Below are 72,089 nucleotides of genomic sequence, written 5' to 3' on the forward strand. Positions count from 1 at the left end.
GTCTGGTGTGAATGGGCCTTAACAATAAGGACAAAGAGAAACAATATAATTGGAAACAGGATATTTTTTTCTAGCTGATGAACAATGAAAAACATTTACAGCCAATCAGAATCCACTTTAAAGAGACCGAGCATTTAAGGCAGCAGATGATAAAACTGTAGCGTGGGCTTATAATTAACAGAACGGTATCATCCGTTGATGTGGATGCTAATTTAATCATAACTATCTTTATTGACCTAGTTATGGTTTTTGGTATTGACAAGTATTGTTATCGACAATAGTGAATATTAGAAAATATTCTAGGTGCGGTGATTTATCAATCAGATTAAGTATTTCAGAACGTGGATATAAAGTACAATGATATACCTCATAAAATGAATTCATTATATATGTATAAGAATGTGTGTCTCTTTCTATCTATTTATGGAAAATCTATCCGTAATGGGAATGTTCTACAATTTAACTGTATGGGTTCCACAAAAGGGAGCAGGTCATGAGTGTATAATAGAAGGGACAGGAAGCAGCGCTCTCCCAGAATTCCAGGACACTCTCAAGATATAAACGTTTTTGCTCGGGGGAAGGGCATGTGAAACCAAGCGCTGTGTCTGATCTCATGTATTAAACCTGATCTTGAGAACCTGGTGTTACGCTGCTGAAAAAGCAACCCATTCTGCATCTCCGTTTTAGTGTTTAGCGTCGGTTGACACTGTGAAGCATCGGCTGATTGAATGTCTTTGCTGCTGCTATCAGCGGGAGCACATGGGGTCAGAGTTAGCATCAGCCTCTGGCATCCATCAGACGAGCACGCCAAGGCTGCGCTGACAAATATCCACGATCAATAACATCTGACAGGACAACATGAGGTTATGGCCATCCCTGTCTGCGCTATCTATTCTCTTTCAAGTCTGACAGATGTGGGGTAATTAATGGACAGCATTAATCAATCAGAGCCATTGCTAAACTACAGATAAAATGTATCGTTATTTACTTTGTGAGAAAGAAATAACGCTTTTAAAGGGATAGTTCACCCCAAAAATGAAACATTTGTCATTTACTGTACTCAACCTAACCAGTATGACTTGTATATAAAAATTTGTACAAGCTGCTCTTTTCCTTACAATGAAAGTCAATTGTTAGCGCACACAGTCAAGCAATATTTCAGTATTTTGGCTTTAAGAATACTTTTATTATGCCTGTTATTTGATATTTGACAGTTTCTGGTCACCGTTCACTTTAATTGTGTAGGGAAAAAAACAACTTAATACATTCCTCTAAACGTTTTTTGTGTCACAGAAGAAACCAGGTCAGGTTTGGAGAGACATATGGGTGTATAAATGTTGATAATATTTCTTTTGTCTGATTTGCATGACAAAAAGATAAATGACAGACATCAGATAAAAATCTTGAATTTTTATTTGCATATATAAACCTGGTTAAATGTCACAATGGATAAAAAGTCACAAAACATATAAATAAAGCATTTACAATAGCAGAAACTACAAAAAACTTTTTTGTGCTTACAAGATCCACAGTGAAATATACAATGCACATTATTACAACGACTAAAAATGGAGATGAGGAGAAATGAAATGGCTTAGTGTTGTGATGTCATTTCCAGTTTCGCAACCAATAGAATACGAAGAGATTGCAAATCTAGGATAAACGATTGTGCTTGAATCTTTAAAGAGAAATGCCAGAATTATCTCTGTATATCTCCTGAGGTAGACCCAATTATATTGAAAGTTCTCGTCCACTTTTGATATGTGCCAAATGCAAAATCAGATCAGGTACAGTATCTTTGTGATCTGGAGAATTTGCACATTTCTTCTTCTAAACTGTAATTGTAGGACAAAAGCAGCTCAGCAATAATAAGTATAATCTGAAAAACTGTGTCACTTTATTTTATTTTGAAAGGAAGAATGCTTGTGTTATGGTGTTTAATGGCCTGGTAGATAAAAATGTCTTCTTGATGAAAAAAAGAGCAAAGTCTGATTGGAGTAATAAATATCAGACCCATTGGACCCTTTGACGGGGTGAAGTACGCACTTATTTAAATCCAAAATTGAATACACCACACAGAGTTCATAACTATAAATAAGTTTATATTAAATTTACAAAACACAATTAATATTAAATCAGACATGGTCAAGTATTGCTGAAACTTTTGGGAGTACCTTTATAATGCACTTTTTAAGATCCTGACCACTAAAAAATAAAACGGAAGGCAACTGATGCAAACAAATTACAAATATGAATTCACAAATTATTATTTACCTACAATAGTCAATTCTCAAGTCATTCAAATGGTGTCGGCTTCAATCCGACTTAAAAAAAATATTACATTTCCATGCATTTTTAAATACAAGCAGTACAAAAAGACTAATACTCTTAAGTAAGGAAGAGTTATGCAGAAAAAATGGGTGGGGTTTAATGAGTCTCAGGAGTTTCCTGGGTTGGGGAGATCAAATACGATTGGTGGATTGGTAGGCTGGAAGCTGACTGTACATGTGGAGGAGTTGATAAATGTTGTATAGCCATCTGTCATTATACCATACCCTGAGAATGAGAAAGAAACCCGTTTTATACATGTATCTGTTATACAATATAATGCTTTAATATATATATATAAAATGTTATATAAGAGTGCCATGCTCTTACCTTCATGTATTCCCCCATATGCGTGGAGTTTGGGTCGGACCCTCTTTTGTACTGTGTTGAGTAGTTCCACGCAGCCAACTCTCTGAAGTTCTTTTGGGACCCAATCTCTGAACCCTGGACAAAGTCCAACATCACATCCTTTGTGGCGTATGACCACATTTATGATGATTTTAAAATACAACAGTCCATCCGCAGACACAAACTGATGTATACATACTCAACATCTAGAGTTGCATCCACATTTCAGTGCTTACCCAGAGGAGGCCCATGTGTCATAAGAATATCTACATCTTCAGGGATCTGGTTCCACTTATCGAGGAGAGACTGGCCACGAGGTAAGTTAAACCCCCATCCATTAAACCACGGGGTCCTGTGGGAGCAGACAGACGCATTTTACACACTTCATAAATGTCGAAATCATCATACACATACCTGCATGCTGTTCTCACACATACGCAAAAGTTGACAGTATTATCAAAAACTATTTTCAAAGTAGACTAGTTGGTAAGGTGCATTAAAAAAAAAATCTAAAAATGCTTTCGAGTATTGCAGTATCAGATTTGAGGCCATGGCGGAACACAAGCTATTCGTTTCAGTCTCCATCAGGGCGTCCGACGGTTCGCAGAGGTCATCTGCAGAGGAAGCAGATTGATCAAGCTGTCAGCACCAATGAGCAGAAGCATGTTAATAAGAGTTTTATTTCCCCTCTGGGATGGGCCTGCTGACAGCCTGCAGTAACCCGGGCCAGACCTTTATTTACCACTTTCAGACCCCGTCTGATAAGGGCCAAGTGTCTGGCCCCAGCTAGACAAGGCTGTGCAAGGCCAGGGCTAAATGTAGGCCTTGGTAGAGAGGGCAGGAACTGACCCCATGCTGATAAGCAGAGCTGGGTGATGGATGGAGGCAGTGCAGACAAATGAGAGTTGGAAGCACTGTGGAGAGCAATGTCTGCAACTGCTCAACAGCACTTCAGAAGCTGCACTACGGTGCAGGATTTCAACCCAGCTTGAAACAAACGCTAAAATGGAGGTGACTTTATGTTAATGTGCTTAATTAATGAGAATTTTTTTACATACAGGAGAACATCTCATTCACAACTCGCATGTATGCACATCAGTTTCTTCCTAAGTTTATTAATTTGGAGTACTCTAAATGAGCAACCATGTGCCAAAGATCGGGAAATGGATATTTCATCTAAACACTTTAAAAAACAAAGTGACTGCTTATTATTTTCATTTTCTTTGCGCAAAAATAGTATTCTCATAGCTTCAGAACATTACGGTTGAACCACTGATGTCACATGGATTATTTTAACAATATCATTACTACCTTTCTGGGCCTGTAACGTGTCAGTTGCATTGCTGTCTATGCAGGGTCAGAAAGCTCTTGGATTTCATCCCAAAATATCTTTTTGTTCCGAAGATGAACAATGGATTTGTGGGTTTAGTAAATAGTGAAAGAATCTTAATTTTTGGGTGAACTGACCCTTTAAGACTTTAAGACCACAAAGGTAAAATCTACCAATTTTATAATTATGAAAATTTTAAGCAACATTCAGCACATATGCAAACATTCTTACCAGTACATAGGGCATGTTTAAATCCTATCAAGCCAGTTACATTTTTGTGAATCCTCTTGTGATATGACCTGATTGATTAATCTGATTAATATAAAAAAGCTCGAAATAAAAGAAGCATTAGAAAGGATGAGATTGCAAATATTAAATAGCTTAGTTGAAGCAGCTAATCGCATTAATAAGTCTTAAAGAGCTTGATTCTATGGTGCTCAAAGACATACATATATGTATGAGCTCACATGCCCAGCTGTCCGGAGGTTTTTTTATGAGCACTTGACAAAGTCAGAGCCTCTGAGAAGCAAAAGGTTAAGACTAAAGGGGGAAAGGGTTTTCATAACATGTTCTCTGAGACCTGAGGCCTGGATATTCTTTTTCATTCACTGAATTATGTTGAAATAGACGAGGGACTAGGGCCCAGTCATTTCCACCTAAGAATAACAACAGAAAGACAGCCCTGGAGCGGTGTATTGAAAACCAATTACAGAACGAAAGAAAAGGTTTTAGAGGAAAAAAAGGAAAAAGCATGGAGACTGTCGCTTTAAAATAACTGCCAATTATACTTAGAGACCCAGTTAAACCTTGCAAAAGAACAAGGTCTGTCAAATAAGAGAGCTGTTCTCCAAATACGTTTCCTAACCATACATGATGAGGCTCAAGATTTACTAAAAAAATAAAAAAACACACAAATGAGAGATAAAATGGTTTTAATAATTACACTTATCAATAATCAAAATCTAAAAAAGTGTTGGGTGGTCCTGTGAATCAGTGGTAGAGCATTGAGTTAGCAGTGCAAAAGGTTGTGGGTTCGATTCCCAAGAAACACAAAATAGCTTGTAGAACCCTTACATTTGTAAGGGTTTAATTTAGTGGGTTTTTTTCCTCAAATGGTGTGGGAGGACTATACATAATCTCAGAATAATGGCTGCATGAATCTTAATTTTCATGGTATCTTTCGTGTGACTTTCAACCCATTACTTTTCTGGATTGCTCAAGGACTGATTTCATATTTGTTTTTGAAATAATAATAAAAAAACATTCAGTGTGGTAAAAAATTTTTGGCATTGTAGTGTCTATAACTTTTTATCTTTTTGAGCATTATCAACTCTGGATGAAGGAAAGTAAAGCCTAAAGTGTCATCTTTTCAAATATTAATTTTGTGTGTAGCAGACCATTTCAAGTTAGGTAGGTCATTTTCAGCTGTGAGTCCCACATTGGGGGGAGCAGGTTAACAGGTTAATGTCCATCATCAAAGGCTGGTCTACTGTTTGTCTATCCATTAGCACTTCTTCATAGATTTGAGAGAATAGAGTTGATAGTGGATGAAATATAGCCTGAACACAGGAAATGGCTGCTGAGGTCTCAGCGTATGTGTGTGTATGCTGGGTAGCCGGGCTTGTCCGTGGATGATTGATGGGAAGGCAAATAAAGGCGAGTGGTTGCTTTCGAACACTGTGCACCAGGCTGGTACTCTTGGGTACAATCTCTCAAACCCTGATAGGTTTCCAGCAAACATACTCCGGCTGGTATGCTTTAACTCACACACAAACATCAGTCATTACTTCCCAACATGTACATGAAAATGGGGATCTCTTTATGATAAATGTAAAGATTGGCAATAGTTAAAAGATTTATTATTAGACCAAATTTTTATGTAGAATTAACCGAAAACATTTTCCAGTGACTTTTAAATATAATTAACATACTTAAACATTATTATAATTAATAAAGTTAATATAATCATTATATTATAAGTCCATTACTTTAACCATGTAAGAGTGTAAGGTTAAAAGTTTAACCATGTAAGTTTAAAAAGAGAGAGAGAGAGAAAAGAGACTTTCACTGTCAAAAACTCTGTTCAGTACAGAGACACTAGTGTATATTTGTGTCTGCGTGTGTGTTTGTTTTGGCTGTGTCAGCACTTTGTTTTGATGAACTCTCGGTGACCTAGACACGTACACACACAGTGGCACACAAGAGCAGCCGGCTGAGCCAGTAACACACACTCCCAGTGCTTGCTTAGGAATCAGTGTGTTACTCTAATGCACAGACCTGCAAGTCCTTCAAACACCTCACATGCAAAAAGGATTACTGAAATATTTATCTGCCCCTGACAGCGGGACGGCAAAAGAGAGGGGGATCAGGGAAAGATGTGTGCTTGTGAAAGTGATGTTGGGGAAGGTTATCAACGGTCAGGAGGGAAAAAGCAGAGCTGGACATGGGACAGAAAGAAAAATGAGAGTAGAGAGGAAATGAGACGCTGTTGGGATTTCCTGTCTAGTGTGATTTTGTAAACGCAGAGAACATCCCAGAGCAAGTCTGACAGCAAACCTTTTAAATATTCCTTACAATATGGTGCAAATACCAAATATTTTTTGATGGAAATGAATACAAAAACAACTTTTTCTGCCCCTATATCATCAAAGTCTGAAAATACATTAGGTCTAAGTTTGGAGTTTTTGAAATAAGTATTTTACGCTCACCAAGATGGATTTACTTATAGTATAAACAGCAATATTGTGAAATATTATTACATTTTAAAATAACTTTTCTCAACTTTACTGTATTTTAAAATGTAATTTATTTTTATGATGGAAAAGCAGATTTTTCAGCAGCTAATTCTCCAGTCTTCAGTATCACACAATCCTTTAAAAAACTGACTAATATGCTGATTTGCTGCTCAGTCTTATTAATATCAATGTTTAAAACAGATGTTGATTAATATTTCTTTCATAATTCTTTGATGAATAGAAAGTTCAAAAGAACAGCATTTATTTAAAATAGAAAGCTTTATAAATTCACACTCACATTATGGATGTGAAATAGCTTAGGAAGACTGCTTCATGTTAACTTAAAGCTGTTTATTCATTTGCCAAGAAAAAAAAAAGATTGAACGAATGAATTCAAACAAATCAAAGGAAAAACAAGACCTAGCCTCTCAATAAAAAAAACTGGATTAAAAGAAAGATTAAAACAATTTATAATAATCTATAATAATATAATAATTACATTTGTCATGTTGCACTAAAGCGAACCAGACTGCACTAAAAACTAAAACTTGTCAACAAACTTTTAAAATAACGCTGACTACAAAGGTAGACTACAACTAAATGAAACATGTTGTGTCTGCACGTTGCACCCCGCCCCCCTAAAAAAATAACTTAAAAAATAAACTTGTGGCCCACTCAACTCCTTAGTATGCTTGTGAATAGATCAGTTTTGAAAGAAACTTCTACATGGCTGACATATTTTTGTATAGTCTGCTTGCTAACGGGCATCTGACCACTTTTTTTAGTCGGTCCATGGCTCTCTCTTTCCCTGTGCCCTCACTATGCCCTCCACCCCCCTTGATTTCTCAATCCTCCCTGCCCGGTACCGCGGACACCACCAGCCATCAGGCCCAGCAGAGGAGATGTCAGCTGTTAATTACCACTGACAAATGACGCCACCTTCGGGCCAGGGGTCAGCTTACAATCAGTGACGTGAGCAGGTAGCTTGTCGGCAGGAGCTGAAGAAAATCATTGCTTCTATGGAGGCTTCTGTTGATAACTGAGAGGACCGGATGGACGGGGTAATTACATTTAAGCACAGTATGCGAGTTCTGCGATTTTTCCATGAAGGTCAATGACGAATTAAAAAAAGAAATTTTACATGGGAAAGCTAAAAGTGCAAGAAACATATTACTCAACTGCAAGAATATAGGACTTGCAACAACTAGGCCATAGGATCGATGCTCGGGGGAACATGTGAAAGCCATCACATTGTGGATAGATGAATGTGAAAATCAGAGGAGAGATGAGAAACTAAGACTGTTACAGATCCTTGTCAACACCTTAATTCAGTCAATTCAGATGAGTTCATTAATATTCATTAGCAGGCCTCCAAGAGTCAATGCTACCGAGGTACAATACTTTAAAGCACATTAAGCTATCAAGATGTTATAACAAGCCTGTGTGTGTCTTCATGTGTACTAAAATCAGTGCATTGTGTGATTTACCGCTTCACAAAATGTTAATATTTATCTCATCCTTGCCAGCCAGAATGAAATCATCTAGAAAGGTGGTCAATTTACACAGGAAACCAAATATGTTACACTGACCGTTTAGAGCAAAGCCATTTCTGTACAAAGGCACGGTTTGTTCAAAGGTTTCTCTTCTGTTAAAAAGACTACAACAATGCACAATTTGTTTTTCACATTTAAACTGTGCAAAAGTTCAGTTTTAGTAATAAAGGGACAATAGTTTTCTAACAATTTACATCAAACACAACAAATCTTTTTTTTTTTGGCCTTCTGAGAAACATTTGCATATCTGATCTTTTTGGTCACAGTAAAATCAGAAATAATGTGAAATATTACTACAATTGAAAAATAACTCTTCTGTTTTAATATATTTAATTCCTGAAATGGCAAAGCTGAAAAGCCATTACTCCAGTCTTCAGTGTAACATGATCTTACAGAAATCAGACTAATATACTCAACTTGCTGCTCAAGAGACCTTTCTTATTATCAATGATGAAAGCAGTCGTGCTGCTTAATATTTTAGTGGAAGCTAATTTTTATTTGAAAAGTTAAAAAGAACACCCTTTATCTGAAATAGAAATATTTTGTAACAGTATTTACAAATGTCAAATAACAAATTTGCTTACAAATATCTTTCCAATTTAACGCATATTTACTGAATCATACGGGTGGGTGATATGACCAAAATCTTCTATTACAATATGAGTAATTTTATTTAATGGTAACACTATATAATCACAATATAGTTATTTTTGCTTTAAACAATGACTTTATGATATCAAACTTTTGATAACATAGACATTTCATTACATTTACATTTATTCATGTAGCTGACACTTTTATCCAAAGCAACTTACAATTGCTATATATGTCAGAGGTCGCACGCCTCCGGAGCAACTAGGAGTTAAAGCTGCGGTAGGTAACTTTTGATGCTCTAGAGGTTAATAAACAGAACTGCTTGCGTCTTGTGGAAGAACATCGTAGCCGGAACTACTTCTCTCTGTTTATGTCTATGAAGAAACACAAAGGTACTGGGTTACTCCGCCACGGTACCCCCGAAGAAATCTAAAATAGTCCGAATATAAACACTTATTATAGGTGTACCCTAATGATTCAGGACAAGCTAAAAACACGGTTTGGAAAATATGTACTCGCTTATTATGTTCATTTTTCTACATTTTGAACACAAACAAAGTTACGGATCGCAGCTCTGATTGGTTATTTTTTACCGGGAGCGATGGAGTTTCTGCAAATGGCAATTAGACCACTGGGAGGAGCCAGAGGAGCTTGATTTTTTTCACAGATTATCTGTCTCATATTCTACTGTCAGGACATAATGACAGGTTTAATAAATATTTAAACATTTTTACAAAAGTTCCCTACAGCACCTTTAAGTGTCTTGCTCAGGGACACATTGGTGTCTCACAGTGGATTCGAATCCCGGGTCTCTCACACCAAAGGCATGTGTCTTATCCATTTCATAATTCTTGTCACTAGTGTCAGTATCATAAGAAAAACTAATACTAAATTAAAGAAAAAAGAAAAAAAACTCAAGCTCACCGAAGACAAGAAAACAGTCACTTATTACAATGAACAGGAAAAAAAAAAAAAAAACTACTACAGTAGAACAAATAAATAAGAAAACATATTTATATAAATAAGAATTAAACATATAGTTGTATATTCTGCAAGAATGACAGACCGCAGGAATATTAGACTGCTGTTACTTTAAGAGATGCTCAGATCCAACATGCTGTCGCTTTTTTATCTTCTCAGCTGTTTGCTTTCACTTTCCTTAAAATCTAAATTACTGTATTAATGAAGATACTTGCAAAAGCAGCAAAAATAAAGGCACCTGTGCACACCTCTCTGACACTACGCAGAGAGAAATGAGTTCTCTTTTGCTGCTGATTGCATTTAAACACAAATCACTTGTTTTAGAGAAATGATAGAGAAAATATTCCAAAATCTCTGCCGGTTGACAAATATTCAGTCAGTTAATTGTGTCTACCAGGATATCACCCACTCCTACTGAAGAAAAAAAATCCAAACTTTAAACAGTAGAGCCATTTCATAAAATTGTGGGGACAATCAACATAAACAAAGCAATGGGGATAAACTGTCCTCACCTTAAATGACATTAATGCTACCAATACTCATATAATTAGCTTCACACAGTTCTGACCACTCACAGAGAGAAAACCTACTACTACTAAAAAATACTAATGCAGATACAGCTTTGCTGTGTGTCCTGAAAAAACACAAATGACTGTTATATCATCCCTGATCATTCATTCACAAGCACATCATAATCATAAGAATGAATCGGTGATACGGTTTCCATGGCAACAAGACAGACACACCCCCACTATATATTAGAGCCTGGACTTAAGAGATGTAACGATTCACTCAACTCATGATTCGATTCACGATTCAATTCACAATTTTCTTTTTTCAATATGAGATTTAAGACAAACTCATCATCTCAGAATGGTTTGACTTCAGTTTTGTGAAACTATGTATAAAAAATATCTGCATGAAACTAAAGCGGACGAGCTGAATGAGACAGTTCACTCTCTGCCCGCAGGTGGCGCATAAAGAGTTTACTTGGTTTCATCTGTAAACAAAGCAGCGCTGCACTTATGAAATGTAATATGAATTATACAGAGGCAAATTAAAAGAAAAAATCCTATCTTAACTTTTCTAGAGACAAAAATTTCCCCTCAGGCATTCATTCACAACTCCTACCTCTAATTGAATCGCGATTTGTGTAGCATCTTAACCAATTTGAATCGTCACACATTTTAATCTATTTTCAACCGGCTCGCGGTTAACCGTTACATCCCTACTGCCCTTGCAAACACTCACCCATGATGAACTTGGGTCACATGACTTACGCCTGCCTTTCCTAAGAGGATTAAAGAGCCTTTGATTTCAAAAGCCAAATCAATGTCTAGCACAACCAGCTTAAACGTTAATCAAACCAATCACAGCTGCAAGCTGGAAAATATACAGAACATATCAGTGTGGATAACTAGCATATCGTAAGCAGGATTAACACATTTGCCATTATCAGGATAGTGCTTGCCAAGCTATGCAAGATAGCATCGCTTCTATTAGATGTTACGGTTAGGCCTACAAAGGTATGCTGGATATTTGTAGAGAGAAATCATTTCAATGTCAATGTACTGATGCGAGTACCACCATGAAAGGGAATAGCAATAAATAAATGGACATAAAACATTCTCGTCTTCTACCGTCGGCTAGACAGGAGTCAAGCCTGACTGAAAACTTTGTAGGGAAGAAGAATGAAGCTGCGTAAATGACCTCCTTGATAGCTGAGGCCTGGGGTCAAGAGGGTCAGAGCGGCCAACTGCGAGCATGCACTTGGAAGGGCACACCGGGGTCGGCCTTACTTTTTGATCCTGGCTCTCAACGAAGCACCAGGATGTGTTACAAAAAGCACTTCCTGCATCAGAGGCTGGGAAAACTATGACCACAGCGCACCCCCACCAAGACCACCCATCGCATATATCTGGTTTTCCCACTTCTTACCAAAGCTATCATTCTAATTTTGGTTGGCTTGAATATTTTAGTTGGACAAGATGGTACTGTATTTGGACTGTCAATCTAAATACATCACACTGTGGTGTTTCAAATAGTGAGTACCGTATTTCTGTTTGTTGTTGTTAATGTTTGTTACACAGAAATCAAAATTATCAGTATGATAGCACTAAATTATGCCCCCAATTTTTTTTTGTGTGACAAAAACGAGTACTTTAAGCAAACAAAATAAATTAAATAAATGAAAACAATATACATAATCTAAAATGGTAATGAATACATTTATGTATATAATTTATTATTCTTACACACACAATACTTAAACTACAAAAGTACTGACTATATTATATGTAACAAAATATATATTACATATAGTGATGTCAAATCGATTAATCGCGATTAATCACATTAAAAAAAAGTTTGAGTTTAAATGATATATATATACACACACACACACACACATATATATATATATATATATATATATAGAGAGAGAGAGAGAGAGAGAGAGAGAGAGAGAGAAAGAGAGAGAGAGAGAGTAAAAAGTAACAGAAACAGAGATGGAATGAAAGAGAGAGTGAATGTGTGCAACACTATCTGTAGCGAGTGAGAACACGTCTTGCGAGTATAACAGCGTCTAACATAACCCAGGTCTACAAAGGTCTTTCTGCCCAAGACTGAAGATATAATCAGTTTATCTTAAGGTATAAAACAGCCATGAGAAATCATACTATAGAAATAAAACCTTATTCAGTTTCAATAAATCAAATACAAACTTAATGTAGGTCAATCAGCCTTAACTTACAAACCTGACATATGTTGCATATGGTTTGTATATACACAGCACTGATGGTGATTTATGGAGCTTTATCAAAACGTTCTGCAGCTACTGATTCTATATTAACCTAAAAAGATGAAAGCAAATACAAAAACAGCACCAAATAATGTTTTCTTTGAAATACAATTTACCAAAAAAAGATCATCGTGGATTTTCCAAATATTTTAGAGGAGTGGTTCCCAATCTTTTAAGACCAGGTACAATGTCTAATCAAATCAGATTATTCAGGGTCCATCTAGTAACAGATGAATCCTATTTGTGCCCCAAACCACCAATGTAAAAAGTTAAATAAATGTAAGGAGTTTCAGTTTAAAGTGATTTTTATATTTCTTAAATAATTTATAATAAATAAAACATCATTTAATAATTACTTTAAGATGGATATACACATGTAAGGAGTTTAAAAAAGTGATTTTTGTGCTTCTTAATTTAAATCCAACTACTTAATTTTTTACAGTTTTTTTTTTTCATTTATTTTTTTTTACAGCAGACATAGTCAGTTGAATGTGTAAATAAAATACAGTCGGTTGAACGTGCAATATCAGTGTACTGGATCCATGCATTGTCTTAAAGTGACAGCACTTTTTAATATTAATCGAACATCAAAAGACAAGAAATCAGTCACTGCTCTTGACTGAATAACTTTTGAAACTTTAATGAGTATTAATCTTTAATATGCCGCCCATGTCCTGACAACTTATTAGAATTACCGGCCCAAGCCCAACCCAAGCTCGTCTTTCTTTCCCCCTTCTCCCAAAACAGCTTATACAACTGTTCCAGATATTAAAATAGTTCCGTTTTCTATGTAAATGGCCAAGTTATTGAGGTTTTTTTTCTTTTTTTTAAATTAAGTTAATTTACAAAAACATTTGGAGCTTTTTTGTTTGTTAAGTTTGTTTGTTTGACAGTGAGACTATGTTTGACCAATTAAGCCTTCATGGCTTGCCTAAAATTAAATCTATAGATACAAAACAGTTCAAGCATATAACAATATTTAAATGTTAAACCTAGAAAAAAGTTTCACTATATCCAATAGTTTGTGTGAAGAGTGGAAGCTAAAGCGTGCTTTGCAGGACATAGAGGCACCAGGGAGATCACTTGCATTTTTTTTTCAGTGGCTACACAGTCATTTTTGTTCATAAAGGTAAGAGTAATACATCATTCATAACTCTAAAGGGTCTACTTTTATTCGTGTGCACTCACAATATCAACAAAATGTTGTGCTTTTATAAAATAAAGAAAACACCCATCAGATCTTGAACAGGAGCACTTCACAAAAATGAACCGAAACTCAGCGAAAACATGCCTCATGGTCCTGGTCTGGTGGAACAATAAACACCGTCGAGCTGCTCTTGACAGTAACGGTAGCATGGTCTCATGTTGTTTCCACTAGCATGGCGGCCTGTGTCTGAACTATGATTTGAAAATTGTCCCAAAGTCCGGCCCGAGGGGTGTAAAAAAGGCTGAAACGCAGGGCTCTACTGTTCACTGCCCTGACCTCATGAAATGCCCCCCCCAGCCAGACAACAACATGTCCGTTGTTCTGACCTTCCTGGCCTGTACAATGCCCATAGGTACCCCTTGCACCAGAAAGCATGAGTGTTGCCAATGATGTAGTTCAAAGACTGCCGCTGACATCACTCTCATTCTCTTTCGGGAGTGCCATAACGGGTCAACCCAGAGAGGCTACCCAGCATTGAAACTCTTTCATAAATAGTCTGCCTAAGGGAAATACTATTAGAGCTGAGGGCATCAGATCTAATAGTCTGAGGGATGTGCAAAAATAAACACTGTTCCCTTTCCGAAATTCTGCAAGGCATTGTGTCAATTTTATTACCCTCTCCTCTGACCGTCGCGCTCTGAATGTTACTGAGTCCAGTAACAACCCCAGATGTGTTACTGACTGTGTGGGAACTAAAACACTTTTTTAGTGAGTTTAATTTTAATCACAGTTTCTGTAGATGTTCTAGGAGCGTGACTGTGAGATCTCTCGCTTTGTGCTCCTATTGAGCTGTGACCAGCCAGTTGTCTATCAGGGCTCCAGACTAACATTAAAGAGAAGTGGCACCAGCGCCACTAAAGCCCCTTTCACACTGCCATTCCGGCAAATACAGGGGTAAAGTGTTCCTGTAATTGTTCCCTGGTCGCTAGATTTGGCACTTTCACACTGCCAGTGATGACCCGGTATATGTGCGTGCTTTCACACACAACCCTTGAAGATCCCGTAACGATACGTGACATCAGCGCGTGACATGTAATGTATGAGTCGACAACGCTTGGCACGTTATACTTTAACTGAAGCAAGCAAACGATCTCGGCGTCAGCGCGGAAAGTGAGGAACTAACTGATCTCTGCTTCATTACAGTTTGCACATATGTTTTCGTCGCGAATGTTGATCTTCCTTCAAAACAGCCGGTAAAAGAGTCGCGCGATAACGCGCGTCATCACTTCGATACGGAATTAGATCTGGCTTTTGTTCACACAGCGCTCGTTCTGGATCGATTACCGCAATGTTACTAGGTCCCCGACCCGGGTTCAATTCGGTAATCAATTCCGGGACGTGGTTGCTTTCACACAGAAGGCGACCAGGCAATGTTACGGGAATATTGCGGGTCCGACGTGCAGTGTGAAAGGGGCTTAAGTTCTACAGATAGCAAGAACAGATTTGGTAGTGCTGGGGATGGTGTGTGGGGGTATTCATAATAAATATAATTTAATCATTAATGACTATTGTTTTGCATTAATAAGTGCAGTTACTAATAAAATTTCATTTTAAATTTTCATTTAAATTTTTCTTTTCTTTATACAGATTTGACAGTAAAGCACTAAGCTTGACTTAAAATCTATACAAAATTTACTTGTATTAACAGTAACAGGTGCCAAATCTACTTTTTATATACAGAAAATGTATATATTCCACTCTTATTAAATGTACCATTATTTTTTGGGCATATGAAACTGACCAACTTCAGTGATGATGTGATTTAGAAGCAAACTGAAGAAAAGTTTGTGACTTACGTCACATACACAAAAAAATACACAAGAAAATCTGATTTCTTGATGATTTTATAATTTATAATAGTGAATTTATCATTTCAGAATATAAAGAAAAAGTAGAAATAAGCCTCTGCTGCGGTCTACTGATTATAATTGTGATTTGATGCATTTTAAGTGCTTGTTTACCACAAAGTATATTTTGTTCATCCTGGATCATCTTAGAGCTTTAAAGTGCTGGAAATAATTGTGTGAAATGCATGAAAATAATTGAAAGGTGCTTTGATTTCTCTCTCAAAAGGTTGTACAAACCCAGAAATTAATGATATAATGCATTCAACTATTTCTACCACAACACCATGGTTACAGTTAGCATTTCCACTTCTGGTTTCCTGACATATGTCAGCGCTGTTATAACAGAGATTTCTGTGCAGAATTTGAATGCTTTTCACTAGATCTTGCAGTAACCTTATCATTGTGTGGTGAATTCAAACGCTGCTCACTGGATCTCACAGCACTGTTGCATCTGTGCTGAACCTAGGGTTGGGAATCATTAGAAATTTTCCGGTTCCGCCTAACGGTTCTGGTTCCATTAAAATCATTAAATAACTATAAATAAAATAGTGGTAAGGAAAAAACTGCACAATACTCAACTTCTCACAGCTCAATACTGTTTATTACTTACTATCATCATAATTTAAAGGTTGCCAATGTCAAAATTCAACATATATTACAATATACGGATCTTCATATCTAGGGTTGGGTATGGTTAGAAATGTTCAGATTCTGGTTCCATTTAACAAATATGTTTTTTACTATTTTACCTTCATTGAATGTAGTGTTGCTGGAAGGTAGTAAGTAATGTTGAGGTATGCTACTCCATCAGTCAGCATGTGCTCTAAAGTTGATGTTTTTTACACTATCAATAACATTTTGCATTTTAACCAGGAATAAGCTGGTTGGTCAAATAGTCCCTTGAGGGACTTGTTAATTTCCCTAAATTAATGAAATATAAACTGTTATACTTATAACTAAAGGTTATAGATCGCTCTTTCCGTTTGCTCTGTTTTTTTTTTTTCGAACTTATCCATGCCTCATTGTTCATACTTGAAGTAAACTTCAAGTATGAACAATGAACAAAGTAAATGAACAAAGTAAACTTCAAGTATCCATTTGGTGAACAAATAAACTGTTTTAGACCGCTGCTAGAGTTGAACGCGACATGTCCGGAGTGTGTGATACAGGAGTTTTCCTAGAATTAGCACTGCTCTTTTATTTTGATTAGATAAATCATTAAGTGTTCAAGAATAGAAGCAGTTAAAGTGTGAGAGTATACATTGTGCTGGTATAATTGTAGTGCCTTGTGATTTCCGTGATGTGAAAAACACAGACGGAATCGTGGAATCCAGCCATAAAAACAGAATTCACAGTTTAATGCGGAATGTCATGGAGTAGGTCATTACACTTAAATCGAATCGTGATATGGACTAAGTATCTGTAACTATTAAGCCACAAAAGTCTATTTAAATATGAATCCTGCATGTTCTGCATGACTCTGTTAATGAAAAGCACAGACGCAAGGTTTCATTTATTCATTTACACATATACTGAAGCTATATAATTTCAGCTTCTGTCGTCTCACTTAATGAGGATGTAAACACAGGAACAACTTCTCCAGAACTGCTCTGAGAGAGCCTTCATGAGCATTTGACCGTATGATTTGAGTAAAACTGGCAGCCATATCACCCTTGAGCCCAAGACCGGTTTCAATATGTCTGCCGTCGCATCATCCAGGTGGATGCTGCACACTGGTGGGGGATGAGGAGATACCCCGACTATGTAAAGCACTTTGAGTGCCAAGAAAAGCGCTATATAAATGTAATGAATTAAATAAATATACACAGAACTGAAAAGGTATTCACGGCAACCAGTCAAAATAAAAGTCTGGAACTATTTTTCAGTACAATGTACATAGCCTCCTCCTCCTACTACTAAAATGAAACAAACATTATAGAGTTGTTTTTATGCATTCAACACAGAATTTGGTAACAATAAAAAAATATTGTGAGAAAAAAAAAAAAATTCATAGGGCCTTAAACGTATGGGCTTGGAGGGGCTTTTTTAAAAAGTTGTATATATATTAGTTTTTATATATTATATATTCCCCTGTGAACCGTTTGGTTACCAATACTCGTACCGGCACACTCTTACTTGAAAGAGAACCATTTTACTTATGTTTTTATAAGTGAAACAAAATTTTCAACTAGAAAAAGCATGTAGGACAAGATTTCCAGATTTTATCCATCCTGAATTGATTGGATTGTGAAAAGTGGGTAATCCAGAGCATGGTTTTCATAATTCACTTCATATAAACTAATCCTGATTATGCCTTTGCTGAGGATATCCAATTAAAATGTTTAATAACTCACTTAATATTCTGCACGACAGATGTAGCAAACAGGAAGTAAAAAAAAATTTGATGACAGCAATTATTTAGAAATGCTTACCATGGAGTCCCGTATATCCTGAATCCTTTAATGGTGACCTCAGAGTCCTGTAAGTACACACAGTTTGTAAGGAGGGACTGAACATCGTCAAAGTCCTCAGTTCTCAGCTTGGACACAGAGGGGAAACGGTAGTAATCCTGCTTTACGAGTTCCGCCATAAAATCTTTATCAAAGGTAAGTTCATGATTTCCAGCGATGACAACTTTGTATTCATAGGGAAGACTGCCTGTAAGAGGAGACCGATAATGAGAATGACAGATCTGGAAGCAAACGGAAAACATTATTTCACAGTATCATGCACTCTACAGCTGTATGACTATTCAGATGTTTGAGAAGTGACATTTAGACCACATTCTTTAGTGACCTAGCATCTGAAATAAAACGAAATATACAAATTTCTAATAGCTTTGACAGACCAGAGAGAATGTACAGCTAAATGTGGCTGCCAATTGTAGATGGAAGCGTGACTTTGATTTTAGCAGATAAACAATATTTTTGACCTCTCTAACCTTAAAGTGAATTGCTGCCGAGCCCAATGAGACCAGACTGAAGAGTACCTATTAAATCCAACGACTGGGCATTTAAAAAAAAAAAAAAGGTAACGATAATGTCGTTTTTTTGCATTGAAAGTACAAAATATACAACACTGATATGCATCCATCTTAAAATAGGCCACCAGATCTGGAACTGGAGAACATGTTTGCGTTTGATGCAAAACGTAAAAGTCTCTTTAAAAAAAAAAAAAAAAAAAAAGTCATGTTGTGAGAGCGGGGGAAGTGCTTGTCGGCAAAGGTAACAGGACTGGTTTTTGCACACTTACCCAACCAGTCATTAAACTTCTTCACTTCAGTTGGTAGGCCAAGTTCAGTGAAGTCACCTGTGTGTAGCAACACATCGCCGAAAGGCATCTGGATTCCATCTGTCCTGGAGTGTGTGTCTGAGACGCAGACGAAACGTGTATGACCCACAGGATTGGGCGCATCGTAGGGAAGTGGCTCTACCCTGTAGGGAGTAAAAGGAGTGTTTGTTTCTGAGGGAACATTTATTTCTTTATATGTAAAAATTATTAGTGAATTCGGGAAAGGTTAAAGGAATGGTTTACCCCAAAATAGTAAATGTGCTTAAAATATATTCACCATCAAGCCATCCAAGATGCAGATAAGTTTGTTCTTCATTGGAACAGAGAAAACCATCATAACATAATTTGCTCACCAATGGATCCTCTGCAGTAAATGGGTGCTGTCAGAATGCGTCCAAACAGCTGATAAAAACATCACAATAATCCACAACATGAACAGCATAACAGTTAATGTTTTTTGATGTGATGTGTCCAAAATCCATATCACTTCCTCCAGTAAAAAAAAAGTCCATCCGCTATTATCCTCTTATATCAAAATCCACCAACATATTTGTTTATAATTGTTTTGGACTCTTTTTTGCTTATAAATGGTTCTTGATCTGTGCATATTGCTCTCCTGATTCAGCTAAGACTACTTATTCACTGGAGAAACCTATATTATAGGTAGAGGACTTGTTTGAAATTAAAAACATCTTCACCATGGGTTTATTTACAAGCACAGCTTTTCACTTCACAAGATGTTATTTGTTGGACTGGAGACATGTTGATTACTGTGACGTTTTTATCTGTTCTTATTAATCTTAGTTATATGTTCTTAGCTGTTTAGACTCTCATTCTGATGGCACCCATTCACTGCAGAGGATCCATTGCTGAGCAGTTGATATAAAGTAGAGCCTGACCGATATGGGTTTTTTGGATGATATTCTTTGTGTAAATAAAAGTACAGTGCCAGTAAAAAGGTTGGACACTTTCCCATTCGTGTGTCCAAACATTTGACTAGTACAATAAATAAAATACAGTATATACATAAACAGAATATATACACAAAAACACACTGTTTGCAATGATCACTAAAATGTGGTGATCAAACACTTGACCTGACAGAAATATGTAATGGAGGCAGGGCATTTAACAATAAACTTAAGCGTTTCTATTATTATTCAAAATGAGTGTGACATCAGTGCACTGAACAGTAAAGTTTAAGTTTATCCAACTTTAATTCAATTAAATTCCATCAACTTTAATCCACTGAAGTTTATTTCACTTCGGAACATTCATTCACAGATTTGTGCTATTGTCTTCACATACAGACGAAACTTACTAGAGAAGTGTGAATAAAATATACTGCTGTAAATAAATAATTTTAAATTATGTCTCGCGCACTATAATGTCCTTATACAACCTATATGTCCTTTAATGTCCTAATGTAACATATACATTCCCTTGGAACTGGAATCATGGCAAAATTTAATGTGAAGTCCACTTCACAGGGCACTTATGGTTGAATAAGACAAGGCTTGAATGCTGCTGCCTGAACAAGAGACCTCCTTACTGAAGTGAAAGTGTTGACTGGTGTCACTATCCGGCAGACCTCCACCAAATTCGGGGATCTCTTCATCTTGAGGTGCCCTCTCGAATGCCACCCTCTACGCGACAGTAACCCCTCGGGATCGCTAGAACCCTTTTAGGCAGTGTTTTTCCATAGACTTGAGCTTTAAAGCGTTTCATCCAGGTCACCAGAAGCAAACAATGGAGCCACTCTGCTGGACAAACTTAAACTATACCATCTCAAGCATTTTATCTGCATTATATGCTCTGTAAAAAAAAAAAAAAAAAAAAAAATCATATCAGCGGCATATTTTCTGAGATCGATATATCTGTACTGATAAAGAAACTAATTCATCTACATCTTGGATGTCCTGAGGGTTCATTTCAGCTATTTTAATTTTTTAATAACCTATTCCTTTTAAAGATGCCCAGGAAAATTCTACAAGCTTACAATAAAATATATTTTGGATAGGGGTGGCTCAATACCACTTTTTCAGAACCAATCACAATCCGATACCAAAAATTCAGAGTATCGTCCAATACCGATCCAATACCAGCAGTTTTTTTAATCAGTGTATACTTTCTGTACCTAAATGTGTGCTGAACTGATCATCACTCTTTTGTGTGTTACACACAATCAACTAAATATAGACAAAGACAACTTTCTTATAAAGAAAAAAACATAATATATATATATATATATATATATATATATATATATATATATATATATATATATAAAAATCATAATCTATGACAAAAAAATTCTATTATATAAAAAAAAAACATTTAGTGGGAAACTAATAAAAGTGTTGAACTAAATCTGGTAAAATGTTACACATTGCTATTTGTATGGTTGTAAAATACATTATTATTAAGAATTAGTAAGTAATTTATAAAATTATAAAAATATAAAATTAAGACATTTCTTTTAAATGTACACCACAGTAATGAGGCAGCAACATATGATAGATAAGAAAAACAAGAAAAGCTATCAATACTCTGTCATTGTGCAAAAGTATAATGATACGAAAGGCTACAATACAGAGCGGCACAGCCGCAGCAGAGAAGAGTTTACATCAACTTGACTTAAATATTCATCTGTATTTCATATTAAACTGCTGGAATGGCTTTGGGACACTTGGAATATAGTGCACAAAACATTATGGTGCTTTATGATGTTTTGTGGCTTTCATGAGGTTTAACAATTACACACAATAGTATACGCACAATATCAGATTTTGAGGCTTGTCTCACTAATAACCTGATTCGGCAGAAAATGCCAGTATCTGAGCAATACTGAATATCGGATTGGCGCATCCCTAATTTTGAATAACTGCTTTTTTCCATACAATGAAAGTCAAGGGGGTACAAAACAACTTCATTTCAATTTCAACAAAATGTGTGAATTAAAAGTGAAGGAGAAACAACCCCTTTCTGCGCTTCCTATTTGAATCATGTCATAGTCTACCTGTTTTTCCAGGAGTATTGCCATATTGCACTGATAAATCTGATAAATCACTCTGCACTGTAAGTTTGTTGCCGTAAGTACATTGCATTGAGTTACATAACACAATTTAATGACAAATAGCTGTTTCTTCCACACTTAAGCTAAAAGCTATTCAATGGCACATGCATCCTGGTCGATCCCTTTTGCTTGTGCTGATGTGCCTTAATTGCATGATACCATTAAAGCAGCAAAGGCTCAGCTAATCAAGTTGGCCCATTCTTTAGTATCTGCACCAAGCCTCATTATGCCATCATCAGCATCAGTCAATAGTCAGGTTTCTTTAGAGGTGAGCTCTGACCCCGGGGTCAAAGAGCTATTGTTAAAGAGCTAATCAACTCAACTAACCTTTGACCTCTTTCTGGTTAATAAGTACACGAACATGAGGCACATCTTACACAGCTCAATGTCAATAACAAAGAAATGTGGGTATAAATTCTTTATTGCTGAAAAAGATTACTTGCCAAAAGTTTGAAATAATTACAATTATTAGAATGATTTATGAAGGGTCATATGACACCAAGACTGGAGTAATGGCTAGTGAAAAATCAAAAAAATATATAAAGATATATTTAAAATCTGAATTATTCCAAACTACAGTATTTTGTGTATATCAACAATATTCCGGCTAAAAGACTGAATGTTAAAAAACAACAAAGAAATAATAAATAGCTAGTTTAAAACTGGACTAGATTTACATAGTGCCATTATCTCAGACATGAGAGCATTATTAAACCCTGTTATGGCTTCAAAAAATCTAATTAAAATGCTTAATATGCAAACATCGCAACAATATCAAGTTTAAAAGGTCAATATAATTCATTACAACAGAAGTGAAGCCGCAGGAGCCTTCCGGATCACCTGTCGGGCGAGATGAGACAAAAGCCACCAGATGTCCTCTCTGTCAGCATTCTGTTCTGTCCTCAATCAATCAATTAAATCAATGTTTCAGTTACAGGAACACTGTACACAAACACTCACATGTGGACATGAGGGGGCTGGAAGCGGCTTTGGTTGATGTTGTAGTGGGTGAAGGCCTGGGTTGGGTTGGAGCTGTACTCATCCACGGAGATGGTGACTTTCCCCTGGGAGGATATTCTGCGAGCCATGGCACCTCTGGATGGGGCATGAGCAGGTCACAGCAGTGCAGTGCAGATCCGGTGAGCAAGCATCCTTTAGTCCCAAGGCTTGGATCTGGTTCACCATACAGAGACGCCAAGATGCAAAACGTTAATGATGCAGATTTCAAATACAGTTAAACGAGATAGTACTGAGACAGTATCGACAATATATTCAGCAATCTGATCTTAAGTCATAAAACTACATTTGTTCAAAAATGTAAGCAATCTTTTGCATAATTTTTGTGTTGCCTTGAGAAATGTTGTTGATTTAAATAATATCCGCTGGGAGGAAAATATATTTCTATTGTAACTGAATGTAGAATTTCTCAGGGTATGCAATTTTAATTTTTTTTTTTTTTTTTTTTGAGAAAACACATGAATTATATGCATGATATGAATTAAACACATACACAAATTGTTTTAAGAACAATCCTCCCTCTGCATTTATTTATTTTGTTCAGCCGTGCCGCCTCACACCGTCTCTGGCGGGCTAACCTTTTGCCAAAAACTTGAACTTTTCGCACCCTCCCTGGACGACTTCAGACCGGACACATTAATAACACTTATGACCAACAGCCTGCGGTGTGCTGGCAGCCTCTTACTCCATAATTATCTGTCAACAAAAGCCAAGCTACTAAACTGGCGTCAGACAGCACGAGGAAAGTCGATTTCAGTAACGCTATATATATTTAATTGTATGGGTAATGCGAAATATATTCTGCTTACTATTACTTAACATTCATTCGTAAAGCACAAATAGCCAGTTAATAACGCATAATACGTGCACAAAGCAAGGCAGGAGCACATAAAACCCAATAAATATTGACCGCTTTCTAAATAATTCCTTTATTCAGACGCCGAGATATAAACGTGAAAGAAACTTGACGACGCGGAAATGTTATAACATATTGCCGCGAAAATGTTCAAATGTATTCGTTTCACTGATTTAAAAATGTTACAATGTATATGAGGCAACGTTCTAAACGGTTTCCCTCGAACATCACAACCAGCCACCTCTATCCCATTACCGCTTTGTGCCTCGCTATTTTCCCCCTAGCTATCTTCTTCAAAAGCGACTTGAGTGTACCTTCTCTTTTGGCCCAAAACCACTCAGGGTTGTCCGCTGAATGTGTCAGAGACGACGGTCATCGGATATTTCGGAAGCCGTGAGGGGTTGAGGTCGCGGCGGCCAGGGCAGAACCTTCGACCCCCGGGGGCTCTCTATCCTCTAGCGCTCTCTCACCGAAATGCGACAGACGAGGAAGGAAGGAGTCAGGACAGAGAACAGCATCGACGTGGGAAGAGGGGGAGCCCGAGAGAGACGAGTGCAATGAACGCGTGCTGCCACTGGGGTCAGAGAGCACAGCAGCAGTCAGGGGGAAAAAGACGGACGTCCATTGGGTGGCACCTTTCACCGGAAACGCACGCGATAGGTCAAACAGCCAAAGAGTTTGGCAGCCTTTTTTGCATACATTATAATGCAAATAGACTGTCATTGAGGTAGGTTTGTCATTTTGGTTGTTTATGGCCTATTTTTATAAGCAACAGCTGGATCATGTGTCTGGTTGGTCTTTATGGTCTACAACAGGGGTTTTAAACTTTTTAATACTGAATACAGAAACGTCCTCCCAACCTTAATAGATATATAGATAGATAGATAGTCGTGTGTGTGTAATTGGGACATTTTCCCTATCATCTCAATGAAAAAAGTGCCCCAATTTAACATATAGAGAGTTTTAAGTTTTATATATGCATACAGACCCATTTATACTATGTGATAAATATAGCCATATCAACATAATGATTAATATATATATATATATATATATATATATATATATATATATATATATATATATATATATATATATATATATATATATATATTCTAAATTAAATTATTGCCAATTATATTACAATCCATCTATCTATCTATCTGTCTGTCTGTCTGTCACATCTACTCTCGTTTTTTATTTTATTTTTTACTTTTGCAACTTGCTTGAAACTTTCTATTAGTAATAAATGTGCATTAGTTTAAAGAGTTCATGAAAGCAGCCATTGCATCTGGTTGAGGATAAGGGCAGCGGCTGTGACAACATTACAAAACATTCAACTATTTTTAAATAGCAGCATGATGGACTGCTGTAACTGATTCCTTACCGGCCTTCCCTCAAAAAACCATCAGACAACTCTAGCTCATAATTCATACAGAACAAAATAAACTGAGCTAATCACCTCAGCATTTGACTTCCAGTCACATTAAAAATTGATTTTAAAGTTTGCTTATTTATAAATCATTGTGGATATGTTTGTAGAATATATACATAATCCACCTCATGATATTGAAATGTATTAATTAGTCCATTTATCTTTTTTTTGTCTTTTTGTTTATTCTTTAAACAATTTTTAATTATTCCTACTCACGTTGTTAAAAAATGTTAAACTTGACTTTAATCTCATTTTCTTTGTAGCACAGATGCAGAGTACTTTGAAATACCATTGCGTATAAAATGTGCTATATATAAATTAAATATTGTTGAATTATTTAATTAATGCAGTGACAGTGAAATAGACCAAACCTACACATTTGCAAGTGCACACTGAACCCCTGATTTTGTTCTTGCATGGCCACTTTGCCATTACTGACTGAGGTTGTGTGTATGCATGTGTGTGAGAGAGAGAAGAGGCATTCTTTGAAGAACAGAGGGTGAGGGAGGCAGGAAAAGCAAGCTGAAAGGGAATTTCACTTCCATGGCAACCAGGCTGTTCAGGCTTCTGTGCCTTCTGTCATGCAGCTCTATATTGACAGAGCCTGGCATCACCAGCACAGTTCTCTTGTCTGTTCTGCACAGGAGAGTGAGCGTCAGATCATTACTGCTGTCTATGTTGCTAGTGTCCATTCAGATTCCAGTTGTATTGGTGTATGTGGGATTGTGGGTGTGCTGGTGGGTGGGTGTTTTGCATGGTTCTTTAGCAATATTAGGTGCCTTTGTTGTCCATATTCATCCCTGAGCTTGTATGTACCTAACCATGTACCATAACACAGCATACTGTATGATTGGATGTTGTGCTGCTCAGATTCTATGTTCAAAACAGCTTTAAAAATGCATGTAAAATAATATAAAAGAATAATTTTAAAATAAATATTAGGGCTGTCAGTCAATGAAAATTTTGAAACTGGAAAAAATTAAAACCGAAACAGCTTTGTAACCTACGGTCTACCTTCTTTTATGTTCCACAAAAGGTTTTAAATGACATCAAGGTGAGTAAACCCTTTACTTTTATTATTATTTATGAAATGATACTCCATATAAGAAACTTAATCTGTAAATCTGTAAATGGGTAAGTGTCTTTATTCGCTTCATTCAAACAGCTGATTCATTCAGGAATTAAGTAAAAGACTATTTATTAATGGGGTTTGAATAATTGATTCAAATGTTTCGTTTAAAATGCGGATTCATTCAGAAACTAAACACAGCCGTGTCGATACACAACAGTTCTGATGTTGCTTTAAAGGTAATATGTTAATTGCGAAATTGTGAAAAAACACTTAATATTGCGTTTAAAATATAACACAATATCAACTTCTTTTGTGATATTTGGGACAAAATCTGCACTTGCATAATATTACTCTCACTGCTTGTATAATATTGCTTATCATATGATATAAATATGAGACTAAAATTCATACAGGGGCATTTTTTGCACCAATATATTGAGTTTTAGGTCATAACTGCATTAATGGAGTTGTTGCCCTTCATCATATTTGTTAACAGTAAGCTGTATGAAATGAAGATGATATACAGATCTTGTGGCGGGTCCAGTGCGTTAACTGCGTTAAAATATTTTAAACAGGTTATTTTTCATACCTAATTAAATAATGAATTAAACTGACAGCCCTAATATAATTACAGTATATAAGTGCTGTCAAACAAATAATCATGATTAATCCCATCCACACAAAAAAGTTTTTAGTTAGATAATATATGCGTGTATACTGTGTATTTATTATGTATAAATAAATGCAAACAAACACATGCATGTATATATTTAAGAAAAATATGTTTATTTTTATATATTAAACATATATATATATATATATATATATATATATATATGAATATATATATATATATATATATATATATATATATATATATATATATATATATGAATATATATATATATATATATATGAATATATATATATATATATATATGAATATATATGAATATAAATGTATTAACGTAGATATTTTAAATATATTTTAAATGTATTTATATATACATAATAGATATACACAGTAAATATACATATATAATGTAAACAAAAACTTATTTTGGATCACTGCATAGTGACTTTAATGAAGTATTAATATTCAGTAATTCAATATTTATAGAACATTACATTTCTAGCATTAAAAACCACACTCAAAGTACATTACTGCAAATCTGAACCCTTTTAAAACATGGCCGCTAGCTGACCTCCAAAGTAATGAATAAGGGACCAAATCCATAATCTAGAAAGGATGAATCAATACACACTAATTCCAGATAATGCAGTGGGCTTTGGGTCCTCACTAGTTGTCACCAGGCATTCACTGTCCCCTGCAGAGTCCTCACAAATGCAGCAGCTTGCCAAGAGAAATGAATTGACTTGGAGGCTGGAGTAATTAGTAAAGGGCAGTGCAGGTCCACACTTCCTTGGACCCTCTTTTCTAAAATTGACACATTCATTTCACAATAAGACAGCTGCTGATTCAAAAAAGTTTTTTTTGTGCTATGAATTGTGAGTATTTGGAATTTAAGGGGTTAAAAAAATGCTCTATTGATTTTGTAATATGAGAGAGTAATACATTTATGGATAAATCACACTGAAAGTTGCATGAATATGAAAAGAAATATATATATATATATATATATATATATATATATATATATATATATCATTGACAGCTAACCCAATTTATGTGTTTTTTATGGACATGAATATTTGTCAATATGTCAAAGGTCACATGACGCTGTCACTTCCTGGGCCTTAGGAACTTAAGTACATAGTTTAACCCCCTTGGAGGAGGAATGCCCGGTGCCCTTTGACCTTTTCAATAATTACTGGAGGTCTAAGGAGTATAATAATTTGGCACTCGACTATACCAATGAATAAGGAAAGAGGGGGCTTTTCTCCAGTTCAGTTGTCAGTCATTGCAAAAGACTTGTAGTCAATAGTTAATGTTAAAGTTAAAGTTTCTGCATGTACAGTAAGTCAAACAATAGGATATTAACTGTATTATTAAGGGGACAGTATCAGATGAATGATGGTTATAAGAACTAAACTGATCAAACTGAGATGTACAGTTATTGATCAACAACATACACCAATCACCAGTCAAAGTAGAATGTACAATAGGTGCTGTTTACTTTGGCTGTGTAGATTGCAAATTGATTTGGAAGTTACCAAATCATTAGAATAACCTTTCTCACATTATTGATGCTGCCTTCCGATACCAGACACATCCACTGTATGACTTGGTTTGCAAAATGGTAACTATTTCAAAGATTATCTTGCTTATACTAAGGATTAGAAGACTCTGGTCTTACTGTTGACTGTGATGATACCAGAAAACCTTGTAAACCACCTAGTGATACCTTAGTAACAACCCAGAACACATTAGCAACTGTAGAATAGGGCCAGCTTCCACATACAAGCACCCCACAAAATTTCTTCAGAAAGTGTAAAGCAACAGCTTAGCAATGTCCTAGCTTCAACCTAAAACCTCCAAGCAACTACCTAAAAATGGCTAGCAACTGAATAGCAACACCCTGGTTGCACCCTAGCAACCACTCACAACACCTTAGCATTGTGCCAGCATTGCACAGCCAAGCACCACACACAATTTCTTCAAAAGTGTAAAGAAACCACCCTGGCAACTGCATAGCAATGTCCTGGCAACAACCTACAAATTCTAGTACCGTGGTAGCCAATTTTGCACTGGAAATCACCACATAAGTCAAATGGGTTACATTAAGTAGGACACTCGTCAGAGGCTTGTTTGGTTCCTTTTCTTTTCCTCCATTAAATCAAGCAATTAGCCAAACAACTTTTCTGTGAATTGCAGTAAATGTTCTTCCCCAAAGAGATATCGTTCACTGAGATGTTAAAACAGAGTTTAAATATATACAGGGCCTGACCTCGCAAATGTGTCTCGACTTATAATAGGCCTGCGCCCTCTCTGACATTTAGCACGTCTTGGGAAATTTAAAGGTCTTTAAAGAAGTTTTTCACCAATTCGAAATTTTCACCCCTCTTTTTCACAACATCTGATGGGTTTGCAGGGCCGTGCACAGACCTTTTGAGGGGCATGTGCTGAAACCAAAAAAGGGCACCCCCTCCCTTTTTATTATATCAAGATTATTTAGTAAGCCTGCATAAAAGGAAGAAATGGTCACATCTTCATGACAAATTCAATAACACAAAATAATAGTCTCAAAAGCTTTAGATTTATTCAAGATAATAACAACCATAATAATAATATAAGATAATTAGATAATATATATTATCTATAGATAATATAGACTCCCTCTTTTTTTAAATTGCATTTATATAGAAAAAAATACTTGACTCATACGTAAACATGTTAACCAAATAATACAAATTAGCTTATAAAACTTATAAAACCAAAATCTTTTTTTATTGAACTTTATCTACTTTTTTTATGAACTTTGCAAAGAAAAAAAAATTATATATTCTCTTTTTTAGCTATTCTGTTTGGTTTTATAAGCTAATTTGTATTATTTGGTTAACATGATTATGAATGACATTGAGAAGAGGGGAAGGTGAGCAATGAATTAAGTATTTTTGACAAACTTTTTTGAAATATAATTTAAGTAATTATGTCCAACTCAATTCCAGATTACAAGAAACTATAGCCATATCGTTACTATAACATATCCAATATGTATCCGCCTAACTGGCAAAAATTTTATACTGTGGTGGACCAGGGATGTTGGTCTCTTGAAGGTCTCTTATCCACTACACTTTCCCTAAAATAAGCCAGCAATGAAAAAATAAATAAAAACAGTGTGAAAAGTACAGTTGCAGTGAAAAGCATTTCTGAAGGATCACGTGACACTGAAGAGTACTGATGTAATGATGCTGAAAATTCAGCTTTGATCACAAAAATAAATTACATTTTAAAATATATTCAAATAGAAAATAGTTATTTAAAATTTAAAAAATATTACACAATATAAGTGTTTTTGCTGTATTTTGGATCAAATAAATGAAGCCTTGGAATGAATCATGAATTACATTCTGCATGATAAACTATAAAGATTTCACAGTGATCTTCTGTCATTTTTTTTAGTTACTACTACATTACTGTAGTAAAACCATGTTTTACAACATTTTATACATGTGAGGACAAGCGGAGAGTATACCATAACATGATTAGCCTAAATGTTAATAAATTAAGTGTATCAGCAATCATAAATCAAAGAAGAAATTTCTTAGAAATATGTTATCTAGGTGACGAGGATCACTCGTCGCTTTGTGTAAGTTCCAGTACGAAACAGCGCAGGGGCGCACCTGTTATGATTTTCCGATGGTAAAAACAAATTATATGTTGTTGTATCACTTACCAATATATTTAGTTTTTGACCAGCAAATGTGTGCAAATGTGAATTTTTTTTTTTTCGTCATTAAAACGGCGACGGCACCTGCCGCTGCCGGTGTCCTGACATTTTATCCTACCGTGTCAGATTTTCCTACCCTGGTTTACTGCGCACGCGCACATCAATATCGCGTCCTTTGTCACATCACATTTTCATCTACATGTTACAAACTAGTTTTTGTAGCTATATAGACGGAGCGCTCGGTTTTTCCTGTGGTAAAATGCATTTGGCCAAAATCGCATTTTATAAAAGATGAAATGCTACTGTATGCACAGTCTATTTAAGTGTTGGCTATGTATTGGCTATGACTAGATGGCAAATGTTAGCCCTCTCTCTCAGGCGATGTCCCACATGTCTCAGTCAGTCAGACAGACATCCAATAAATAAAATATGAGCCTTTATAGACAAGTGTTTAGTAGTACTTATTCAAACAAGAAGATATTTATTTACCCTTCGCAAAACTTTGTTTAGCTCAGTTGTTGTCTACTGTGCGGCTGCTGTTGAACCTCAGTTGAATGAGGGGGCGGAGTTATCAGCTTACTGACAGTTTGAGGATCGAAAAAGATTTACACAAGCTCATTTTAAGAACTTTCATTTGCGAAATACTTGTAAAACAGAAAGACAGACGTAAAAGGTTACCAATAGCATTGATTTAAAAAAAAAAAAAATTAAAATAAAGGGCACTTCGGAGTGTAAGGGCAAAAAGGGCATGTGCTCTGCACAGGTTGTGCCCTACCTGTGCACGTGCCTGTGGGTTTGATATGGCAACGGAAACTAAATCTTGCTCTGCAAATGAAGTATTGATTTGTGTCTCTCTGGCCTTGCTATCACCTTGTCCTCAATGCTGTGATACACTGACTTGTTTCTATCGGCTAGAGAGCGAGAGTGGTTCTTGGTAAAGAGCTAATTTAGACCTCAACCTTGTTCCCACCCATTCTGTCATCTCAAGACCTCTGTCTCTCTCAATCTCCGATTCAACTAATTCTTCTGTCGTCAATCTGTATGTTGCCAGAGCATGTTTATCAAAGATTACAGTTCTTCCACAAAGGACAGATGTACTTAATATATTCTAAAATTAAAGAAATGAATTCTGTTAAACACTATTTAGTGCTTTCCATGAGGTGTCACACATGTACCTCCAGACCGTATGGGTTTAGGACCACCGGGAACCTTCATGAATTTTAATGCCTCCATCACTTCTAATATGTGTTTCAAGTGGGGAGCTTGTGAAGCAGTAGAGATTACTACAGTGATATGCATCTTTTTGTGTCATAAATTTCCGGGTGCTGCTGACAACTGTCTGGTTATTATGTGCTCCCGTACGCATAGCAGCGAATGAACTGCCTCGTCGCGACTCGCTGACAGCGCAGGCAGGAGCTTTGTTTGAGGAATTATGGTATTCAATTTCACATCAGTGACAAACTCTCTTCCTGTGTCATAAAAACATGATAACGGGACAGATTTTATGTCCGTGCCCCTCCGCGGCCGTCGCTCAAAATGGCCTCATGAATTTGAATGGAATGAGACAACGCAAAGGATGCTTTTGTGTTCCGACTTGGAATTAAGAAAACAGTTTGGCGGTCAAACAGAGACGTGCCTCAAGCGTTAATAAATCATCCATAGCCTCTGTTCCTTATTATATAACAATTCTGGGTTTCCAATTTGATTCTAAAAAAGTAGTCTGCATTACTTCTCTGTTCGCATGTTTCGTAAAGACCAGCTTTAGCATTGTGGAGATTGCATTCGTTAGATTCGTTTAAACGGTGATTCATTCAGGAATGAAACAAGCGACTCTCTGTGTGAGTGAGTCATTGAATCAGTTGCTCAAACGATTCTTTGAAAACACTTATTCTTTATGAGTAGGTAAATTCCCTCAAATTTTTATAATCAAATTACCATTTATTAGCAGTTGATACAGTTATCTTTTTTTTATATCATTCACTCAAATGATTTGTTCAAAACCGATTCATTCAGAAACACCTGGGGTAAGGCCCATTTCAATAAGAAGGTTCTTATTGGTTGAGTTAGCCTGTAATGGGAAACTCAAGGGTTTTCAGTTTCAGAACTGTGTTAGTTCAATCCAGTCTGAATAGGCTGACTCTGAGTTTTTAAGCACGTGCACCACAACTTCGAGCAATCATGATCACTGGAGCTCCGAAATCTGAAATTATGTTTCACCATGGCAACAGCACATCTGCATATTTTCAGTCAACACATATGTTTTTTTAAAATCAGTGTTACTGTATAATATCAGATGAGTTTATGTACAGTATGGTAACAGACAAAACAGCAATAAATCCTCATAAGCTTCGTGCTGTTTTCCTCTATTCATGTTATGTCATGAATAAAATATTTTTATGAAGTCATTAATTTATTCATTATTATTAATTCAACTAAATAAACTATCTGTATATGTTATGAAAACCAGTTTATGCTGAAAACATACATTAATACAAAGATTTAATGTAAAATTTGATTTTTAATGTTAAGGATGGCGATGAAAGTGAATAGTTCTGGAAAAGAATGGTCTGACCAGCTTGTTTAATATTTTTGTTTTCTACAGAAGAGAGAAAATCATACAGGTTTGGAATCACATGACAATGAGAATATGCTAACAGATTTTCATTATTGGCTGATCAATTCATTTAAGGTTTCAAAATCCATAACCCCATTAATCATAAAATTCCATAGGCCTAAAAGTAAGGACAAAGATGTGAATATGTATTACGTGGGATTTCTGGCCATCTGATCACACAGTCAGACTAATTCTGTCGAATTCAGTCAGATTTGAATGGACGAGTCCTGTTCAAGACCACAGATGATGGATCTTCAGAAAGCCACAAATAAACATGACACCTCCTCTCTGCCTTCTTTCTGTAATTCACAAATTAAACCCTTAATCAGAGTGACGATGACACAAATTCAATTAACATGCAGCCCTGAAAGCGGCTGATGCAGAGCTTATTTAAACATAAAGTTTATTCAGCTCTCACTATCTAATTAACGACATCTGAATGTGATAACTTTATGTGATATTAAAGGATCTTTATTAAAGTTATAAGTTATTGTTATAAGAATGTATTGTTTTGCTCCATTCATACATTTAAAATGTAAATACTCGTGCGTGTGTGCGTGTGTGTGTTTTCTCTGATGTATATGAGTTTTCCTCTATTCAATTATGATGTGTGTTATATAGCTCTCTGGCGCCTCTTGCTGTTATGAATACAACACAATTCCTGACTGTTTATTTATTTATTCAGTATTTTCAAGAACAGATGGTTACACGTTCATGAATAATTAGCACATTTTGATGAAAATAATGTACAATACCTTATGAATAATTAATTATAATAGAACATGAATATTTTATTTCGTCCAAAATAACCTATTATTTTCAATATTTATAAATTATAATATCTAAATTATATAATAAGGTTATATTTTAAATAAACCGACTTTGTGGAAAAACCATGTTCTTAAGACATGGGCAGGCCATTTTAGGTATTTACATAGGTTTTAAATTCAAATAAAATCAAATATATATTTGTGGTTTTATATTTGTGTGTTATCTTTTTCTTCAGAATTTTCTTGCTTTTCACAATTGTTTAAATTTTAACGATATTACTGGACACCCATTGTTTCAATTTTACAGTGTGAGACTTTTGGGGCATGTTGTCACACATTAATAATAATAAATAACAAATTAGTTAACTTTATCTTATGTAAAAGTTCTGTATATTTCTTATATTTCAAAGCCTGCCCTGACAAATATCCACTGGAATAAAAAATAAAAATAAAGTTGAATAAATCCATCCCCGGTCTGCCTTATAATGAAAGTGTGCGTCCGTGGGTCGATCTGGATTGACTCCTCTAGATGGCGTACAAATTCTTCACGAATAAAGTTCCCATGGTAACATCCAACGCTTCTGAAAGACCTCAAATGCCCCGGATGGGGGGTGTTCTGTCGGTCTGCTCATGACGTCATATACAACGCCGCTACTTTCTCAGCCGGCTCCGCGTGCAAAACACGAAAGAAGAGTTGCACCGGTTTTGTAAACCAAATGGAAGTGGGATAAAAGCGACCACGGTAATTTCCTGTTATTAAATATTATTATTTGTATACGATATTTCAAGGGAATGCAAGATCTAAAACAGTCTAGACAGTGTTAGAAAGTGCAAGTCGTTTAGTGCAATTGAATTAGTGCAATTAGTTAGTTTAATTCAAATGAACTGCATTCTGAGCTGAACTCAATTACAAATTCAGATGAGTGCAACTGAACTTCATAGGTTCAAAAATTCTCTTAAGGGTTCAAAAGTTGTTCTCAGTCTCAGAGATGTTAAGATGTACAGACAGTGAACCAGTTTCTGACATTGGTACCTTTACTTTTCTCTCTTTTCCTCTATCTCCAACACACACTTCTCAATCCATGCGTGACTCTAGGTGGCAGAGAATCTCCAACATGACAGGTCTATAGCTGATATGAAACATGACATTAGATGCTCACTCGTGCATCACTGGGAAAAAAAAACGGACCTTCTAGGACTGAGCCACCCTCAGCAAGTTACGTTATTCCTCACTTGGGATCATGAACTAAAAAGATCTGTGTTTGCTGATCCTTCAGCTGTGGTTGTGCTGGACCGATCCACTGAGCAGCTGAGAAGCCTAAAGGAGGTTAGCAATCGTTTGATTGTAGCTTTAATGATCAAATGTAATGTCTGATCAGGAGGATCAAGGAATATTTTGATCGAGGAAGTATCTCGGAATATCCCGCACGTTTCGGAGTATAGATTTGTTTGGGAGCCCTGGAGGTTTCCGATATAATGGAGGTAGGTTCAGAGACATGCCAGCAACACGTCTGTCCTCATCAACAGCTCCAGCAGAAGAGGAAGACTGTCACCCATGCTCTCGAAGACCAGAAAAAAGTAAGTTAGGAAGATTTATTTCACCTTATAGATAAATCCACACGTATTTGTTGCAAAAACATCTCAAAAGTGAAAGTTTGGAAAAGTGCTAGGTTATTTATTTTGGACCAAACTCTTTTTTTTTTTATTCACACTTTTGTCACATTTAACAAGAACTAAAATTAAGACATTTTAAAGGAATAGTTCACACAAAATAGTTCACAAAATAGTTATTTTCTTGTGTTACACAAGAAAATAAGTAATACAGGTTTGGAATGGCATGATGGTTAATAAACAATAACAGAATTGTCATTTTTGGATGAAGTAATTCTTTAATATATCAAATACAGAACTAAAATTCAGTTTTTCCACAAGCATGGCAGTTTCTGAGCACTTATTCATTGAATATTTCAAGATGCATGTGCTTGGAATAGATTAAAGCTGATGTTCAAGCAGCACGTCATCCATATGGTCTTGATCTTAAGATGGTGGAGTCTTTCTATTGATGCTGGTACCCCAGATGCCCATATTCGAACAACTTGAAATCCATGTTATTGCTTTGAAGAAGCCACATTCCATGTTAACTGTCAAAACCATTAGTTAATTTGCTATGATAAGTGAGGGTGATTATGTCTAATGATTTGCTGGGTGTTAGACAGACCTAGAGGCCCTTGTAGGAACTTAAACATCATAAAGGATCATCCTCAAATCCCCCCTGATGTATGCCAGGCTAATTGTCTGGATGAACCAGGCTCATGATTAGCTAAAGCATGATGAATGATAGTTTATGTGTTACCTTAAAATGCCCCAAAAATATTTAGATTGAGTTGTTTCTGTGGTTTTCCTAAAAGTTACATTCATATCACAGCAAAATACAAAATTATTAATGTATATATATATATATAGAGAGAGAGAGGTGTGAAAAAGTTTTTGCTGTTTAGCTTTTTCCTGTTTTTAATTTTTTTTATATTGTTTATATTTGTCACCCTTCAGATCATCAAACACATTTAAATATTACCTAAAGATAATGCAAGTTAATGCAAAATGCAGTTTTTAAATGATTATTTCATTTATTAATGGGAAAAAGCTGTCCAAACATACCTGACCCTATTCTTATAATACTAGAGGTGTAGTCATGCATTTTATATATTTATGAATATAGTAATAAATACATATCACATCATCGGTTAAAAAAGACCATTTGTTTAAAAGTCATGAAATGTTGCTCAAAAGTGACATTTTATCTCTAATTAATATTTTAATAATATTATTAACCCTGGCCTAGATGTTAGAACACTTTTTAGGGCCACTTCATACTGACATGTTCTTGTTCTTTGTGAAATGTTTCTATGAAATATCCAAAATCAGTTTTTTCCCTCCTTCTGTAGCCAATATAAAGGAGTGTTTGCTCAGTTCACCTGCAGTGCAGCTGCACATTCATTTTGATTATAAGGGTGTCACGGCTTGACAGTTCAACAAAGAACAGGTTGTTCTCACCAACCCTTGGCATACCCCATTTCTCTGAATTAAAACGCGATGTGGACCTCATTTATACAGGTCTTCTCCAGAAACAGTTTGTCTATGTGTGTGTGGTTTTCCAGCAAAATTTCCACTGAGGTCTGCAACATAAATCCAGATTAAAATGTTGAAGCCCTCTCGATCACCCCCCTCTGAATGCTTTTCTTTCACGACCGAGTAGAGTTTGGCCTGTGGACTTCTGTGTTAATTCACTGTTAGCTCTGTCATCACCATTAACTGGTTCCACTGACATGGAATATAATCACTTTATAGGGGCTGTGAGGAATGGGGAATTGTCCAGAGTCCTCCTTCTCAATGAAGACGAGCTTGCCACTAAACATTAGGCTCTACCAGCCTGACTGACTAGCAAAGCTAAAGTTCTTTTCGCTAAACTTTGCAGTGAGTGTGAGCTGTGTGAGTTTTGCATGTGAGCTGTTCTGATTTAGCTTTGTATTCTAGGCACTCACCCAACCAGGTTCCACTGGGCTGAAGATCAGCATTTTGAAGTTTGTGGTTTGCTTTCAAGTCTTTTGAGTTTTTCGATGCACAGTTTTTCAGTTGTTGGTTCACCTGTGTTTAGAAACCGCGAGCATGCTCCAGTCTGTGTATGTGTTGATATTCAGTTCTGACACTTATTTCTACTGTTAATCATTGGCAACAACAAACCAGGGCAGCTAATTGCAGCTAACGTTTTCTAAATGACCTTGTTGAACCAACAGTTGCATTGAGCCACTGTCCGAATAGTTACACAGATTGAAATTTTACAAATATTAATTATTTTGTGTATTTGAAGGGTGTTTGATAGAAAATGCATAATTACAGGACAACCAGTAAATTATAAATTATACGATAATTTGCCAGTAGATGGCGAGAAATGCCTGTCTTCATTCATTCATTCATTCATTCATTGAACTGATTCGTTCAAAAACACTGATTCATTCAGAATCAAAACAAATGGGTGAATCATTTAATCATTTTTTCAACTGATTCGTTCAAAAACATTCAAGAACGAACCAAACTGTTTTTACGAGCGAGCGATTATATCATTTACTCGAATCTTTCGAATTTGATTAACTGAGTGACAACATGCCGTCTGTGATAGAATTCAGCAACGGTTCTGTGGAGTTATTGTTGAAGGCTGAGCAAATGTAATGTTTTCAACTGCTTGTAAATCATGAGAAAATTCCCATTCTAAACAGTGGCACAGGTCAGTGCAATCGCCTGTCAGTGACGTTAGTTCAATGCCGATCTCGCTTGTGTTTTACTCGACAGGTGAGTTGTTTTGATTCGTATCTTTACAAAAAAATGTATGCTATTATAACGATCAACAAGATTAGTATCATGGGGCATACACGCCAAACGCGGTGCATCGCGTCTCTAGACCCGCGCAAGGACGCGTCTGATCCATAGTCTAATCGTGTCTTTGCATTGACTTTGTATGTAATCTACTCGCACAAATCGCTGAACTCACGTTAAATCAATGATTTATCTTTCCGTCTGATTGATGGCCATTGGTGGTTTGGTAGAAGACAACAAATCCCATCATTCCATGCTCCTTCTCAGCGTCATCAAACCACGTGATTGTTATTGTTTTGGTAGTGCGCCCTCTAGTGGCAGGTCCTACAACCTGTACCTTTAATTCCACCTGCCTTGTTTTTCAGAATTCAAATTGCATTGGAGGATTTGCAGGATTAAATAGTCTGCATTAAATGTATTTCATATTGGGAAATGTATGGAGTATGTAAAGGGCCATCAATTATCACTCCCTAATGAGACCAGACTGATTAATCTGTGATATTGAGATAAATATGCAGTTAGCCCAAGGTGATTCAAACAAATGATATGCTAAGTTAATATCAATAGCCTCCAGTTATATTTCACAGTAAAATATTTGTTTTCCAGCACAATCAAGTTTGTGCCGATATGCATCCCAAATTCAAATCCAGCTTGAGGACCTTTCCTATCTCGCCCCAACCCTCTCTCTCCCACTTTAACTGTCACTGTAATATGAAAAAAAATAAATAAAATTGGTTTGCTTGCATATAATGTAGTTTCAGAGTAAGTATTGTTATTGACCCCAATGTTCTTTGACCTTTGACAGACGTTAACCATGAAAATAATTTACTCAGGTGTTGTTAAATATGTACATTTTAATGACAAGAAACAAATTTCTTGGAACCTGTAATTGAATCTGACAGCTCCTCTGTTCCTATGGCCTCATGGGATAGAACAAAACAATGAAATGGATTTTAAAACCAGCGTTAAATGTCAGAGTTTTGCTTATCTTGGTTTAAAAACGATAACCCATTTTTAAAATTATGATAGCCTAAATGTCTTTGCATTGTAAACAGACATCATGTCTGTCCTAAATGCATAATTCATTAACAGCATGAATTGGTAGCAGAGTTAAAATGGCTCTGCCACCAGGACACCATTGGATGGTGAAGTCCCAACTCTTGCTGTGTCACATCACATCTCCACAAATTAAAGAGATGGGCATCCTTTCCCCCTTTCAGTTTAAATGTGGACGTCTTTGGAAAGGCTGAGGGTGTGTAATTTTTTTTAGCTTTTTTCACGTTCTTTATTCAAAAGAAGCTCCCAGTATTGTTCCACTGTCAAGACTTGAGGCATGCTGGTGTTTGCTAAAAGCAGGGAATTGGTCTCCGGGGTCATGTTCTGCCTTTCATTATACGATGCTACATTCATCACTGATATTTTGCACAATAGGTCAGTGAACAGTTTTGGTCAGATTCTAACCTAAATAACCTGTTTAGCAGGATTTCTATTTGTTTCATCATAAAATGGTGTTTTAAATTGATGAAATTAGTAGGACAGTTCAAATTAAATTCTGTCATCATGTTGTTTCAGAGCTACAACAAAAGAAAGCAGTTGTCTTATCCATGTATTTACAGTTTAACCGAGATAGTGGAGCTTTAAATGCTAAAAAAGAAGAAGAAAGGGATGCAGAAACACCATTAAAAGTGGTGGCCATTTAAATTTTTGGCTGAACTGTTTCTTTAAATATTTATGGTTGAATATAATTCTCTCTTGCTGTGCCATTGGATAACACTCTCTAGGACACTTTTGTGACTTCTCCATTTACCTCTTGTAATGCTCATTCACTTTTTTTTCTTCTCTAGTATAATCAGCTGTGGTTTGGGTTAAATTAGGTGAGTGACTAGCCGAACTAGCATACAAAAAATTTGTTAATCTTTTTTTTTTTTTTTTTCTCAGCAATATTTGAATTCAAATTTAATTTTATGAAAGGAATAGTTCAACCAAAAATCCCTGACAGGCCATCCAAGAAGTAGATGAATTTGTTTCTTGGAACATATTTGGAGGAATGTTAAAATTACTTGCTCACCGAAGGAACCTCTTCAGTGAATGGGTGCCATCAGAATGTCCAAACAGCTGATAAATACATTACCATGATCCACAAGTAATCCACACATCTTCAGGCCATCAATTAATGTTTTGTGAAGTGAAAAGCAGTGTGTTTGTAAGAAAAAAAACATAAAGGAGTTTTAAATTGAAACCATCGCTTCTGGCCAAAAAAAAAACAAACAAAAAAAACAAGCCTTCTCCATTTAAAAAGTCCATTCCCTGTTGTCTTACATTAAAATCCACCTTTGTTTAATACTGCTTTTCCTTGTAATCATTGCTTGATCTGTGCATATTTCTCTCCTGATTCAGACAAGTTCACCTTTTCCAACAGAGAAAGCAATATTATGGAGTTGTAACTCAGTTTTGGGTAAACTTCCTTTAACTGTATACTTCACGATGTATAATTTGGGATTTTAACGAAGCAGAATGAGATGGATACTATGCTTATCAGTGTATCGTTGCACCTTCACACGAAACATTTTTTATCATTTTTATGAAAGACATGTTATGTCTGTGTGGAATCCATTGGAATTTAAGAGTCGTAAACATTTTATGATAAGGAAATTCCAAGCCATCCTCAGCAGATACTGTTCCCCTGTCTTTTTCCGTTCTATTTCTTAATGTCCTTCCTTTGAGCTGGAAGCTCAGTGGCACAGTGCACTGTAAATGGCCCCAGTGATGTGATGGGAGATGACTGATAGACTTAACTGAGTTTCCTTTTAACCCTGCCTTTGGCTTTACTATTGTTTCTCAGCCTGATTTTTTCTTCTTCTTCTTTTTGGCACAGAAGCACGCTGGATATGTATATAAATACAGGGTGAATTCATCTTTGACAGGGCTTCATTAAAGGGTGTTTGGGTGCTGTATTTTAACCCTCTATCATCTAGTCGACCTCCATTTTTCCTTGTGGAGAAACGAGAATGTGGCTTTTTAATAAGTTAGTGACTGGGACTGGGTGTGAAGACCACCTCACGGCACTGGTGCGTTTTCAAAAGGCAAGCCTCTCCCCATCCATGGCTTTGCTTCTCTAAATAATAGATGTAGTCTCAGAAATGCCTCACAATCAGAGTAAGGGGCTGCTGAACACAAGCCTCTCAAAAATGCTGCTGCTAGATTGTTAACTGGAACAAGGAAGAGGGAACATATTTCATCAGTGTTGATCTCTCTCCATTGGCTTCCAGTTATATATTTTTGTGTGCGTTTTCAGTGGCTGCTCCACAGCTTTGGAAAAATTTGCCACCCTAACTACATACTCTGATTTTAAATCCCTTCTTAAACCGTATTTATTTACTGTTGCATATGTTCATAAGTCAGTGCAGTAGCATAATTGTAGTGTACTGTCTGTCACTGTTTTCTGTGTTTACTTTTGTATTTTTGGTATACGCTTAAATTTTGTGCAGCACTTTGGCCAGAAGCTGCTGTTTTTAAATGTGCTTTATAAATAAAGATGACTGACTGACTTACAAAGACCCCCAGATGGAATCCAATTGAATAGTTTGACAGTGAGTTGGTAGTTTACTTACATCAGCGTGTTTAGTGTGAGCCTGCTTTATCACTATATGTTTATTTGGGAAACTTGAGTTTTGTATTTACACCCTTGAATCTTCAGTGAAGTGAAGTGCTTGCAGTCCAGATCCAAAGTTTATTCCCCTGCATAATTGACATACTGGTGTCATATTGTAAGTCTTCCAGTCTCATATGGTATTTGAACACTGTTTTTATAAATACCTCAACAACAGCATGTAATGCAAGTTGCTTCACTTGTTGTAATGGAGTCAGTGTAACAGAAGGTGGCAGCACTGCTGTAAAATGCCAATTTAAGGCTTGAGTCAGAAACTCTTGCTGCTGAGTTGATTATTCTCTGTGACTGATTTTAGACTTCACTCAAGCATCGAGCATTTTCAGATTTTTATGGGATGCAGAAACTGAAATGCCTTAAACTTAGGGTCTAAGTTATATATATGTGTGTGTGTGTGTGTGTGTGTGTGTGTGTGTGTGTGTGTGTGTGTGTGTGTGTGTGTGTGTGTGTGTGTGTAACATTTTAACTATATGACCTAGACCCTAAGTTTAAGGCATTTCAGTTTCTGCATCCCATAAAAATATATATATATGTGTGTGTGTGTGTGTGTGTGTGTGTGTATGTATATATATATATATTTAAAGATAGAATGTCCAAACATATTGTGTTCAGATTTAAAATTTCCTCCTGGATTTTAAAATAGTCCAGAAATGTCCCATAGATGAAGAAGGAAGCCAAGCTAGTTAGACTATCTTTATTTATTGATTTATTGCTCATTATTTTCATTGTTTTATTGTTTTATATTTAGCAAGAAGTAAAAGACAGTAAATAGTGTTTCAGTTTTTACATTGAAAAACTAACAAGTAAATTGACAAAATGAAATAAAAAGGGAGTTAATAAAAATTAATAGTTAATAAAAATAATACAATTAAAAATAAATTATGCATATTTGTGTGTGTTTGTGTATGTGTGTGTGTGTGTGTGTGTGTGTGTGTGTGTGTGTGTGTGTGTGTATATATTAGTGCTGTCATGATTAACCGCATCCAAAATAAGTCTATACTGTGTATATCTATTATGCATACATAAATACACACACATGCATGTATATATTTTAGAAAAATGTTACATTTATATATTTATATATTATAGAATTTATAGGAATATAAATATATACACGTACATATTTTCTAAATATATGAACTATATGTGTGTCTTTATATATACATAATAAATACTCACGGTTTACAAATATATATTATGTGAACAAAAACTTTTATTTTGTATGTAATTAATTGCGATTAATCATTTGACGGCAACAACATAAGCACACACACACACACACACACACACACACACACACACACACACACACACACACACACACACACACATATATATATATATATATATATATATATATATATATATATATATATAACACATTAGTCAACATTTGAAGTGGATCAAATACTTTCAATTAGTTCATTTAATTAAAAAAATGCTCTCGTTAGTTTTGCTATGTACATTTTTAAATACTATTTAATGTCTTATTTTGTTGCAGAATATTCTGGAATCATTGTCACATTTATGCGCCAATCCAGCAGCTAACTCACAAAAAGGTTGTAAAATCTCTTTTTAAAGTAGTTCCTGACTTCATTTGTCCCAGTGGTTGCATGTAGGCTGGTATATTCTAGTTCATTTTGCCATGAGCTAAGACGTTTCTAGGCTTGAGTGACATCACACTTAGGTTGACGTGTTTTTGTGTGTTTCCTGCAATTAGCATTAAGCTGGACTGCAGAGTCTAGAAGCAGGGTTGTGTTTAACCCAATATCAAAGCCATGAGGATTTGGCAGTGAAGGAGTCTGCAATTGAACAGCCCCAAAAATGACATTAATCGGCTGGTTTGTTTTTATTTCTATCTGGCGCTGTCACCGATTGATTTAACATGTGTCCTTTCTTTCCTCTAATTCAAACCTTTTTTAACCCCCCTAATTGAGACGGTTTAGAGAGTTTAAGAGGAATATTCATTTATTTGAGCACTGTTGCTCCAGGTATACAACATCTCACTCTCCCATGGGAAGGAGAGGAACGCAATCTCTGGTCCCTCACAGGCCTCTTGTCTTATCTCTTTAGCGGAGGCATTGTTCTGTGTGTGTTCCCGTTTCACACGTTTGCTTCCTCCAGGCCAGAGTGTCCTGCGTGCCACTGTGATTCTTTTCTCTATCTCTTTCTATTTATACCTCATCTCTGTTTTTTCTGTTCAAGCAGCCCAGCCGATGGCTTTGACCTCCTAGCCCAGGAAGACAAATCATTCAGCATGTGTAGAATTACTGTAAACCTTTTGAGTTGGGTACTGTCTTTTTTTTTTTAATGGCACAATGTGTATAGATGTCTACTTCCTGGGTTGAACTTGATTAGAATATGCAGTTGAGCTCCAAGATATATTTGCTACTAACTGTTTTCTATTTTTTATTAATGATTTATAATCAATTTACTTTATTAAACTATATTATTATTTATTATTGTTATTTTATTTTTGCATATTAATACATGTAATTTATTTCCATAATTTAAAATGTATTTTATTAATATATAATTTGATTTATACATTTGTAAAATTTATAAAGAAAATATTATTATGTTTTGGAGCTTGGTGGTTTGTTCAATAGAGGCAGACTAATAAATGTAATAATAATAACTAATAATATTTATGATAAAAAACTATGATATTGTTTTAGTAATAAAAAGTTATTTGATTATTTTAATTCATAATAAATATATATTCTAATTCTAGCCATAATTACAATAAAAATGTGAATAATATGTAGATATTGTGTTTTAATAATAATACTGCATTATTGTCAATAGAAATTAATAGTTGTTATAATTCATAAATAACAATTTATAAAAATGTTATCATTTAATAATACTAATACTAATACTAATAATATACAATTATAATAAATAGTTTTTGTTTCTAATTAAAAATAATATTATTTAATGTTATGTTTTTAATAATTGAATAAAAATGTATTTACATTAAAAAAATAGTTGTTTAATAACAATTAATCATTTAATACCAAGAGTTTATAGTAATGATAATAATGAACAATCATTCAGTCATAATGATTGTTTCTGAGTTGTTTTCTAGTGTTTGTAATTCCAGTGTTTTCACAGGTTCAGCCTCCAGCTGCTAGCGTGGCTCAGTGTACATGCTAACAGACTGATGAGCATTAGGCTAAGACGCTAATCTTGTGTGATATGTCACTAAAGCCCTTATGCTAGCAGCAGTTTATGAATGTTGCTCGTCACTGAAATCCTCTGTGGACTGCAGGCTGAGCCAGAGATGTGTGTTTGTAGTAAGAGGATTCAGAAGCAGGTGGTGTTTGGTGTGACCTTCTGTGTTTGACTCTGAGCGAGACAAGTTAGGACACCTCGTTACACCTGAGAGTCCCCAGTTCTGTTTGTGGAAATTCATGTTTATGAATTACGAATAGTCAAATCATTTTGCTGAATAACAACCTAAAGTTTAAAGTGATAGTTCACCAAAACCCTTACTTACACTTACTTGAAATACATCTTTAAAGGGTTTTTATTGCATAAAAGTCTATTTAAATATCTTTAGAAGTATACATCACCAGTGTTGACATTTGACATGAATGGCAGCGTGTTTAGCTGTGATCCCTCAGAAGGTGTGATCTGACCCTGAGTCCAGCATCTAAGCCAGTAACAAGATTGTTTGCTGACTGGGCATGCAAACTGTAATCTAATCATTGGCTTGGAAAAGTGTCATAAACTGCAGTGCCAAGACTCCGTCTGCTGCCTCTCACTGAGCTTGTGAAAGGAGATGCATCTGGTGGAAAAGACCTCCATGATGAGCCTGAGTTTACTAGGTCAAACTGCATTTAATCCTGTTGGGCAGGTCCTTAAAGTTCCTCATTAAAGCTATTTGTTTTTATTTACTTTTAAGCTATGTTTTAGTCTAATTTATTAATAACTATAATTATATATATATATATATATATATATATATATATATATATATATATATATATATATATATACACACACACACATATATATATATATATATATATATATATATATATATATATATATATATACATATACACACACATATATATATATATACGTTTTTTTAAACACATAAATATTTGAATATGGCTCAACAGTGATTTTAGTGCCAGCTGTCTTTTAAAATATCTAATTTATTTATTTATAATTTTTTTTACTATATTTGTTTAAACAACATTTTTCCAAGAAATTAAATCTAAGGCACTTTCAAGTAGATTACCGTTCAAAACAAAAGTCTGGAGTACTTTTTTTGTTTTGTTTTTTTTTTATGCCAGGGCTGCATTTTTACATTTTATTATTATTATTTTTTGGCCAAAAATACAGTAAAATAGTAAAATTATGAAATATTATAACAATGTAAAATATCTATTCTCCATTTTAATATAGATTAAAGTTTAATTTATTCCTGTGATGCAAAGCTGAATTTTCAGCATCATTACTCCAGTCTTTGGTGTCCCCTGCGAATCAGCAAGCATAACAAAAATGTAAATATAAAAAAAAAAATGGCAATTGTTATAATTTTCTTTAACAGCCAGAATAACTCATCACAACTTCAAAACAATCCAAACAAAATGCGTAGACCAAAAAGATTTCCCGAAATTAAATTAGTATACACACTCTCACATATGCGAAAATAAAATTTACTGGAAAAAAAAACAAGGCACCAAGACAAACATTTTGGTCACATGTGACCTGTTTTAATGCCAAGCTGTCAAAAAAAATCAAACTGTTTTTCCTACCAGATCGCACGTCTCTGAGTAGGTTTTTAAAAAGCAGTACAGAGCTTTTCTTTTGGCATCAGTCAGGCGTTGTGCTGATAGTGTATCGCTATTTGTGGGTCTGCATCCTGCTCAGCAGAAGCTTGCCTCTGTCCATGAGCAGATGACATTTAGCCTGCACTCTGCTTAATGGTGAACAGTGTTTCAGAATATGCCTACTGTATATATAATAAATTGTGTTTAGCAGTTGTAGCCATCAGTGAATGTATATAAAGCAAGAATGGTTAAGACTAAGATATTTTTTGGTCTGTATTACTATCAAGAATGGAAACAAGAGTGTGTGCATGAATGTGTACCACAAAGTGCTTAGTCTTAGATTTGAACATGATTGTGTTTCGGTCAGCTGATAGTCCAAGGTGTCAATCTCCTGTGACTGTCCACTGCAGAGATTTGCTGAAGTGGAGTATCTGTTTCACATCCTTCACACACGTTTGTCTGATATGGTTCATTGTTTCCCTCAAGTTCAAGCTGCTAGCATGGTGATATAATAGACTATTTGCAAGCTGTTGTTTTTTTATTATTAAAAAAAGCCCAAAATTGCTAAATGTAAAGACCTTATAAGACATTCAGTTGGCATTGTCCATCTCAGGACCAGCATGTTTTTGACCTGTCCTTACAGTTTAAGGTCGCCGTGATCTAAGAAGCGCTGGCACACTCTGTGACACTCAACATATTGAGAGTGATGTGAGCAGATGTACACTCACAACAAGTGGCCATATGGAATAAGCTGATCCTCTTGGGCTCTGTTTAAAGGCTAACTTTACTTAAAGAGTTGTTAATGAACCGGGAAGTCTCTGTAGTGTGCACTGACTTTCTCTTGTCTTTAGAGAGAAAATAGGCCTGTTTACACCAGATCACTTCATGCAATTTCTCTGATCGTGAAAAGACCTTGTGTAAATGCCATCCGAATCGCTTTCAAGATGGATTTAAATCTGATCAAAAACCACTTCAGGAGGTGGTCTGAGACGCATTCCAGACAGAACTGGACAAGTGTAAATGCATCTGGTTGTTGAAACCACATATGGTTTTGTTTATGATACTTGGAATATTTGTTACATTTTTTCTAGACGTAGTCACATTTGTGAAATTTCAGCTATATTTTGCTATCCATCTTATATTGTCAATGATCAAATCCAGTTTAACAACACGGGTCTGTAAAACTGATGCCTTGCTGTGTGTTGTGGTTGCACGTGTGTTTGTCGAAGTCTCAAACTAGCAACCTGCACCTACCACCCAACGTTCCTGCGATAGGTTTATTATAACATCCTCTGCTTGATTCTCAGTACTGTTTTAATGATCTGAAAGAGTTCAGCATGCCAACACTGTTGGGGTGGATTTGAAATATCACCCATTTTTTATTCCTCTGTTTACAAGAAAACATTGGGTAAGAGGTATCAGTTTGGCAGTAGTTAATATGTCATCCTCTCCAGTTTTGCACATTCAACATAGTTTTGGAGTCAGCGGACAGTGGTTCTCAGAGGAAACAATGCGTCAGTGCCAGGCTGCAGAGAGGCAGAGGGTTTCGCTCGTCCCCCGCAGGGATTATTGGGTTCAATCTGCAGACACTCAAAACTGCTGCTCCAACAGAATTTCATCCTCCCAAAGCCTGCATGAATAACCAAACACTCCCTCTCTCAGCAGGCTGTCAGACACGCGACCGGGCATGGGAATTCAGCGACTTCCGAAAAACAGGGCGAACGAGACTTTATATTTCAATAATGGTAAAACCGCATACATCAGTTTAACTGCAAGTAAAATACTTAAACCTTGAGGCTGTTTTGGACTTTTACAGATTTTAATAATGCTTAATAGATGTTTTTGGCATCTATTAAGATGGTCAACTTAATATTTTGATGTTTTTCCACCTTTCCCCCCTCCACAGTTTAAATGAGTCTTTATATTTAATCAAAATACAAAGCTGTGATTTTTTTTTTTTTTTTTTTTTTTTATCATCATATTTGAGGGTCTGTGACTTTAAAACGTTTAAAAACCCGTGAACTAATGCAAGACTTTTCTTCTTTGCTTTGCTAATGGTCCATTTCTCCAGTGCATTGGCGAGAAGGGTGATATTATGTCTGCTTAGGCTGTCGCCCGGGGGTGCTAGCGTTGAGTTTTCCCATAAGACACATCTGCTGTCTTGCTTAATGGCTTGTTAATCCTTCTCAAGCTTGACAGTATCGCCTCGTTGCCACTGCATCTGGAGGCTGGTAACACTTCCGCGTACAAACTGTAGGTTTCCTTTTGCCCTGACAACAAATTGCATCCTGCCTTCCCACTTATCTGTGATTTCTGCCTGCCAGAGTGTGTTGGCTTCTCAGCAGCGGCTGCGCTGGGTTATATTGAGCGACTCCTCGCTGCTGTGGAACTAGGAGCAGGTGGCAGGCGGAGTCCAGATCTCAAGGCGTACATGGAGTAAGAGCTTCATTGGACAAGAACAACTCAGAAGATGCTGATGATGGGGAAGGATTTGGCCGATTGTCATGGGAAAATCATATTATTAGAAGGTTTTGCAAGACCTCTGTGTGCCGTCGAGCTTCCCAGTGCTGTGTGAATTTGAGTTTGTGGACACACTTCTCACCGCATTACTCCAGCTGTTAAGTCAGTTTGTGCGGTCGCTCCAAGCCTTTGGTTACAACCAGACAACTTTGTGCCAGCGTCTGCGTGGTTGGATGTAAAAGACTAAAGAAGATGCCTGCTATTCTAGTTGCCACCAAGATGAAGTCGGGACTGCCCAAACCTGTGCATGGCACTGCTCTACCCATTCCAGCCAGGGTAGCGACCCACCAGAAGCTTGTGCAGCCCAGCCTCATCCCCTTGAAGTCTCCCATCTACAGGCAGCAAACTCAAAGCAATTCGACTTTACAGAAAAAGAACCAGACCGCCAAAGAAACATCAGAAGACCCTCAGGTTGGAATGCTGATGCTTAATTTGTATGTGGCTTTGTGGTTGCATGGATTCTTGTTCTATTAGATCTTCCTTGGTAGTTTGATTCCACAAAGACAGTCGATAATACTTAGTTTATACTTAGTATAGTCATTACAAAAATAGTAATTAAGATTGTACTTGTTGCTTTTTATATCTTCATGTTTCCTTAGATTGACCACATCAAAAATAATATCTACTATTTTATTATCTACTATTATAGTTGAGTTTTTTTATCTTAGAATATTTTAGAATTGCAACCTTGTTTCTCATAATTATGACTTTATATCTTGCTTTGTGACTTTGTTTCTCATAACTGCAGATTTATATTTTGCAGTGTGACTGAATCTCATAATTGTGACTTTTTCTTATTCTTGCTATTTTATATCGTGCAGCAGTGGAACTTTGTTTTTCAAAATTGCAATCGTTTCTTATACTTGCAGCTATATCTTGCAATGTGACTATATCTCACAATTACAACTTTCTCTCATAATTGTGACTTGATATCACTGTTGCGATCGTTCTTTATACTTGCAACTTTGTCTTACAATGTGACTGTATCTGTATATATAATGCAACGTTATATCTATATTGAAGATATAAAGTTACAATTATGAGAAACAAATTCACATTGCAATTGTGAGATATACCGTATTTTTCGGACTATAAATCACACTTTTTTCATAGTTTGGCTGGTCCTGCGACTTATAGTCAGGTGCGACTTATTTATCAAAATTAGTTCATTTGACATGAACCAAGAAAAATTAACCAAGAGAAATCATTACCGTCTACAGCCGCGAGAGGGCTCTCTATGCTGCTCAGTGCTCCTGTAGTCTACCACTGTGCATCATAGAGCGACCTCGGTAAGTTTCTCTTGGTTCTTGGTTCTAAATAAATGCGACTTATAGTCCAGTCCAGTTTTTTCCTCGTTATTATGTATTTTTGGACTGGTGAAACTTATACTTAGTTGCGACTTATAGTCCAAAAAATATGGTAGTTGAAATTACGAGTTTATCTCACAATCGCAACTTAATTTCTCATACTTGCAATGTTGTATATAAAATCAATGGACTTGTTTCTCATATTTCACAACTGCAGCATTACATCTCACAATTGAACTTATTTCTCAGAGTACAGACATCTCATAACTCCAACTTTATTTCTCACAATGTGATTATTTCTCAGTGCGACTTGATATCTCACAGATTTTCATAGTTGTGACTTTAAATCTTACAATGTAACAATAACGATTTTTTTTTTATCTATAGCAGAATCTGGCTTCAATGCAAGTTCCTATTGAAACATTAATGAACAGAAAAAAACCTAGAGAATGTTTTTGCAGTTTGTCATGTTGAAATTAAAAACTTTTCAGAGCTTGTTAATGCGGTGTGCCCATATTCCACAATGACTTGATCTGCAACAACTGTAGGGATGATATAGGAATACCACTACGCCACAATACGTGTGTCAGTTGTATTCATGTTTGAGATACAGTTTCACTTTGGCCACATTACCACTATTGTAACTACTGTTTGTAGAGCTCCCCACTGAAAGCTCATGTGTTTTTATATTTACACGTTAAAAATATTATGCTTTATAAGAATAGCTCCTGCTGACCTGGTCAGAGCAAATCGTCTGTGAAAATCGCAATGTTCTTCCTTTGGTCCATGGCAGCGATGTGTACATTCATGTCTTTGTGTGTGTGTGTGTGTGTGTGTACACATGTGTTTATATATATTCATCCGTTCAGTAGAGCCTTAAAGGCAGTGAAGAGCCAAGTTCTTCATGTGGTGGGCTAGAATGAAAAGCTCAGCCAGTTGGCCTGTAATTACAGCGCACATGCACACATAGACACAGTCATGGAGGTTTTACTACAGTGCTCCATTAGTAGCGGTGAGCCGCACTGCAGGTGGGCATTCGGCCATATGGACACCACAGGTCGCTTACACCAATCCCAGAAGCCAGTAGTGGGCACCCTTCAGCAAACACTGCCACTAATATACTGCTATGCCCTAACACAGCACCTCTGTCCCTCTTTGTTCTGGCCAGGAAGCTGGAAAATGCTTCAGTTTAAAGAAAATGGCACTAAATGTGTTTTGGGACTGTGCTGGTGTAAGGATTAGTTTGCCGTTTCAGACACGTTTGACTGCCTTGTAAAACAACGTGATGATTGCAGTTTCTAGTTTGTTAAATATCTGCTTTTTGCGTTTGGAAATGATTGAAATTACCAAAAAAATATGAGGAATGCTTTTTGCTCTCTAAATTGTCCTACACAAATCTAACTGCTTATTTTTGTTGAGATTAAGAAGAAATGTAATGTGGCAGGTTTGCTCTGTTTTAATAAAAGTTCTCGGATTAGTGATTTGGTGTGAGTTTACCATAGTATTTTGATTTAGTATTGAATAATTACTGTAATCATACTGGAATTGTGCGTTTACGTGGTCCTCTAAGTTTTGTGATACTTCAAATGGCATTAAGCATGGTAAATCTACTTTTTTGTAAATATCTTTTTTTTTAGCAGTAGAGTATAACTTTTTCAGCAATTGAAATAAAGCTCAAATAAAATGTAAATATTAGATAAAAAAACCTGTTCATTTTTTACAAAGTAAATGAAAAATGTAATTAAAAAAATTCAAGATAAGTAAGTTAGTTAAAAGCAGATTACAAGTATTACAAAAGCACATAAAATTACTAAAATTAAAACAAATTTATTGCTAATAACGAAAGATGGCAAAATATAAACAAATACTATTATAATTTATAAATAATTTATAAATAATACTAATATATAACTGATAACAGTTTTTTATTTGACTGACACAAAACACTAGCAGTTATTTTGTATTTTGTTATGATTTACTTGTGTTGTTAGTTTCTGAATAGTTCTCATAAGAATAGATTAAGTATTAACCTGATACTTTATCCATACACTTTTCAAGTTATAAAAATGACTGGGAGGTCTTCTAGACCCCGAACAGAACGTGATGGATATAAAAGCTAATGTGGCCTGCCATGTTAAATGTGCTATATTTGTTTTAATGTTATTACTTTAACCACTTAATGCTTGTTCATGTTAACATTAAACCTGGTTACGCAGTACTCTTCCCTAAGTTTTTATTATTCGAGATTATTATTCCCACATGCTGTCCACCGCAGCCTAGAGGTTTTGTTTACAGCGAACGGGTGGAGCGGTTCTCCAGGCTCTGTGGGCAGAAATACAAACAGCCCCCTGCAGAACTCACAAGGAGTCTCTGTATTAAAACCAGCAGTGGCTCCAGTTTTAAATGGCCCGTGTTTGACTCTGATCTGCATCATGTGCAGGCACACCAGTTCTTTTTATATATGTGTGTACCATTTAGACCCATTTAGACATAACTAGAACAGCAACAAAACACCAACAACCCTTTATATCTGACCTCTGTACTAGTGGTGGTCAGAGACTAGGCCTTTTGAGACCGTGCTGCCTCCCAGTGCTCACTTTGAGTAGCTGCATGACAGTTACGGAAAAACAAAATAGTCATCAGGTATGTTTGGAATGGCATAGCCTCTGGCTTGCTTAGTTGGGGTCACTTCATCTACAGCGATATCGTTGACTTGATTGCAAATTAAAACAGACACTATTTCAACTGAACAGAGATGACATCAATGAATTCAATGATGAACTGCCTTTAACTATCATTTTGCATTATTGAGACACTGTTTTCCAAATGAATGTTGTTCAGTGCTTTGGCGCAATGTATTTTGTTTAAAGCACTATATAAATAAAGGTGATTGATTGATTGATTGTAGTACACATTCTAATTTTGCTATATATATACCATGCATAGTATTTTCTATGAATACAATACAATACAATACTAAGTTCATTCTGTATTAACAAGAACACATTGCATGGAATACTGTCACAAAGTGCAATATGCTTCACTTGATCTATCATTTATGAGAATGTTTTATGTCATCTTTGTCCTGTCTTATTGCTTGCTCAAACTACCATTTTCTTTCATTTAGGCATATAATTTTATTAATATTTGTAAAATATATATATATATATATTTGTAAATATTTATTCAAATGACAACAATTGTAATATTTGACGAGACTTCATATTTATTTAAAAATTAATAAATAAATAATTATTTACTTTAAATAAAAACAGGCTTTTTTGTTTTATATACATTTAATTACAAATATTTAATCAATTAAAAAAATAATTGTAATAAAATAATAAAAAAAAAAAAAAAAAAAAAAAAATATATATATATATATATATATATATATATATATATATATATATATATATATATATATATATATATTTTACATTTTATAATTTGTGTATATTTGTAAACTAGGGCATCCAAAATAAATGTTTTTGTTTACATAATATCTGTGTCTGTACTGTGTATATTTATTATTTATAAATACACAAATACTTTATACAGTATATTAAATATATTTATATGAATAGAAATATTTATGTAAATACATGAAAATATTTTCAAACTACGTAGTGTATGTGTGTATTTATATATACATAATAAATATACACAGTACACACACACATATATATTATGTAAACAATTATTATTATTATTTTTGGATTCATCACAATTAATCATTTGACAGCATATTTTTTTAAATATGTATTTTAATCCAAAAAATGTTTTGATTAATGGGACACTATAGTATATACCATGCATCATGAAGTATTCAATTATATTTTTCAGCTATAACCATTAAAAAAAAAATATGTGCAGTCTGGTATTCCAGACTCCTTTGACAACCTGCTTATAATAATTTTTCTGAAATTCCCCTGTCCACACTGTAATATTGAAATGGTAGCTTATGGACCACAATGTGGCGTTTGTCTTTCATCCATGTAAAATCTGAACCCAGAGTTAGATATTAAGTGCCTTTTCCTCATTCGGTCTCTTTCTATTTTTCTTTGAATGAATAGATTTATACAGACTGGGCCAACCACTACCTAGCCAAGTCCGGACACACACGCCTGATTAAAGACCTCCAACAGGATGTTGCCGATGGCGTTTTGTTGGCAGAAATCATTCAGGTTGTAGGTAAGATTAAAGATATAAAAATAATTTTCCATAATTCAACCCCCCCCCCCCCATCAAACCTACAATTTTGCTCCACCGTACCGGTAAATCTAACCATAATGAGGAGGAAGAGGAGGAGGACTGGGAAAGAAATGGACTCGCATGAGCATCAAAAAAAAAACATCACCACCTTTATTATTTTCAATGTGTTTTGAAGCTATTTTATGAGATCAGTTTCTGAAAAGGGGCAATTTGTAGATGATTTATGAGGCTACAAACTCAATTAAAACTGAAATAAAAGAAACATATGCCAGAGAAAGATTCCTGTTATACATACAAAAGCCTGACGACCACATCTAGTCGAAGATGTTTTCATAAAACCATCAGGTATAAAATGGTGTTACTTTAATTCAGTGCCCTTCCTTTTTCATCTTTCCATTCAGCAAATGAGAAGATTGCCGATATCAACGGATTCCCAGAGAGTCGCTCTCAAATGGTAAGACTCAAAATGCATGTTTTGTCATCTGATTAATAGTTTATACTTTTTACCAAGTAAAAGGCATTTCAGTTTAATTCCTAAAACGTCCTGCTTTTTGCTATGAAATCATGCTTTATGAGACATAAAAACTATCAAACATCATACTCAACCAAAAACAAATGCAGACTTCTTTTGTTTTATTTGCCATAAGGTTTTTTTTTTTTTTACTGACTATTATGTCAGGCTATACAGTAGGTTCCTGTTCACTCAGAATCTGCCATTTATGTCAAAAATATACATGACTGATAAACAGGGTGAGTGAATGATGACAGTGTTTTCATTTTTGGGTGAACTGTCTCTTTAAGAAACAGTCTCAGTGAGGACAATGGCAGGTCTTGTTGACCTTAAAACCCCGGTGTTAACCAGCGTGCCATAGCCAGTCGTCTCACCAGTGGTCAGGATATACATTGTAATGTCACAGGAACGCCGCATGACGGACCCATCGGGTTGTAAAGCACAAATCTTCCCTATTGAGCGCCATCTGTTGGGTTTATATGCCCTGTACACCTGAGAGTAGAGTGGAAACCAGCTATGGTGGGGTCACGAGCTCCCATGTTTTTCTCTTAAACAGATCGAGAACATCGATGCCTGTCTGGGCTTCCTTGCTGCTAAAGGGGTAAATATAAAGGGACTTTGCGCTGAAGGTGAGCGGACTCGTAACTTAACCAGTGTTCATTAATATTTGAAACAATATGTCAGCAAGATTCTTTTCTTTTTCTGCCAAACCAGAGATCCGCAATGGCAATCTGAAGGCCATTTTAGGCCTGTTCTTCACTCTGTCACGTTTCCGGCAGCAGCAGCAGACTTTGAAACAGGCGTCCAGCAATGTTGAGTTGCTCCAGAACAAGCAGGCCCACCGATGCTCCAGTCCTGCGCTGCGTCCTCACACTCCTCCCTGTAGCTCTCCCTGTCCGTCTCCCATCCACCAACACTACACATCCTCCACCTGTGCACAGAAACCACAGACAGACCTGCAGTCCAGGTATTATTGTCCAACTCATATACTGGATCGCTTATTCATAGACATAGCAGCTGGATTGACACATCAGTAATCAACTTCAAATAATTTGAATGGATTTTTTTTTTTTTTTTTTTAATTTTTTTTTATTATTTATTTATTTATTTATTTATTTATTTATTTATTTATTTATTTATTTATTTATATTTATATTTTATTTAGTTTAGTTTACTACCCAAAGTGGCCAACATGTTAGATTTAAAAATCATTAAAATACTGGTTTTGAGACTTTTTTGCATAAATTGCAATGTTGTGTAATTATTGCATTCAATTTGTACGTTTCTCTTAAACTACTCTTTATAGGTTATGTTTTTTTTTTAAAAAAATTTTTTTTACTTTTTTACACTCTCAACAGTTCTAACAAGTAACCAATCATTTCCATTTCTAACTTCCCAGTTCTTTTATTATTATATGTGTTGTTTTAGTATTATTTTGTAATAGCTATTATAATATTCTAATTATTATAATATATTATAATTATTTATTTTTATTTCATTTTTTATCTGTGATTTTGTCATTTGTATTTATTACTATATTATTTTAGTATTATTTTAGGTTTTGACATTTTAGTCATTATACTTCTTTTATTTCAGTTAATTGACAAGGCAACTTTTTTTAAGGTTTAAGTTTTTAATCTAATATTTATATTTTATTTAATAATTTATCAGCTTTATTTCAGTTAACAAAAATAATTGTCAACAGTTTTAATTTCCGTGGTTATATCTTCTTAACACTTAACACTTCTTTTCTCTCCATTCCTTTGTCTCTCTCTTTTGTTTGTCCTCGATCTTGAAGTCATCCCTCACAAGGCTTCGATCAGAAAAAAGCTGTCAGACTCTCAGTTGCTCAGAAAAAGAACTCTAGGTCAGCTTTCCACATTTCTAAATCACACCATGCCTGATTTAAATCTTGTATTCCCAGTACATTACCACACAACAGCACCATCTACTGGTGATCTTTCAATTCCACACAATCCAATCTTGTGTCATCAGGGCCAAAAAAGCATGTGAATCCCTTCAATAGTCATTTTGTTTTCGTTCATATGATCAGATGTGGTTTTTATAAAAAGGTCACTGAGGTTTTTTTTTTTTTTTTTTTTTATATAATTGGGATTCCAGTCTTGTGTTTGCAGCATAAATAGTTAAAGGATGAGCTTGTTCTGACTGAACTCTTTGTCAGGCTTCCGAGCCTCTCAGTGAGGGCGGGTGGAGAGAGTAAACCTCGAACCTCAAACACCAACAGACGCAGCCAAAGCTTCAACCAATGTGACCGATTAAAGCCATCAGTCTCTGCCTGCGCTCATGAAAGAGGTGAGTTAATCGCTTTCATTTACACAGTCGGAAATTATCCATGTGGTTTATGTGAGAGTATGTGAACAGTTGTTTGGTAAAAGCTCTTGTTAAGTGTGTCTAGCTGTTACGAGAAAAACCATTGCTCAAAGGTGCGGTGAATTACTCATTGATGGATTCAAACCTATAACCTTTCACTCAGATCTTTAACCACTACACCACGGCCCTATTTAATTACAGAAAATTTGTATAGATATATCTGACTTGCTCAAATTGGTTCAAATGAAAAAAAAAAAAAAAAAAAAAAAATCTCAGAAAATATTATTTTTATTTGTAATTAAATATATTATAAAAATAATTACTTTTTAAGAAAATAAAACTAGTGTTTTTAAATGTAAATATGTTATGTTAAATCCTATATTTATTTTTTCTTAAATAAAATTGGTATTTCTTAATATGTAAATGTTTAGAAAAAGCTTACAAATGAAACAGACTTGGACTTTATAGTCAAAAAAGTACCATAAAAGTATTTTGAAAACACCAGGATAGTTATATTTATTTTTTGGCCCATCTGTTATTTGACATTTTTCAACAACATTTTGTTTCAGATTTGTAAATATTTTCATTTGAAAAATTTTCTTGCACAGATGGAAGATCTAAACCATCTTGTTCAATCTCTAAGTTGGGAAAATGCTCGTAGCGTTCACAGTTTTATGATTGTGCAATTGCATGCTGTGTTGTTGACACATTTTTGGCCCACTGTTGTTTCATTATGGCAGGCTCGGTTTACTTCAGCATTGAGTTATTCAGGGTGATAACCCTTCTAACATGTCACATAGTTGAGTGACTGAGAATATGTGGATATTTGTATTCAAACCAAAGCCATAAATCCATTTAAAGTAGTTTTCCCTGTTTGCACATGCGTTATGATGTACATGTCTGTGTGTGGTTTGAATGGACTCTCAGCTGCACGCTGCTGTCTTTGGTATGATGATGATGAGAGGTGTTTACTGCTCACTGATTCAGCTCTAATTACTGTACTTGTGGCAAGACCAGAAGAAGCGGAGAGAGAGAAAAAAAGAGTCGGTGATCATAACAAAACGTTATACAGTGAGACTGAGATTGAAGGAAGATGAGACTGCTAGGATTTTACTTAGACTGCCTGTAAGGTAAGCAATGCTAAACTGAGTTTTCATGCAAACAGGCTGGTAAAAAAGTTCATAATTAAATAATACATACAAAGGAAACAAACATTTTTGCAGCACAGGGAAATTTTGATTTTCCACTGATGGAATTAGGGAAATATTGAATGAGATCGTTAAACTGAACAGAACAGAGTTTGGTTTCATCACATGCTAAATTGTCATGCATGCTGATTTTATATAATATAATATAATATAATATAATATAATATAATATAATATAATATAATATAATATAATATAATATAATATAATATAATATAATATAATATAATATAATATAATATAATATAATATAATATAATATGTAAGCATGCAAAATAGCTTTAATGATTGTTAGTCACATGAACAACTGTTCCTTGGATATTGTAAATCATTTCTTCACAGTATCAAATATCAAGAAATGCTTCACAGTCAATCTCCTTTTTTAAACAGCATGGATTTATCTCAAAAATAAATATAATGCATCACATCACATACTTCAGATGTTTCTCTTCGTAGTTCATGCTTCCTTTTCTCAGCACTTCATCCAGTACGCTTTCATATTTTCACATTCCCACAGGCATTACACTTAATGTCTATGTGCACAGCTTGACAGCACTTGCTAGCGTTTGAAAGATTTGACCTACTTTCTCTGTGCCTTAGTGGCTTTTTGACCTCCCTACTTTACTTGGCCAACTGCCTGTTACAGTTAAATGTCCAAAAAGTGACCCAAAGCAATTAAAAATGCATAATTAATGGCAAAATATGTATCCCTTTAAGGCGCAGAAATGTAATAAGAACATTGTTAAAATAGTCCATGTGACAGTGGTTAAATCATAATTTTATGAAGCTATGAGAAAACTTTTTGTGTGCAACGTAAACAAAAATAATGACTTTATTCCACAATAACTTATCTTCTGTGTCAGTCCCGGCTGCGCATTCACAAGAATACGATGAGGTATTCTGACATAGAACATGGAAAGAGAGGAACGGACAATTGCTTTGCTGTCTATGCAGGGTCAGAAAGGTCTTAGATTGAGTTTTTGGAATGACATGAGGGTGTGTAATTAATAACAGAACTTAATTTTTTTGGGTGAACTATCCCTGTAAACATTACACAATTTACAATTTAAAAAATATAGATATTTTACATTTTTTACAATTTACAAATTAATTTTTACATTATGTAATATTTATTATATTTAGAATATTTTTGCAAACCTTCAAAATAATATTTTAACAATTCTGCCTTTAAATAAAAATACTATTTTTTTAGATTAAGTACACTTTCAGAAACCTCACGGAGTGAAAGAAATGGAAATTACAGACCTTTGAAATTTAAAACACATCTCTTCCATCTTTATTTTACCCTCTAACTTTAACACTCACTATTCTAATTCTATTCTTAATAAATCGAACTACCTTTCTAATCTTTTTGTATTCTGTTCTCTTTTCATTTATTATGCAATTGTGTGTGTGTGTGTGTGTGTAAAGATTCTAACACTAGCTTGCTCTATTCTTTTTTTATTCTATCGGTTTTCTTTTTATTTATTATATTATTTAAAATCCCATGCTACGTGTACTGTGTTAACCTAACTGAGACTTGTTATAGCACTTATATATCTTTGCTCTTTTTGTTGTTTTTGATCGCTTCCACTGTCCTCATCTGTAAGTCGCTTTGGATAAAAGCGTCTGCTAAATGAATAAATGTAAATGTAAATCTTTGGTCTTCACCAATATGGATGCGCACATGAGACATTCTCATCACGATTGTGATGAAGACCTTCTAAAATGTTATTCTCATCTTGAATTTGCAGAGAGAACTACACCATCACCCATAATGGTTGATCATGGACCAATCAGCTCTTCTATTCCTCCACCCAGCTGCACCAGCACATCTAAACCCTGGAGAAGCAAGTCGCTCAGTGCAAAACACACTGCTACATCCTCCATGGTCGTGGTTAAACAACCACCCCCAGATTCTCCTGAGGTTCCTCCTAAGGTGATCACCCAGAAGTCCATGCTGGAAAAGCTCAAGCTCTTCAACAGCAAAACTGGTTCCAGAACCTCTAAGGTTGTCAGTACAGAAAACCTCAGTGCTGTAGAACCAGAAGAAGGTCAGGTTTGCCCCATACACCCTGAAGCCCATCTTGGAAACCAAAGGCCTGTCACTCCCAGCAGTTCTGGTAGCACAAGTCCAAAGCTAGCGCTGAAGGGTATTGCACAGTTGACACTCGGAAGGGCTTTAGCACCCAAAATAGCCTCGGCAAAAGCGACCGAAAAAGTTAAAGAGAAGTCAAAGCCTAAAGAGAAAGACAAGCTCAGACAGCTTCCTGTTACAGAACCTGACCATCTAAAAGGAGATACCAAAACCGATGGACATGTTACACCCGAGACTAAGAAGTCTGTTCCCAAAGAAAGCAAAGCCAAATCAGCAATGACTGGGATTCCTAAACCAAGCCAGGGAGGAAAGGCTTCAGCTGCAAATAAGACTGTAGCATCGCCCCCTTGTGGTGCGGAGGGAGAACGGTTACGGAATGGAAAGATAGCAGGTCTGTCTGTACATAAAGGGCAGAAAGACAACAGAAACTACAGCTCTACTTCTAGCTTACCATTTCCAGAGGGGAAAAGTTGTCAAGATCTCAGTTTTGGTGCTCAGACCCACTCAACAGCCAGCAATATGGTCAGTGTACAACTTCCACAGCTCCAAGAACAATACAACCACACCAACACGGCCACTGTCGCCCCATTCATGTACAGGTGACACCTTTATGATAACTTGAATGCATTTTCCTAGATACTCCATCAGACTCTGTTTGACTCTAAACTAGCAGGTTGTTCTGTCACTCTAAACAGTAGGTCTCAAACAGAAATTGATAAGACTGGGCTTAAGGCAGGAGTGGAGGAAAGGAGAGAACGAACAGGCCTGTGCTGCAAATCCATCCATACTTCTCTGGAGAACCTGACAGGTACTCATTCACAACACTACAGAAAAAAATACAGTACAGACAAATTAAACATGAGTTTTGACTAATAGTGTTTGGGAAGCTATGCTGAAACTGAAGGTAATAAAACTAGAGAACGTGCAAGAACATGCAAGTCAGTTAATATTTCGCCACAAAAATGAAATCAGATGAACTGCTATTCAAGGCCACAAATAATAGATTTGTGAATTGTTTCAATATTTCACAGTTAATATTTTTTTAGTGATTCATAACGAATCATTACAGTATTTTAGCGATTCATTGCAAATAATAATTTCGCTGTTTCATAGAAAGTCATATTAGCGATTCACAGTAAATATTTGAAGCGATTCATATAGTGCTGTCAAATGGTTCATTGCAATTAATCGCATCCAAAATAAAAGTTTTTGTTTCCATAATATATGTGTGTGTACTGTGTATACAGACAAATAGATTTTATTTTGGATGCATTTCATCTCAATTAATCGTTTGACAGCGCTAGATTCGTATTGAATTGTTTCAGTGAATCACTTACAGTTTGCTAAAAAGGTCTCTGATATTCCTGTGTTAGATTTGAAAGAGAAGACAGTCTGGACTGTTGCAAAACAGTGTTATATCATTCTACTGAGCATTTTGTGTTGAACAAGTGTTTGCTACTCCTAGGTAGTTACTCCCTAACTCTAATGCCTAGTTTGGACAAGGTTGTTTACTGTCTCTGATTATTTATGAATAAGTGAGCACTCTTGAGGCCAATGTCAGGCCGGTCTGAGAGTGAACAAGAAAACAAAACGGCACTCATCTGCATGTAAAAGGCTATGGATGTCAAGGAGTTGCCAAGGCCTACCAGCATGTGTGTGTGTGTGTGTGTGTGTGTGTGTGTGTCCTTCTCAGTCTCAGTCTAACTTTGTGTAGAGAGAAAAACTCTTCTCCACAGGGGAAGTTCCCTGGGCTGGTGTAGACATGAGAGCTGTATTCTAATTTCTCCTCTCTTTTCCATGGAGGAAAGGAAAAGGCAGGACAAAAGTCACAAGAGCTTCTTTCACAAATAAGTCGGCACATTCTCTTGGAAAACAACTTAGAAAGTGTCAGACAGTCCATTTATCCATCTTAACAGAAGCGTAGGAGAGTCAGGGACACGTTGCCACCAGACAAAAAAGAAAAGCTCGGGACATTAGTAGCACTGTGAAGTTGTCTTCTGCAACCAAGACTAAAGACCTGCATCACTGGAAGCGAACCTAAATAAATCGTTTTCTCAATGGACCAAGCAGGAAGTCATAGTCAGTTGGCATCTCCTCTCAGAACAGGAGGAACAAGAGATGATTCTTATGCGGACACCTCAGACGACTGCTCCAGTCTCGGGAGAAAGGACAGGTTCAGGGGTGTAGACAGTTCTGGAGGACCTCCAGCATCTTCTAAATGGCTGTCTGAACACACTCAACCAAGGGTTTTGAACGAAGGGGAAGTTGACACATTTAGCTGTGTATGTCAGCTCCATTTGAGCCATCACTCTTGTGTGTGGGATGGAATTGCTCGTGTTAATGAGGAGATCATTCTAACCATGTTGGATATCTTTGAGAAGCATGGAAGTAAGTAGATGTGTGTGTTGGAGGACTATCTGTTTTAAAGAGTTACCCAATATGCTTTTAGCACACCTTAAATCTAAATTATTGAGTTGAAGACAGTAGCGATAGGAGGAATGGACCCGTGTCTTTTATATTAGCATTTGTGCGAACTGTTAAGTCACATCTCTGCAATTCTCTTCTTAACAAAGTCTTGTCTTTTTTCTTAGCTGAAATCTGAAATTGTTGGGTTAAAAGAGAAAAAATGACTGTGGAAGATGATGGTTTTGCTATTAGGTGCTGTAGTCCCCCTTTTGGCAATTTTTGGCTTGTATGTTACCTGCCAGGCTACAGCTTGAGTGATCTGTTCTTCTCTGAATTTATTATTAACAGTGATATATTAGGATAACTTATATACTATTCCAGTTTTTGTGGATGGTTTTTAATGATGTTTTATAATTACTTTGAGTAATTTTGTTGTTTTTGTAATTTTTATAAGTTTAAACTATATATGTTTAAAGTTTTAATTAGATTTATTTTAGCACTAATAACGCTTAGCAAAAATCTTTCATGACAGCAGTTAGCTTAAAAGACACAATATAGACATTTATGCTAATGTTTGCTAGCGCTCCTTGTGTTGAAAATGCCTAATTGCATTATGAAAATCAATCTAAATGCCATTTTTGAATGAAACCGTTAATATTTAAAGCCGTTTGAGAAGAAAGTAGTCTGTTTTTACTCAAGTAGCGCCTAGTGAACAAAGAGTTAGCATTAGCTTCAGCGAGCAGTTCTAAAAGAGGTTGTTTATGGATTTTACAGCCTGCGGGAATGTACTTTACCATGTCACTCATTCATTTACACGTTTTACATCATGTGCGAATGTGTGTGAGTCTGCTCTGTTCCTCCTGAGCCCCTTGTGGACCCCTCAGGATCAGTAAACAGCCGTTAATCCGAGTTGCCAAATCCTCTCTCACCTATGGCATACACTGTGTGTTTATTTATAAGCAGCTGTTGGCTAACGTTTCGTTCATTAAGATTGGTGCAAGAAAACAAAAACCTCTTTTACAGAATGCTAGGAGATTTAACTTAAGAGGCAGAGTTAGAGCTGTGATGCTAATACAGCGTTGGTTCATTTACTTTATCCCATGATCCTCAGGGTTTAGGCTTTTTGAAGCATTTTAGATGTGTGAATATGTGTGTTTGGACATGCGTTAGAGTTACGGTAGCTGCTGTTTGCAGACTTTGTTGATGAGTCTGTTTCCTCAGGTGAGGACTCTGAAACCAAGAGGCTACGTACTGTCAAAAACATCGCTGATCTGAGGCAAAACCTAGAAGAAACCATGTCCAGTCTGAGGGGGGCGACTCCTTTCAGTCACAGGTAAGAACACTGGAATTATTTTATTTTTGCTTATATATTTTGTGTGTTTCTGCCTGCTGAAAGTGGTCAAAGTTTGTTTTTCTTATCTAAAATATTTTGTTTCTTAAAGAGATATTTCACCCCAAAATTAAAAATTTCCTCATGATTTACTCACACGCAAGCCATCCTAGGTGTATTTGACTTTCTATTTTCAGACTAATCCATTCGGAGTAAAATTTAATGTCCAGGTTCTTTCAAGCTTCATAATGGCAGTGACTGGTGTTTGAGATTTTGAAGCCTAAAAAAGTGCATCCATCCATCATAAAAAGTGCTCCACACGGCTCAGGGAGGTTGTAATTATTAGTTGTAAAAGCCTTATAACTCAAATAATGTACACGTGTTAAGTGAAGTGCTTTTATAAAATTGTAAGCTTCATTTTTCTGCTTTTATATCATTAAAAAACTGGCCCTTTTAATGTAAGTGCATCTTTGTAACTTCCATTTTTTATTTGTCAATGGAAACTAGAGACGAGTCTAAAATGGTTATCAACCAGAAGGGAGTCCCACTAGTGGTAACTGCTTCTCATTGCACTTTTTCTAGTTCATGGTCAGACTCTAAATGGCTTCAGTTCAGTAGGGTTGAAGTACAACATGACATTAATTATGACTGGGAACAGAGATCACAGCACAGTTCAGAAAGCTCCCCATTGTTTCCGGGTGTGTGAACCCTTTTATCTCTGGGGGTTTGTAAACTGTTAAACTCTAAATGGCTTTGAGGAAGACAGTTTGATTGGCATTAGGAGCTGATTTGGGGGGTGCCGGGTTTTTGTCTTTGCTGTGATCAGTTTGATGCGTGTCTCGGCCTTCCAGGGTACAAAAGCTGCCGTGAAATCGGCTGGGGGACACCTAGTGTCTGTTAATGCTGGACAAAAAGCTTGTTTTAATATTCCAATGAAACCCTGTCCTGACAGGATGCCAAATTGTCCCAGAAACTGTGATGCTTTTACTTTTTGCTTGCTTTAAGATACATTTTCTGTTTTCTTCTTTTAAACTTCAATTTAAAATGAAAACTGAAATAAAATTATTATTCTGTAACAGTCTAGCAAATAATAAGTTGTCCAATTATACTGTTTGCAATTAAAAAAAACTATCCTGTAAACCTCTTCTTTGACATGTATTATTAACTATTTATTGGGTTTTTTTTATCATCTTTTTTTGTTTGGGAGGGGGTGGGGGGGGGTCTTTTTTTTTTGTCAGTGGTGGTGGTGGTTTAAGAGAGACCATCTCTTATGGGAGAAAATGTAATTTAAAACTTGTATGTCTGACATAATAACATTAATAACATTCATTTTTGAGAATGACCCTGCTGTTCATTCAACTAAATGACAGAGAATAGGGACAAACTCCAAAAATGGTCCACAAAAACTATTTTAGACACAGGAAAAATTTACATTCTCAGCTTTATCTTCTGTACCAAAGTGGCAAATGCCTATGAGACCTATAGTTTACACCATTCAAATACCATCATTAACTTCTGATATCTTTCCTGTCTGACTATGACCTGCCAGCACCCTAGAGACGACATTTGACAGCACCGTGACTACTGCGATCAATGGGAGGGCTTTGCTTGCCCTCAGTTCACGCCCCGCTTCTGCACTGCCATGGAGACTGGGTTCATCCAGCCCTCGCCTTCAAGCTGGTGATGCCCCCTCTTCAGGAAACGCATTCGTACAGCATGGCAGTGGCTGTGGGCAGCACACACACAGCCATCAGACCTGCACGCACAGCAGAGTCCTCTGCGCCCTTGAACTCTCAGAGAAGGTGGAGGAGCTGGAGGGTGGCGCCATGGAAACAGCGGGGTACATGAGTGATGGAGACGTCCTGGGCAAGAGCATGAAGATGGAGACTGTCACCAGTGGGTGAGTGTGGTTTGATGGTGTGTTTGAGTGTTACATTTGTGTCATCTACTAAAAAAATAGTGTATGTCGTGTGAGCGGAAGCAATGCCTCCATCGCGATATGATTGGATATGACTTGTTATGATCGGCTGTGATTGGTTAATGCGATAAATCCTGCCTCTTTTGTTCGTGCGTGTTCAACATTCACAAATCAGTCTGAATGAACCGTATAATGGCGTTAATGGCAAGAGTATGTTTAAAAGGTAAGTAAAAGACTCACACACTTTGTTACTGATATTTTGATTTGTTAAATCAAAATAAGATTTAAAATGGCATAAAAACATGATCTGTGGGAGTTTTTAGTGAGTAATCAGCTTGGTAAAATGTAAGTGAATCTCCACGTCTGTGACCAATATTTTCCAAGCTTTGATGAATGCTGAACCTAGAAATTCAAAAATAGTTCAAAGTTAACTTTTAAAAAGAGTAGCTGAACATAAGTCCGCAAATAAAATATGTTGATTAAATTGTTACTGCCTTGAGTTATTATTTTGGAATAAATGTGAAATGCTTAAAAACACTTTTGAGTGTTGATGAGATTTATACTTGGCTTTGGTAAATACAATATTGATTACACTGTTTTTTAAAAATATATAAAATAGAATTGTGTTTTATTTTCTGATAAATGATGCAGGTAAACATCTGTACATCTGCCTCTGGGTGGTGCTCTTTTGCTAGTTCTTTTTTATAGTTTATTGTGAATGCGTTACTTCCAAACAACTCACAAATGTTATTATAACCATTTCTTTTTAACCATTATTTTCTTTAAGATGACAGTCATACTGGCAAAAATACTGTAGCTTTCATGTTCAGTATAACATGCCACAAAATATTAATTTCTTTATTTTATTTTATTTTATTTTGTTGATAGTTACAAAGATGTACATAATGTGAAGAAGTTATAATGTCCATTTAGCACTATATATCAGAAGATGCAGTATTAGTGTGTGTGTGTGTGTGTGTGTGTGTGTGTGTAGCAAAGTGGCTCGACGCGCCCTGCGCTGAATTCCTACTGTGTCCCATGAGCGGCTAGCCACAGCTTTTTAGCATGTAATCATGTAACGCCGATCCAGCTTTCTTTATTCCCATCGCTCTTTCATTGTGTCGTTCACTAGGAGCTCTGCCAGTATTGCTTTCATGCTGGTCTACTGGTGTGGTTTGTGGCAACGTGCAAATTACAGTATGTGTGGATGAACTGTGGCCCTTGTTTTGGACCATACAATCACAAACCAAGCTCGTCTGCTTCTGTATGTTGCTTGAAGCAGCTCCTGACACAAATGTGTACATTAGAGTGTCACTACTGTGCAACAATACTTTAAAAGCCCCTGAAGCTTTTTCATGCTAGCAGTTATTTTGTTCATATGTCTGTCAGTAGGACATGAAAACGCAACATGTAGCCTGTGGTAAGAAGAAGGGAGTCAGGGGTCATGGGAAATATTCATGGTTGAATCCTGAGAGTGGGTGAATATCTGAAAATGTGCAACCTTTTGACCCTGTGGAAGAGATATGAGGTTCCATCCAAATTTGGAAATGCGACGAAATCTACAAACACAGCACATGTAGCAGTGTACACACAGAGTCGTGCATAATCTTCCCCCAGTCCTGTTCAAACAGGAATCAGACAGGCACCTTTTATTGGATTCTCATATTCCTTCTGCTCAGTGCTGAATTCCAGTAGAGTGATTCTGTCACCACAAGAAAATCTTTGCGAGACATTCGATCATAGTTGAAAAAGCTTTTAAGCCCAATTACTTAGACCATATATGGATGGATTTTGAAGCGCAGTCAACATTGGGTACTTACAGCAAATTTGGTTTCTAAAACCTGATGTCTTGGTTTGGATTAGTGCCTTTTTACTAGCTTAACTTAGTTACATGTTTGAATAATCAGACAACATACAAAGCAATTAACTATGTTTTGTGGGAGATTATGTAGAGAGAGTATTGTTTATATCCATCAAGAATAAGTTTTATTCTGTCTTTTTTTTTAGTTCAGGTTTTTTTTTTTTTTTTTTGGTCCAATTTGTTTTTAATGTACATTTTAATTAAAACTGAGTAAATAATTGGCAGGAAAACAGTTAGAAACATTTAGAATGAGAAACAACTTAATTTATTTTTTATAAAACATTAATTTTATTTTATTTGTAAATCTGAGTATATAATTTGTAGGAAAAAACAGGATCTGAATCAGTTTCTATAGTGATATTTGAAATGTGTATGCTATTACTTAAACTAAAAAAATATATATTTATTCATATGCAAAAACTGTTTAATAAAATAATTAAATATAAAATAAAATATTTGTAGTAGATGTGTAGGATGGGACCTGATTATTTTATTTTATTGTATTTTTATTATTTTTAAAAACTCTAATTAATTTGTCGAGAAACATTGGATGAGAAACAATTTAATCCAAATGAAATGTAGATGCTATTTATTAATAAAACATTTATTTTTTATATTATTTGTAAAACCTTTTAAATGATTTGTATAAAAATATGTAGATTATTTCTAATGATTTAGAAATTGAAAATTTTATTTATTCGTAATCATAGAAATGTAGATGCAATTTCTTGGTAAAACCCGTTTTATTTTATTTATAATTAAAAATTTTATTAAATATTTACATAAAATATTAGTACAAAACAAGAACCGATTATTATCATGTATTTTTCCTAGCCTATTTTGCCTTGGAAATGTCAACAGAGAGTATAGAAAGTGAAAAATTATTTTTTTTTTTTAAATTGATGTTCTAGAAAACAGGAGTAATTTTCTTATTTTAATGTACAATGTCTGTCAAGACTGATGTTGAGTGACTTGCAGTGGGTCACCAGGTCAGGGCATATGAATAATCTCACTGGGGCAGAGTGTTTAACTGGTTGAACTAATGTTAGCAAGTTTTGTTACTCAGTAACCAATGTTAAACAGAAGCCGTTGTTCCCAGTGAAACACCTGTCAGAGAACTAAAGAATAGGAAATATTGTCCAGTCATAACATTAAATGCAGACACTATTCACAATCATAGATAACCTCTACAAAAAGTACAATGATGTTGCTATAGTTCACTGATCGTATCAGATGATGGTACTACCATGCAATTATTTACCAAATACATGTTCTGTGACAAGACTGTTGCCAAAGGTCACAGAGGATATATGCTAAAAGAAAATACATTTGAATCCTTCAGTTTAATTAGTAGGCCTATGCTAAATGATCATGTAAATCTACTAAACACATTTACAGTTACAATAAACAAAATAGACCAAATTTAATATCTTCGCCCCACTAGTTGCTAAACCTTTGATAGATGTTTTGAAAAAGATGATTAAGCAAGCACACGATTGTGAAATTCATATTTACTGACTTCCGATTTTTCTGCTCTGAATCGCACCTGATGATTCATGTAGTGTTTAATTACCTGAAGTGAATTATTTAAATCATTAGCGTGCCCGACAGGTTAGTCAGCCGCTCCGGGCGTCACCTGATTGCTTCACCGCAGGAAATGAGAGATTAAGCTAAAGGATGCGTGTCTGTTAAGACATCTTCAGAATCTGTGAACATCTGCAAACTTAACAACCGAAACTAACTCACTCCCATTACAATCAACAAAGCTGATAATGGGAAAATGCTTAAGAATGTGATAGTCAAAAAGTGTTAATGTTAGTGTATGTTAACATTTATTAGATTATATTAGATTAAACAAGATGAAACACACACACAAACACACACATACACAGATATTCACGAATGCATAAGGTATCTAGAATATGGTGCAGATAAGGACATTAATATTTGCTTCACAAATACTGATGAACAGCCAAACTGCTAGTAATATGCATGCTCATATAGTTAAGAGTAAGAACTGATCATTAAACTAAAGTATTACCTTTTTTTTATTTTACTTTTATAAACAGGACAGTTTAACAGTACAAAATGTATTTTACAGGACAAAACATGTCATTTTCTTGTTAAATCTAATAATAAATATAGTGAAATAGTTTGGATTCTACCAGATAATTTATGTTCAAAATAACGTTTATATTATTTTTACCTGGACATTGAATTTACTTTAAATTACATGTTGTTAAAAATACATTCATCTCTTTATAAAAAAAAAAAAAATGCATCAAGAATAACTTTTAATTATATAATATTAGTAAATTATAATTTGGGAATTTGTTTGTAATTCATCATGAGGCCTTCTGTATCACAAAAAAAAAAAGATTATTGTAAATAAAACAAAGATATTATAAAAGTGCAAAGTGCAACAAGATATTATTCAGTATTATTTTGTCCTATGGCTGAATTTGTTGTTCTGTTGTGCAAGAGGTGCATCTGTTATATGGTAAAAATCACATTAACCTGAATCATCGAGCTTATCTGGAATCGGATCACCCTGTCATCAGCGCTGTTCTTCCCCTGCAGTAGTTTGAAGTGTTTGGTTAATACTGCTTGTCCCCAGAGGGAAAATTACTCTTTTTTTTTTTTTTTTTTTTTTTTTTTGAGAACCTGTTTAGAACATCCGCTTAAACGGTTTAAAGGAGTAAACACCCATTCAACTAGTGCCTCAGGTTAAGTCCTGTCCCACACAGCTCACCTGTCCACTTCTGCCTGCAGTCCAACCCACAACTGCAGTGCGGTGTGTCCTAAGGGATAGTAAGAACATGGATAAGCACTTATAGTAAGATCACAATAGCACACCATAAGATTCAACAGACACGGTCATGTAAAACCAGATAGACTTTCTTGATGGTCGCAGTCCTAGCTTGTGACCTTTGGTGAGCTGAGTGAATATTTTGACCTGCATGCTGGTTTAGGTATTGTTGGTGTTAAATTAAATGAGGCACTTGGTCTAGTTTATAGCTGCTTTCGTTTAAAGGTTTTGTGTGTGTGTGTCTTTTATTTATTTTCATATATGCATATATCTATTCTAGAAATATGGTATATATATATATATATATATATATATATATATATATATATATATATATATATATATATATATATATATATATATATATATATATATATATATATATATGGATTTATAAGATTCGGCTATGTAAACAATGTTGTTTAACAATATATCTTGGCTTTGAGGATTTTACATGTTATGTTACGTGTGTGTGTGTGTGTGTGTGTGTGTCTATATATATATACAAGACGGCCTGTTTATGCTTCATTTAAAGAGAAGA

General features: G+C 35.5%; 2 protein-coding genes across 8 annotated transcripts in view; one reads left to right on the forward strand and one right to left on the reverse strand.

Moving 5' to 3' along the window:
* Positions 1 to 1,395: 1,395 nt before the first annotated feature.
* On the reverse strand, positions 1,396 to 24,579 carry LOC113073323 (metallophosphoesterase MPPED2-like). 2 transcript variants are annotated; one of them, XM_026246228.1, is made up of 7 exons: positions 24,278 to 24,579; positions 23,051 to 23,263; positions 18,976 to 19,157; positions 18,156 to 18,381; positions 2,913 to 3,028; positions 2,659 to 2,796; positions 1,396 to 2,556 (listed from the first exon to the last, which is right to left on the reverse strand). In XM_026246228.1, the coding sequence occupies exons 2-7, from the start codon at positions 23,176 to 23,178 to the stop codon at positions 2,438 to 2,440; spliced, it is 909 nt and encodes a 302-aa protein (XP_026102013.1). In that variant the 5' UTR covers positions 23,179 to 23,263; positions 24,278 to 24,579; the 3' UTR covers positions 1,396 to 2,437. The 2 variants fall into 2 exon arrangements, with proteins under 2 accessions (XP_026102013.1, XP_026102014.1); XM_026246229.1 differs by having other exon boundaries at positions 2,659 to 2,772; positions 24,278 to 24,576.
* A 24,769-nt stretch (positions 24,580 to 49,348) lies between these two features.
* LOC113073324 (neuron navigator 2-like) overlaps positions 49,349 to 72,089 on the forward strand; it is a 62,811-nt gene continuing 40,070 nt past the window's right edge. For 2 of the 6 annotated variants that reach the window (XM_026246235.1, XM_026246233.1), the window contains exons 1-11: positions 49,352 to 49,965; positions 54,938 to 55,055; positions 55,478 to 55,530; positions 56,144 to 56,216; positions 56,302 to 56,554; positions 57,386 to 57,454; positions 57,770 to 57,900; positions 60,881 to 61,823; positions 61,920 to 62,032; positions 64,852 to 64,963; positions 66,510 to 66,860. In XM_026246235.1, coding sequence (XP_026102020.1) covers positions 49,747 to 49,965; positions 54,938 to 55,055; positions 55,478 to 55,530; positions 56,144 to 56,216; positions 56,302 to 56,554; positions 57,386 to 57,454; positions 57,770 to 57,900; positions 60,881 to 61,823; positions 61,920 to 62,032; positions 64,852 to 64,963; positions 66,510 to 66,860 — 2,435 coding nt within the window. In that variant the 5' untranslated portion in view covers positions 49,352 to 49,746. Of the gene's footprint in view, positions 49,966 to 54,937; positions 55,056 to 55,477; positions 55,531 to 56,143; positions 56,217 to 56,301; positions 56,555 to 57,385; positions 57,455 to 57,769; positions 57,901 to 60,880; positions 61,824 to 61,919; positions 62,033 to 64,851; positions 64,964 to 66,509; positions 66,861 to 72,089 lie in introns of all 6 variants that reach the window. The other 4 variants (XM_026246231.1, XM_026246232.1, XM_026246236.1 and 1 more) reach the window with 4 other exon arrangements.

Source organism: Carassius auratus, unplaced genomic scaffold (assembly GCF_003368295.1).
Source record: "Carassius auratus strain Wakin unplaced genomic scaffold, ASM336829v1 scaf_tig00011930, whole genome shotgun sequence".
NCBI lineage: Eukaryota > Metazoa > Chordata > Actinopteri > Cypriniformes > Cyprinidae > Carassius > Carassius auratus.

Coding starts and splice junctions, on each gene's coding strand:
- LOC113073323 (XM_026246228.1), bottom strand. CDS start 23,178: ATGGCTCGCAGAATATCCTCCCAGGGGAAAGTCACCATCTCCGTGGAT. Junction 18,382..18,975: donor GAAGTTTAATGACTGGTTGG/GTAAGTGTGCAA, acceptor CTCCTCTTACAG/GCAGTCTTCCCTATGAATAC. Junction 3,029..18,155: donor AGGATATACGGGACTCCATG/GTAAGCATTTCT, acceptor CTGCTCCCACAG/GACCCCGTGGTTTAATGGAT.